At 35.0% G+C, this 58,941-nt stretch overlaps 1 protein-coding gene and 1 long non-coding RNA gene across 2 annotated transcripts; both read right to left on the bottom strand.

Annotated features, from left to right (window-relative positions):
* Positions 1 to 8,844: 8,844 nt before the first annotated feature.
* Positions 8,845 to 38,870, bottom strand: LOC143226514 (glutamate--cysteine ligase-like). The gene is made up of 9 exons (XM_076457551.1): positions 38,730 to 38,870; positions 35,319 to 35,431; positions 28,173 to 28,311; positions 23,986 to 24,095; positions 23,065 to 23,160; positions 22,233 to 22,337; positions 18,650 to 18,731; positions 15,036 to 15,206; positions 8,845 to 9,607 (listed from the first exon to the last, which is right to left on the bottom strand). Exons 2-9 carry the CDS (start codon positions 35,331 to 35,333, stop codon positions 9,444 to 9,446), a joined length of 882 nt encoding a protein of 293 aa, XP_076313666.1. The 5' UTR covers positions 35,334 to 35,431; positions 38,730 to 38,870; the 3' UTR covers positions 8,845 to 9,443.
* A 10,034-nt stretch (positions 38,871 to 48,904) lies between these two features.
* On the bottom strand, positions 48,905 to 56,657 carry LOC143227259 (uncharacterized). Its single transcript, XR_013014969.1, has 3 exons — positions 56,553 to 56,657; positions 50,484 to 50,603; positions 48,905 to 48,971 (listed from the first exon to the last, which is right to left on the bottom strand). It is a non-coding gene; the product is annotated as an uncharacterized LOC143227259 (long non-coding RNA).
* Positions 56,658 to 58,941: the final 2,284 nt, after the last annotated feature.

The following is a 58,941-nucleotide window of genomic DNA, read 5'->3' on the forward strand; positions in this document are numbered from 1 at the left end:
GATGAACTGGAGCTTGTCCATAAGTGTCTTACAGTCCCATGGAGACCACTAAAATAGATTCAGAGATATTCATTTAATCAAAAACTTTTTAAGCTCTCTTAATTAATTTAGAATAAACTAACTTACGTCGTAAATACTTTTTATTTTGGTAGCTTCTATATGTGTTTATTGAAAATATTTATTATTTGATAATGATTAACTTTTCATTATTATTCTTACATTTTCATACTTATGATGTTAGGAAGTTTACCAACATTGAAGTTTTTCATACGAGTATGGTTAAACATGAGATGGTAAGGTATTCAAATTCACTGTTGTCCATTATAAAAGCCGTTATAGTGGATTATACTTCCTTCACGATGCAGTTTAAGAACTTGAGCAAAGAGTAAGTAAACATGGACAGTAGAGGCTAACATATATGTAAAACGGCTGGTTTGGTTGAGAAAAATTTTATGTAAAGTTCGTTTCTCTACATAAAAAAAAAATACCAACCCAAACCAGCCGTTTTACATATACGTTTTCTACAAGTGGGTTTCTCGTCATCACTGAGTAGAGGAAACAAACAAACACTACTGTAGTGTGAAAACAAAATTGTGGCTTAACCAGAAATCAGTGTTAGATTACCAAAAATTGGCTGGTTCTGTTATTGTTTATTGCGTCATCGGGATACTAGGGTCAAGAAAATAAAAACTACTGAAGAAATAAAGAGAAATGGAGAGTAAGAAACGGAAGTTTGAAAATTCACGACTTAAATTTCATGACAAAACAGAGAAAATCAAGTATCCTACAAGTCCACAGTCAATCAATCTTATACACTCCATTTTAAATCAAAATCTGTAAGGATAACCAACTGATGACCAAGAAGAGAATGGTCATAAAAGGTTTTTATAGTTTGTATATTACTCATGATTAAGTGTATATGTAATTACTATTCTAGAATTTTATCAGCTATTTTATTAAAAATTATCACATGATTATAAGGAGTATAGAAGAACATACTCACTGATGTGACTGGTTTCTTCTTAGTCTCTGGATGAAGATTTCTCATAATTATTAATTTAACATAAGGTTTACGAGCAATATATTTACTTTCGTTAGTTATCTGTACTCGTTAATTTTTAAACTAATTCAATTTATTATTTTAATTTAACAAATGGATTTGTCGTTTCTATTGATAAACCATCAACTTTAATGATCTCGGTTACATTCGAATACATTCGGATTTATTTATGTTTTGTAATCGGCTACTTCCAATTGACTGCAAGCATGTTGTTCTTTCACTTCCAATAAAAGTTTTCAGTGAATTAGAAACTGACAACTCAGTTTACAATTGTCCACAAGGTGTCTCTTTTCTCTTTATGTTATTTTTTCTTCTCGTATATGTTGCTTATACTCATGGCTCTTCCTTCCGACTCTAATGTTGTTGTGACGTGCGTTATAATGTGAGGGCCAATACCACTATTCGTTGGTAAAAGAGTAGCCCAAGAGTTGGTGGTGGCTGGTGATGACTAGCTGTCTTCCCTCTTGTCTTACACTGCTAAATTAGGGACGGCTAGCAAGGATAGCCCTCGAGTAGCTTTGCGCGAAATTCAAAAATCAAACAAAACAAACAAACGCGTGTCGTCTTTAGTTTCTAGTTTCTGGCTTTATTTTATCAAATTGTACTCTTTCCGGGAATTCTTTTTTCAAAATCGTTTTTGCAGGTGTAAAATCTTTATGGTGTATCATAATATATCATAATGGTTGATGGCAAATTAACATTTTTTTTATGTACTAAGCGAGTTTACATTCATTGTTTTATATTTCTCAGTAATTCTGTATCTTTCTCTCTTTGTTGTCTGAGTTCCCATATAAAATTCATAATTTTCTGTATCACCTTTCTTATTGCTCTTACTTTAAGAACTTCATATTTATCAATTTCTAAATATATATTGCAATGTTATCTACCAGGTCTGTGCACAACTTCAAAATTGTAGTCTTGTATCAATAAAATTATCGTGTTAATCTTGAAGACGTGTTTTAAAGTCATCTAACATTTGATCCATGAGAGTAGAAAATTTTCTGCTACATAGATGTAATAAGATAGTTTTATGTCTTGTACTACCCTTAAGCATTTTGTTTCTGCTTTTCTCAGTTGTCTACTATAGGTAGCAGTCAGGTACATCTTCCAAGTTCTATGTATCTTGGCTAAAACTGCTCCCAGTATATGTACTGATGTAAGTTACTGAAGTCTTGGTAACTCATTATAGCTGTTCGTGTTCAAAATGTACTGAATTTCCAAGATGCTATCTTTCTCGTTTTAGTAGACTTACATCTTACATCTTTTTTCATCAGTTAAATTAGCAGATCTGTCGAAAAATGCAAAGTTTGAGATAAATCTTTACTAGAAACCAATTAATCCACGAAATGCTTTAAAGTCTTTGTGACTGGATATATTCTGCATATATTTCCAGTTCCTGAGGGTCGATTTTTACGCCTCTAGTGGTTACCACGTGATATAACAAGTGCTTTTATTCTAAAAAAAAAAAAAAAAAGATATTTTGATTGTTTGAACTTTACACTTGCCTTAGACAGCCTATCAAACAGGTGGCGTAAGTACTTTAGGTGCTCCTCTAAGTGCTCCTCAAAGCAAGTTGCAAAGTAAAATCACTAAGAATTTTGTAATTCACTCAAGACTACATCTTAAAGCCTTTGAAATGTGAATGATGTATTACGTAATCTAAATAGCAAACAATTAAATGTATGTTCACTGGATTGTAAAATAAAAAATATTTGTACTTCTACATCTATAAATTACCAATAACCACTTTGCCAAACAATAAAAGTAACATACTAAAATACTTCCTTTGTCCCATCCTATCCAGTGCTTCAGGAATATTGGGTAATGGATGTGTGCCCTTTACCTTAGACATCAATTTGAAAAATTCGATGCAGAATTATACCTGTCAAATGTTTCGAGTAACTAACACGGCTAATGCAGCACATAGACGTCTTTATTCGATATTTTTTAGCCTAGGATCTCGTATACACGCCTTTTAAAATTCTACCGTGTAAAGTCTCCGAGGTATACATATTTTATTATCCAATAGCTTCTCAGTTCTCGTTTCAATATTCTACAACAACTTCAATAACTCGTGCTTTCCTCTTTCTTCTCCCGTGGGAATGTTTCCAAAGTTATACTCAATATTTATTTTATTTCTGTTTTATTTCAATTTTGTAGCTTGTAGTTTTTCGTGTTTTTTTTTTACATTTAACTGTCTTTGTTTATTACTGCACTCTTTGGTAATCTTACTTTATTTGTATTTAACACTCATTTCCATAATACCTCGCCTAAATTATGTATTTTTATTCTCAGCACCAGATTCTTCTACTTCTATCGATGCTTCTGCTATGTTTTCCTGCCTTAACATCTGTTATACTCTGACTTTAACCACACTTGTGTTACTCTCGTGCCCCCGCTAGTGCAGCGGTATGTCTCCGGATTTACAACGCTAAAATCAGGGATTCGATTCCCCTCGGTGGGCTGAGCAGATAGCCCTTTGTGGCTTTGCTAAAAGAAAACACACACACACTGTTACACTAATTAATCATAAACCAGTTTATCTTGTTCTGTACTTATCTGGTCTATATTAGGAGTTTAATTACACAGGCCTGCGATTGTTTTATTGTCTTGAACGTTTTACATATTCTATAGTAATTCCTATACGCTGAACCCAAAAATATATATTTTTCTTCATCACGTAGGTTTTTTCTCACAAAACGTCATATGTACTTTTACATAAGTGAATAATTTTCATTGTAATCGAGTCACATTTTGTTTTGCTTAAATATTTGACACCCAGTGACTATATATTCCTCTAAACCAATCGCGACGCAAGAGTCTAGTCGATTATTCAAAATCCAAAACAAAATATGCTCATAGAAGTAAACAAAACAAGTTTTTTTTTTTTTTTCCCGATTTGTAAATAATCGTTAGGTGATAGAAAAAATACCTTACGAAATCCGTGTGGCAGAATTATGGAAAATCCGTTATTAAAAGCGAAACAAGGCAGGTCTGCGTTACTTAAGAATTCTGATTCTTTCTTCTTATTACCCTTTCTTCAGTTTCAAATGTTTTTCTAGTCTTTTACATTTCCTCTACTCTTGTTTCTACTTTGTTTTATCTTACTTAAAATTTATTTTCTTTGAAATATAGTACTGTAGTTGTTGTTGTTGTTTTGAATTTAGCACAAAGCTACACAATGGGCTATCTGTGCTCTGCCCACCACGGGTATCGAAACCCGGTTTTTAGCGTTGTAAGTCCGCAGACATACCGCTGAGCCACTGGGGGGATATAGTACTGTATCTCTACTTTCTTGCAGTTACTGCCCTTACTTACATGTCGTTGATTAAGAACTATAGTTTTATCCTATTACAATTTTCTACTATAGCCACATGGTTGGCTATAACTTATTTACTTCACAAAGTCCTGTATAAAGATCAGCTTTCATGCTTTTGAAGGGCATTACCCCTATCTGGGTGGGAAGTGAGTTTTGTATAATCGGGGTTTTTTGTTTCACTGTGGCTGAAGAAGTCTTGTTGTGGTATTATATCATTCTCTAGAACTACTTTATCACATAAAAGGTGTTCTATCACTAGGTCAAGTACCTTACGTTATATTTACCAACCATTTTAACAGACTGACACCTAATAAGATGAAAACACTATTACAGGCTTCTCACACAAGCGTCATCCAGTTGGCACTATTGGAATTGATTGGTGGATGATAATGTTCATGGCCAGCGTACACGAAGTTGTTGCGTATATTAGTAAACAAAAACGTTTGAGCTTGAACTGTTCTGTAGGTTCTATACATGTCAATATACTTAGAATCAGATTTCACATTTATTGTAGCCATCACTGAGGGATTGGAGAACATTCCAAGTTACACAGCGACATCGTAACTTTGGATTGGCTGTTTTGAGTGTGAACATTTCAATAACTTCATAAAAGATACACATAGACATCGTAGCGCTGAATTAGTTGTTTTTCGTGTAAATGACATAAACATACCGAAAACAGAAACTTCAACATCCCTGAGTCATGGTGCTAAAGCAGACACTCCCAAACTGAGAGGGGTAAAAATTTCAAAAGACGCTGTGTAGCAATTTCATGTTCACACAGACTTTACATACAACGGTTTTAGGCTTGTGGCAAGGTTCGAGTTGTTCCAGGCTCGCCCCAAGATAGTAGCAGCTTTTCCACCACCCACGTTTAACTCACCTTCAAATGGAACATCTCTTACTCATAAACCAAGGAATATAAACATATAATTAGAGCATCCTAAATAAAATAATGTTTTATGGCTATTGTGGTTATTAAAAAGATTATTTTAAACCATACCTACTTCAGAGGTAGGTCTTATCTTTCCATTATACACTAAGATATGATGTGGCTACAAAATAAGCCTACTTGTAGAAAAGTCGATACAATAACGTCTTTATGTTCTGATATTAATCTAGAATGTATTTATCATTAAAAATGTCTGCCACGAAGCACTGGTAAGCTTGTGGTTTCATAATGCTAAAACGTTGGGTTCGATTCCACATAATGGACAGAATTCAAATGACATCAATATGAAGTTAACATTAAAAACAAATTCCGAAACTTTTAATAATAACTACAGTAAATATAATTTTTTTTTGTTCGCGTTAAAGATACCTTACCACATAACAACCTGAGCAGCTGGAATTAACATATAGCTATCCCTAATTTGGAAATGTTGACCAGAGAGTAAGCGAATAGTTAACAGCACTGACCAGCCATGTGGTTGTCCTTAACAGAATAGTGGGTTTGACTAATTTATGTAACGTATTTTGACAGCTGAATTGTTTGTTTTTTTAATTTCGCGCAAAGCTACTCGAGGGTTATCTGCGCTAGCCGTCCCTAATTTAGCAATGTAAGACTAGAGGGAATGTAGCTAGTCATCACGACCCACCGCCAACTCTTGGGCTACTCTTTTACCAACGAATAGTGGGATTAACCGATACATTATAACGCCCCAACGGCTGAAAGGGCGAGCATGTTTGGTGTGACCGGAATTCGAACTCGCGACCTTCAGGTTACGAGTCCAACGCCTTAACCCATCTGGCCATGCTGGCCTTGACAGCTGAAACCACAAAGCTTTGTCAAGCTAGTTTCAATGGCAACTGATAAAAATATATAGTTTAACCGAAGTTTTAATTACCTGAACAAGTATGTAGAACATTTATGTTTAAAGTAAAAAATAATGAATAGAAATTTTACTAATGCTATATTTATAATCAATAGTATGAACGGCAACATTTTCATTTGTTCACATACAAGTTCCTTCGAAATAATTTAACTTCTTTTCGGAAATAGTTGTATAAATTGAATCGGTGAATTCAAAAGGGGCCCAAGACAAAGAAATATGTTTTCGCATGAAATGAACTTAATTGCATATCTTAAAGGGAGGCTATGCCAAATGATTCATACTTTACCCAGATATAGCACCAGTTCATAGCTTACATATGCTACAATATGAAGCACTTCACATTTTTAATTTCAGAGGGTTGGCAAACTAAAGTCTCTGGACTTGAGCCCTTCTTGATTTAAACAATAGTCAAGTCTGAAGAGAATGGACATACCACAAATTTCTCATCTGAGGATAACTTTATTTCTTATTCTGTCATATTTTTAACACTTCTTAAGATCAGTTTATATCCAAATTATTGTTCTGATACAAGATAACTGCAGGTAAAATTAGTTTTTTTCATTCTGAAAGGGGACAAGTTATCAATGAGGTACATCATTCTAATGGTATCTAATATTCAAAATCAGACTCATCTTCACCCCTAGTATCACAAAGTGCTAACTTATTGAGGAACTGCTGAGCCTCTGATGAAAGATATTTTGCCAATTTTTGAATAACATCCTTTACTTTTCCTACCTTTACACCAAGTTGCCCAAGGTATAGTGGGTCCTCTGGGTATGTAACAACCCTGGCCGAGGGCTTTAGAAGGCGGAATCTGGTTGTAACCTGAGCAGACATATTTTTGGAAACCTCCATGTCATTTCTGAAATCTTCACTGAATCTGAACACCCTGTATTTGCTGACTGTACTTCTCTCCATCCTTTCTGACTGACTTTTTATAAAATTGACCAAGGTGGAATTTGAAATCAAGCATATCATTCTTTGCCTTCAGCACGTAATCTGTTTTGCTTGTTTCTGGCACATTCTTGTTCATTACGCTTTTTTTCGGCCGAATCTCTTCATCACTTGAATCAAACTCATGCTGCGTGGGCGCTGCCATCTTGGATGACTAGTACTGCCACCTACGGCATTAACCTAAATCCGTGCAAGAGAGGCCAAAGTCCTGGAGTTGGGCCCCTCTTGCACTCAAGGCATTTTAAATGCTGTGAATAGTCAATACATTATTGTGAACTTGAGGCCTTTATGCACACAGATAGCTTGTCTCTTAAAGATCGTTATACGTATAATATCTCAACTTGAAATTGTGAACTTGGGCCCCCTTTTAAATTCACCGATTCAGTTACATTCAACAATTAATATTAATTTAGCATTCTAAATTGCATGTTAATTATTTTGAAAAAAACAAGTGAACAAAATACAGTCACTGTTCAAATGATAAGGCAAAATAAGTCGACGAGGGTCAAATAAAAAGTAAAAGAAATAATATATGTGGAAAAACTGACACGTATATCAGTAAACATTTATAAAATTTGAATATACAATCCATGAAAAGAAATACTTACAGCCCTATTTAAGTCTTATATGTTTATACTAAATCCATTCTCAATTTTGAAAATTTAAAACAGAATTCTCGTTAAGGCGAAGAAATGTAACGGGCAGGACATGCTTATGTGGGGATACATTGCACATCTAATTAACATAAATGAACATAGTGTGTCTGAGCACTTGCTATGTGCTTTCTCTTTGTTAAACAAACTTGTTATAGTTCGCATAAAAATATTGATTTTGTGTAGGGGCTACAGTTGTAACTAAATCTTATATCTCAGTACTTACACTTCTGCCCCGCCCCAAGTAATAGATAAATATACAAAACACTCAAACATTTTTTTTTTAATTATACCTCCTACATGCATATAATATACATCTTAATACGAACATCTAATTATTTCCTTATTTTATAATATAATGGAAATAAACATTCACTTAATAAGGCTACATCCAGGCGAATTTCTTGCTAAGTAGACGTGTATGTTAGTTTAAAACTGTTAACCAATGGCCATGATAAACATTAATCCCTCCATTGAGAAAAAATACGGTACTGCTCAATGTTCGAATGAAAGAGGCAGAGGCGTGACCAGCACTTCTGAGGGTGAGTGTACTTTTCTTTTTATCGTAGCCTAAATGTAGATCGTAAAAGAAAAGTATTCAAAACTTACCAGAACAAATACAAAGGAGTTTTGTTCATCACACGTTAATAAGCTACTGAGTTTTAAAATTATAAGATAAATATTTTCAAATTAAAAAAAAGTGGATCTCCTAGAGTTACCAGAATATTGGTAAATAATTAACAATCCACCCTCATCCGTGTCGACATTCTTAATAGTATTTCGGATTCTGTTTTTGTCGCGTAATGGTTAAGATTAAAACGGATAAACTTTCATAATGTTAAGAAACTTAATGAATGCTTTTTTATTAATATAAAACAGAAAACTACAAAGCGGAGTATTTGTGCTCTACTTATCGAAAATATCGAACTCAGAAAGAAGCCACGTCTCAGTTTTAACCATAACTTACACAGTTGGTTGTTCAAAAAAAAAAAGAAAAAAAAGTGATTAACCATCCGAGACAAATTGGTGATAACGATTTTATCTTTATTACAAAATGATTACATAAACCAGTGATTTTATTTCAAACCACTTTAAAAGCAAGTTCCCAACACAAAAAAAATATATATACGTTTATAACCCTATTAAAAGTATTCATTGTTCACAAGCTTGAATATAACTGTTATAAATCTCAAAGAAAAAAATGTAAATAATAAAACTACTTTAATATAATAACTGACAAAATACGAACATTAATATAAATTATTTTATAATATTACGACATTGCTGTTGATCACACTTTAATAATTCGCCAATAAGAAAAAGTTTAATGTTTAGCTCATTGTGAACTAATTTCGAAACTAAAGTTAGGCTTAATGAGAGAAGATTTAGAACGAACGAGGAGTGACAAAACTCTAAGTTTACGCAGATGCCTATCAATTATATCAAATTTTGAAATTTGAAATACAAGTCGAGATGAACATAACTTATTTACTTTACCACTGTTAGCTTAATTGTTACTTCAATAAGTTACTTACAAGCCTCCATAGTCTGGATTATATCGCATTCAACAACAGCAGTCGTACATACCTAGTTTTTATTAAACAAGTTCAATGTTTTAATCCTTATTCACCTAGAAGTTGAGAGCAAGAAATTTCCTTTCTTTGGATTTTATCAATAGTGAGTAACAAATCATAATTAATTTTATCCGTTATGTAGGAGTCGTGCTTGTAGTCATCGTGGCTTGTTACAAACTCTCGAATCCAGCGTGAATCGGTCATCAGTTCTCCTACATAATGAATAAATTAACAAAAATGTTATACACTTCACTTTGTTTTTTAAATTTCGCGCAAAGCTACACGAGGGTTATCTGCGCTAGCCGTCCCTAATTTTGCCGTGTAAGACTAGAGGGAAGGCAGCTAATCATCACCACCCACTGCCAACTTTTGGGCTACTCTTTTATCAACGAATAGTTGGATTGACCGTCACATTATAACGCCCCCACAACTGAGAGGGCGAGCATGTTTGGTGCGACCGGGATTCGAACCCGCGACCCTCTGATTACGAGTCGAACGCCTTAACACGCTTGGCTATGCCGGGCCACAACATTTTGAAGCTACAAGACGTGAATACTCAGGTTAACAAGATCGGAAGTGGAAGTCTAAGGAACATAACTCAATTTAACATTTTGGTTAAGTAACAGTTGTAAGGTAGTTCAAACACTTTTACGACGGAATGCAAACTTCAAAGTAACAAGGTGAAATCTGTTTTCCATCAAACTCGTGGCAAAATTCTTAGAGCCATGATTAAAAGAAAAAATACGAGATATTGCACTAACAGAAGCAAAAATGTACGACTTGCATTTATAACCAACCAATACTATGGACAGATTAGATTCGTATAGTTGGTTAAATAGTAAAAAGTTAAAAATAAACACAGTAAAATTGAGAAATAAAAACAAAAAATTTTGGTTTTAAAAATTAGGAAAGTGTCATTTAAAATTCCAGCCTTGGAGGATAAATACAGTAAACTACCATCGAATTATGAAGCTCCTAATTTATGAAATGAGAGTGTGTCACCTTAGCAAATGGAAACTTAAAGTCTAAGCTTAAATTTGTCAGTTAATTTTGTTATTGTGAAAAGGGATTCTATTATATCAATAGAAATGTGAAGGTGTTTTAAATATTTTAAAGTTAATAAGATGAAACACACAAAATGAATTATTGAACCAGTAAAGTAAATCTAATATTAAGTAAGAGTAAGGTAGAATAGTTAAGAACTTTAAGAATAAAACAATGATAACATCGTAGTTACCAAGGCAAATAAAAGGAGGTCAAGTTGTAATTTTGGACAAAACAGTTTATCTTATCCCAATATTTTACGCTTCCTAAAATGTATCAACTTGGTACTCAATTTCTTCCAACTATGTAACATTTTTACTTTTTATTGTTTCTGGAAAGAAAGTGTTATTTACTAAGTGCTTATTCCTAAAGTAAAATACTTTTTTTTTCTCTTCAAATTTTGCCTGGGTAATGAAATTTTCAAACTTACCCATTTTCCAGAACATTCCATGTAGATTTAGTACTGAAAGCAACCATCCTCAGAAGAGAGCAGCAAATCAGAAAAGGAGGTAGACGTTGAAGATCCAGATTACAATTTCAGAGGTGCAGCTACTGAGAGAAACCCATACTACCCCCACCAAAGAGACCTCAACGACTTGATCAGAGATCTTGGTGTAACAAAGTCGAATGCAGAGCTTTTGACATCTAGGCTCAAGGAGTGGGATTTTTTAGATGAAAGTGTGCAAGTCGCAAGTCAGAGGAAGCGTCACCGACACATTTTAAGATTCTTCACTCGTCAAGATGAGCTCTACTTCTGCCACAATATATCCGGTCTATGCGAAGCAATTGCAATTGCCTGTAACCCGAACGAGAGGCGCCTTTTCATTGATAGTTCATCCAGAAGCCTCAAAGCTGTGCTGCTCTATAACGGGAATAAGTATCTGTCTCTTCTTCTGGCTCATCCGGTGAACTTCAGAGAGGAAAACAACAGCATTAAGACCTTGCTAGAAGCCTTAAAGTATGATGAGTATGGCTGGGAGGTTATCGGAGACTTCAAAATGGTGGCATTTATGATGGGTTTCCAAGGAGGCTTTACCAAGTTTCCCTGTTATCTTTGCCTTTGGAACAGCAGGAACACCACAGTGTACTACAACATGAAGCACTGCTCACAACTGACCGAGTTCTCTGTAGAGAGACACAATGTCAAGTGTGAGCCAATAGTGGACCTCTAGAAGGTGTTGTTTCCACCATTGTACATAAAATTGGCTCTTATGAAACAATTTGTCACAGCTCTTGATAAGGAGTCTACAGCCTTCAAGTACCTTCGAGACTTATTCCCTACGCTGTTAGAGGCAAAGGTCAAAGCTGGTGTATTCGTTGGACAAAGAAGATCCTGGAGTGCACAGAATTCCCTAAGAAGCTCAGTAGGAAGGAAAAAAAAAAAGCTTGAGACAGCTTTATTTCAGTGGTTCTGGGCTTCTTAGGCAATCACGGGGCCGAAAATTATGTGGAACTGGTTGAGGCTCTGATGAAGAACGGCAAAACGGGCTGCAGGATGTCCCTGAAAGTCCATGTCCTTAACACTTACAGAAAGCACAGGAAATTGAAGACTTCATGGGTAAGTACAAGTTCCAAATGATTTATTTAACACACAAGCAAAAAACCAATAAAAAACACTTACCGTAGACCCAGATACTAATATAACACCATGCAGCAAACCTACATCGCTAACCGATATATCCTAATGCCGCAACACAAAAACCACGAAACATCCCAACACTAAAAGTTGGAGTTTCACATACCTTTTGGAACACCAAATTTAAATTTAAGGAAATACGGTGTCTTCATAAGTGTGATATTGTTGTAAAACAAACAACGTAACGAGTCGGCCCACCTATTATAAAACAAACAACGTAACGAGTCGGTCCACCTATTAACCCACTGAGGTTTCCGTTTACAACACAAGTATTCACTCACTTATACTCACCTTCCAGTTACACACTAGTCGTTAAAAGTGTAAACCTTGATCTTGAAGAAACAAATTCATGACAAACTAGTGTCATAAGGCTTTCAACTTTAGACAGCAGAGGGAATATCCTTCCGTTACAAACAACAGACACTACTGATTAACTTTGTCACAAATTTACCGTTAAACGATTATTATAATATCTACGCTTGTTTCTGTATAGTTTTCGTTTTTGTATGTAACGTTCATTCTTGACTGTGTGTTGCGCAAGTACGGCCTGTTCTCGAAATTTGTAAAACGTTCTTGTGCATAAGGATCAACAATGTACTGCGTGTTTGTATAATACTAGTGATTGACACTGTTGTTCCAAGTTGCAGTTATACAAACATTTATAATAAAATCACGTGAGACTCTAGAACCTCCAAAGTTCGTTTGGAACAAGTGTCAATATATAAATCGACGCGCCGTGTGACAAGAGATAATAATAATCCACACTGGCCAACTTCAGTGAATTACTTGGGACGTCACTGTTTCTACTAAGACATTAAATCTTTTTTCGGTAAGAAGTGGACTTATATCCGGTGTAAGGCTAGCCTAGAAATGCGTCATTACCTTAAGCGAGATGCAACATAAACTCGCAATGAATTTGCTTTGTGGACCTGGATCGTCGATAAAATATTTAGTTCTAGACCAGATACGAGTCAGTATTGTTTATAAGTTTGTAAAAGTCTTGTATATAACATTATTTGTAATAACTATTAGTAATAACAGTTATTATAAATTGTATTTTTTTGTTTATTAAAGTATATGTGTCAATAAAGGAAATTGTATGTATCAATCTTGTTGGCAAATAACAAACTTAATACAAATTAACTCTTAATTAACTTACAAATTGAAATTTAAATGCTTGGTCATTTGAAGTAATAATACGTAACGTACGTAACATAATAAATGGGAGACTCGTCCGAGATAATACGTAAAGACTTTCATTTGAAAGCAAATGCTAAGACTTTCTACGTGCCAAAACCAAAAAACAAAGTGTTCAGATTTTGTGTCAAGAGCTCATTGTCATGCTAAACCTAAGCAAACAATTAAAAAATTCAAATAACAGTTTTACTTTTTAAGATATAATGAAAAATGTTCATGGCTTTCTAAGAAAGTATACTAATATTGTCTTGTCTTTGAAAATTTGTAAAATGGACGGCAACTGCTTGTTGTGGAGACACAAGTGTAGAGGACAACGGAAGATTTCGAAACGTCGTCCTTTGCATTTGTCTCCACAACAGGCAGTTGCCTTCCGTTCTACAAAGTTTCATCATGAATACTCTACCTAAACAATCTATCAAAGAATATTGTCTTTACTAAGATCTAGCAAAACGACCTCTGGTGAACCACATTATGTTGTCATCCTGTTCTTTTTCAGAAAAGGAAGGTAAATTGGTATAATTCTAAAAGATACAATAAACAAATTACAAATTATTGAGGCTTTAATCATTACTGAAGAAGTGAAAGCTGATGATGTAAACACATGTTCAGGCACGGTATCTGCTGATTTACATTTCCCTCTGGTGGTTCGCTTGCGAACTATTTGCGTGCTCATCACAGGAGACCTCACTATCTTATCCCCTTCCCTAGCGAAAGGACCACTGGTGCAACTTAATGGATGTTATTGTCACAACCTATCGCGCGAGCCAGCCAGTCAGTGCAAAGGGTTTGAAGCATCACCTTTGCTATGTTTATATAGCATCTATATCATTCACAAACAAATCAATTACTACGTATCTCTTTAAATCACTCACTCACTCTCATTTACACACAAACTAACAAGTAATTACGTAAATACGTAAATGATAAGTATTATTACAAACATGTAATTACAACTGGTTGGTTAATTCATTAACGGTGTGATGCATCATCACAAAATATAACGTGGATAAGTTGTACAATGCACCAATATTTTGTATGCGAACTTTGTTTTACACAGTATTGTCTCATGCTTTCTTACTGCCATACAGATTATTGACGTTAATCATTGTCAAATATTACTAACATTCTTTGGTAAAGTTCTTTCCTAGTTTCTGATCCTTTCAGTTTTTATATAAGATCACACAATCTTAAGAACTTTCATATCCGGACTTTGTGTGGTATTAGTCGTGGTTCTAAGAGATCAATCAGCTTCTATACTGTCGAAATATTTTACCACAAGTTATCTTACTAAGAAATGAATTTACACTCGATCAGTCGATTTCTTCATGGAATGGCTTGATTTATTGTAAATTGTCTATACTTGTTAGAATTCAGGATACCAATGTTATACATCTTCGACACAAATTCCAAACCTGTACTGAACCCTCAACTATGCTTCACTAGATGCTGCATATTAACTACGAGTTTCTACTTTCCACCAATGAACAAACTATTCATCTTTAAAAATCAAACCTCTCTGACTTTGCTTATGTCAACTATATGGTTTGGTTCTATTTCTCGGTGTCAGTTTTAGGCCACTCAAAATCATTTCATGACAATGTGTATTTTACTATTCTCGATACAACATTCACACATGTATTTACAAGACTGTTGGCGAGATATCTTCTTCTCTGTTATTTGAACATAGCAAAATACTTAGCATCACTTTGAAAGCAGTACCTTTTACATTATTATAAATAACAATTAATTTATAAAATACATACCAGAGGCTCTTCCTTGTACCAGACGCAAATAACGTTCTAAAGACTCAGCAACGTTATTATCCACACCAGTTTCACTCATGTACTGACGAATAACAGACACGAGGCCAACATGATCAGGATCTTTACCATTAATTACTTCGTCAACGGTTAGTTCTTCCCACCCAGAATCATCTAGAAAAGAAAGTGAAATATGTCACGTTACTAAAACGTCCATTTTTAATGTATTGAAATTATACTTGTCTACAAGGGTGGATTGGTCTACAGAGACAAACAATTGCCAGATGAGCTGATGCATCTGACACAGTCTTAGAAAACTTATTTTAAACTTGTTTGACCAGTATGCAGTATATGATATCACAAAGACTGGGCTTTAATGGCAATCTGATGCCAGTTATTTAACTTAAATTCCTTGACTTGACGAGTATATAAAGATTATTTAAACAGGACATGTCAAACAATTACACATGTTTACTTAAAGCTACACACAGTTTGTTTTCAGAAATCACCCTTTCGTAAATGGTATATCTTTGTTACTATGCAATAGATGAGGGAATTAGATACTATTATAAGTACAAATTAATGTAAGTTATGTTTATGTTCCCACTAAATTATACTGTACAATTAAAAAGATATGTTATATAACAGTCAATATTCACCAATCCTGCACTGAAGTATGGCCACAAGGTTGAAACAGACGATGGGCAGAGTCAAACCAATATCCTCCATTTTGCTTTGTAGTGAAAGCAAAACTACTGTTTGGATTTTAATTGATGAGGGTGTTGTTGGGAAGGTACAAGTTGAACAAGTATAATTATTTCACACATTCTTAATATAATTTAGTTCTTGGTAGCGAGACAATGATTCTGTTTGTTTTCAATTCTGTGCAAAGCTCTTCGAGGACTATCGACACTTAAGTTAGTAGTAATAGATTAGAAGCTGAAAGGGCGAGCATGCTCGATGATGGGTTTCAGACCCATAATCTACAGACTGCGAGTCAAGCGCCCTATCCGTCAGACCATGCATAAAATAATTTGATTGTCTTACAGAAAGTTTTCAAATAGGAAGTTAAGTAACACCCGAATGACTGAAACTGAAATTTAACATGAGTGGTACCTTATGCATACACAGAATAAATGAGTAGATCTGAAACCCTAATGTTCAGATATAACCATCACTTATTTTGTTCCAGCGAGCAGCAGCACCTGCCACCACAAATCTTATTCAACAAAATTAACTGACAACTTTATAACGTGTCCAGAGCTGAACGTGCTCAGGACATTATACTTTGACATTATACGATCAGAAGCCTCACTACTAGCCACTTGAGATGTGGACTAATCAGCCGAATAGTGTGCTTTGTTAAGTATTGTAATCTATTAACGTGTTGAATATTCTGAACATTTACTTAATATACAATAAAAGAGCACTTCATATGACGCCTCAGACACAGAGTTAAAATAATTTATAATTCAGGTGTACAGTCCACACCTGTATTCTGGTTATTTTAGATGACAATATATAATAAATGTTCTAAATAAGCTTAAAACAAGTAAGCGACCATCGAGCAAAAGTATCTGTCACAGACGATTTCTTTAACCAACTTTAAAAGTTTTTAGAGTTTCGGGAACGGCAGTCAGATGGGCGTGTGTATGTCATTGATGAAAACTGTTTTCATTAACCGTTGATAAATGAACGAGCCGTGAAACCACTGAACAACCCTGAAGGTAATGAAACTTTGTAGAATGGACGGCAACTGTCTGTTGTGGAGACACAAGTGTAGAGGATGACGTTTCGAAAGTCTTCCTTCCGCCTTTCCTCTTCACTGACCTGAAGAGGAAAGGCGGAAGACTTTCGAAACAGACAGTTGCCGTCCATTCTACAAAGTTTCATTATGAATACTCTGGCTGAACAATCTATCAAAGAAAACCCTGAAGGTGTAATAGATATCGGGAGCATAGGCGTAATTTTCACGGGGGACGAGCAGGGCGTATCTCCACAGTTTTCTAAGGATGGAATTTTTCTGTAGCCTATTCTTATATGTATATTGGCTACAGAAACTCTACGTTTACCTCACAAAACTGAAGGTACATCACTAGTTGGGCTATATTCAGTTAACTGATTCTTTCAACAGTGATCAGGACTGTTTAGTCGCACCACGTGAACGAAAGTATGAAAGCTCTTGTATGGTAGCGAACTCAGAAACTACTTTTCTCAAATAGAAACAATTCAGAGCTATTTCAGGTGATGTGTTGGAAAAGTTCTTGTGGTTGGAAGTTTGGTTTTTTTTATTATTTCTTCACGAATGCAGGTAATAAATATCGAGAGTGCAGCTGAATGAGTTTTGTTTATCTTGCCCATTACTGTACTTTTATATAATGTTTATGTCGAAAGGTAAAGGCTCTTCTAATGCTATGATGTAACAAGTTTTCAATATTATGTGGTCCATCAGTTCGAGAAAATGATGGCGTCTCACTCATGTTGGTTGTTTATCACGATTACCAGATTCCGACTGATCTTGGGCCCGGCATGGCCTGGTGGTTAGAGCCCTCGAGTCGTAATCTGATGGTTGCAGGTCCGAATCTCCATCACACCAAATATGCTCGTTCTTTCAGGCATGGGGGCGTTATAATGTCACAGTCAATCCCACTATTCGTTGGTAAAAGAGTAAGTAGCCCAACAGTTGGCGGCGGGTGGTGATGACTAGCTAGCTGCCTTCCCTCTAGTCTTACACTGCTAAATTAGAGACGGCTAGCACAGATAGCCATCGTGTAGCTTTGCGTGAAATTCAAAAAACAAACAAACATTTAGCAGTTCTACTTCTGTCAATGTAGAATGCCTTGTTTACATTTAAAATGAAACAAATTAAGTGAGCATTTCACGTAAACTTTGTTATATTTAATACGGATGGGCCCGGCATGGCCAAGCGCGTAAGGCGTGCGACTCGTAATCCGAGGGTCGCGGGTTCGCGCCCGCGTCGCGCTAAACATGCTCGCCCTCCCAGCCGTGGGGGTGTATAATGTGATGTTCAATCACACTATTCGTTGGTAAAAGAGTAGCCCAAGAATTGGCAGTGGGTGGTGATGACTAGCTGCCTTCCCTCTAGTCTTTCACTGCTAAATTAAGGACGGCTAGCACAGATAGCCCTCGAGTAGCTTTGTGCGAAATTCCAAAAAAACAAACAAATTAATACGGATGAATTTATAATAAAACGAAATTTTCTTGAAGTGTGTGTTTTTCGTATAGCAAAGCCACAAAGGGCTATCTGCTCAGCCCACCGAGGGGAATCGAACCCCTGATTTTAGCGTTGTAAATCCAGAGACATACCGCTGTACTAGAGGGGGGCAATTTTCTTGGAACAAGAACATTAAAATGTTTTCACTTCAGAATAAGTCGTTTTTAAAGTATCATTAAATATCAATAAGCAACATTTTTTACCTGAAATAGTACAAGAAATCACTTGAAACCATTAGTTTACATGTAAGAAGAATGCTACATAATTAAAAGCCGAATATCTTAGACATTAGTTTACAGAATGATTTATACCTGTGAGGATGATAAATCTGCCACAAGTATACTTTAAAAGATAGTTTTTAATTTTATTTAAGTCATCTCACCATCTTGGAAGTTCGATTTCATCCAAAACTTTTCGTTTCTCACTGCGTCACGTTTTTGGGCTCTTTCAACGTTTTCAAGAACCTACAAAAACACAGATTTAAAATGTTCATCTAATCACAATATTTTATTAATTTTTTTATTGAGTATTGCTAAAAAATGTGTTTAAACAAATGTAGAAAGTATTATAATCAGAGCTATGAAATTAGCCTTCTAGTTAGCCTCCGTGGCCCCTTAAAAACTAAAGAGCCATTTAAAGTTTGACTCCACATAAATTGATCTAAGCCTATTCTTAAACTTACACGCTGTTTAGAGAATCTACCTTAGTGGGCGTACATTAATGTAAGTATGTATATGTTAGGTCAAACACTTGAATCCAGCTGCAGTCTACAACAATAATAAAACATATTACTCTTTTACCAATCATGTCACAATTAGAAGTCACCGATTCTGAGTACAGTAAAGCTGACGAAGTCATTGAGTGATAATGTTCACAGTTTAATGTTAAATATTGTAACAACTACAAAAAAGTGTACCTTAAAGCTTTAATAAATTTGAAATGATTGAAGTTATCAATAAATGTTCCACTAAAAAAAAATCACAATATATTTAATTCTTTTATTTGAACAAATGAAACAAAAATGATAAGTGACCTTGTGGTTAGTACGTGATTGATACATAACATTATGTTACCATTGGGAGAGACAAAAATTGTTGAGGTTCCTTGCCTAAATTCACCATTCACTTCAGTCATAAGTTCGAAGATTTTTGCTATCATTCTACACGAACTGAACCACTACAAAAGTAGAGCCCTAAAAATCCAAACGAAGTATTCCAACCAAAAGGTCAAATAAAGTAACACCATTTGAAAGTTTTCATTCTTAAAGAGAGGGAATCTTCAAATAGGTTGTCCAAAGATGTTTTTTAATTGGCCTTATTTAAAAAGGCGCCTAAATATTTTGTTATTACATACGTAATGATCAAATTTCCAACCAAAAAACAGAAGTGGAAATTTAAATGCGTTATGATAATTCAACAATCATGATGTGGACCTATTTCAAGTTTATCATCTGGCTTGCAACACATGATTTAACCGAAATGTGTTTCAAATCTCAGTACTTACAATGTCACTTTTGAAAAGTGTCTAAATTTAACAAATACCTTTTACTGACGTTAAAGACGTATGTAGAAAGCAGTCTCCTTTTTGAACCATTTTTTTTCCTACTTTAAAAAACCACAGACATCTAGTTTTCTAATTCAGAAGCAATCCAACCAGTCACCAGTCACGTTTGTCTAGCCACAACTAAATTTAATATAAAACTTCTTGAAAGTAGGTATAATCATAAATAACTACGAGAGTCAAATTATAAAATGAAGTGTCCCATAGCTGTCCAATAGGTTAGTTATATTGTAAATATTTATATATACCGGTTTACCACCTCCAACTTTTAGTGAAGTCTCCGGCAGTGAGGTGAACAATTCAAACAATTGACAAACCCCATTGTTCCATTGTTGGAAAGTCATGGGACATTCCAATTTCTCAATCATTCTGTTATAATGAGCTCTTCGGCGACCTAAGGTCCGCATAGATTCATGGCAAGCACGTGGTGTGTATTAGCTCTGTGCCCAGGGTGCTGTTGTCGACTCCTTCACCAATGTATAGTGTGTAAAGAAATGGGTGCGCTCAGCGAGGTGCAGATCATTATTTTTCAACCTTTCTTTCGTTCAGTGTATAAAATGTAAGTAAACCAATAAGAAAGAGAGTTTTTTTTAATCGATCGTATGTTATTCTATGCTGAGTATTGTTCCGTATCGAGAGGAAAAATACTGGGTCGTGATTATAAGAAAACTTGCAAGTCAGGATTTGGAGATTCTTGTTGTGAATGAAGTGACCCGAGTGATGTTAACTTTTAAGATTTTGACAAACGGTTTTCGGCAATCGGGAAATTCGACGAATTTTACAAATTCACATTGCTCTTTCTTATGCAGTAATTGGCCCGATTCGGATTACTGAACAGATTATTTGTAAAACACTGCGTAATACAATGAGTTTAAATGAACACAAAACAATGATTTTAAAAAGGATGTTAAAATAATACAATTCTCATGATTGTGTCTGATACATTGTTCACATCTATATCATCACTTAACTTCACCAGACAACAAGAAAGGTTAGTCATGGGTTGCAAGTATCCCTAGAATTAAGAAGGTGCTATCTAACATCTGTGGCCTCGTTGACCTACTGCTGTCTGTACCAGTCAACTCCGAGACAGAGGGGATTCAGCAAGATGAAGATGAAGACCAATCTGAGGAGATGACAGGTTCACCGATCGTCTTCTGATCATGTTCCACTCTACCTTCAATATGCGACTTTGATCACATAATATCCATCTTTTAAACTCAGGTTCACTTTACACAAGGAGACCAAATGTTGGTCCAAACTGAGAAGCACGTGCAGGAGAGTGACGAAGAAACGGACAAAAGATTCCAAGAAACGGATGTTTGAAAATAATCGAACACCTGCATACTAGATTTAGTTTCATTGTTTATCTGGATTAACAAAGGACACTAATTTAAGTTTAATTTATCACCACTTAAGCCATTTTTAAAGCTATTTGCATGTTTTCTATGTGTTACTAATTTGAAGATTTTGCTCATTATAAATTTGAATTCATAAATGGCTAATCAACAGCTATATCAGTGTGAAAGAACCGATTGATATAAAGTTAGTGGTAAGCAAACTGTTGAATTTTCCAGCTCTCTATTAAACGTTTGACATTTTATGTACGTTAGCTAAATGATAATGAGTTATATGGAAAGATTTGATTGACAGCGACGTAAAATGATTTTCTTTCATTATTTATTTTGATTATTAAAGGGCACTACTTTAATATAGAACAAAACGTTATTGTAACACTAAGCCTTACAGAGAAAGTAAAGTTCACATGAAATAAAAATCATTTCAGTGGTTAGAAAGAAAATGAAATAACTTGACTTCTAGTTTTTTCCCATAAAATAAGAGTTTACAACAAAGTAAACTCAGATATGTTGATATCTTCAGTTTCCTTTCAAATTACGCAGCATTTAATAAGCGATTTTTATTGTAACCTCCACTACAGAGTACATTTTACAATGAGCTATAGGACTGTGCCCAAAAATGTGCATTTTGAGGGCCCAGCAGGCTCCTTTAAAAACGTTAAGTGTGAGCCCTGATAATAATTGCAAATTGTATTTTATTCTACTTTTAGTTTTGACACTAAGTTTCTGAAAATTTCAAACTACAAACATATTAATAAGGATAAAAACTTGTTAGAAATGTAAGTGTTTTAAGTTTTTTTTAAATTTTATAAAATCAATTGTTTTTATAATCTTAAATAAATTTAAAAAATGTTTGGGTTTAACTGAGCTACTAATAAAGGTTTATGTCCCAAAAATAATTACTTTTGATTTAAAATCACACAGCCACTGGAAATGGTTTTCATTAAATCAGGTAAAAGTTGTTTTTTCTAGGTAATTTGTTAAATGCATTTCTCTGGGATTGTTTAAATAATTTTCCTTAATTCGAATTTAATAATATATTCTTACCTTACTAATTGGTATGAGTAGATGTAACTTTTTTTCAAGAATGATTTTGGCCAAAATTACCATAAATAAGGAGAAAGCTGCGTTTTCGTAGTCTGTAAATTGTACCTGTGTGTATTAAAAAGGAAATGAAATCAAATTTACAAATAAAATTCTTACAAAACACTGAATGTAAATTGAGGCCTTTTATTAACAAATAATATGGTTTGGTTTGTTTTGAATTTCGCACAAAGCTACACGAGGGCTACCTGCGCTAGCCGTCCCTAATTTAGTAGGGTAAGACTAAAGAGATGGCAGTTAGTCATCACAACCCACCACAAACTCTTGGGCTACTCTTTTACTAACGAATAGTGGGACTTACCGTCACATTATAACGCCCCCACGGATGCAAGGACGAGCATGTTTGGTGTGGCAGGGATTCAAACACGCGACCCTCGGAGTCGAGTGTCTTAACCACCTGGCCATGCCGGGCCGAATGATATAGAAATAAACCAGAAAGATGAAAATTCTACAATGCATTTATATTGACAACCTAGTATAAAAAATATCAAAAATAAAACACGGGTTTTGCATCAATAAATTTCTAATTCCTCAGAGCCACAAATTGGCAACTTATTTTTGAGCCATTTTTAAAACTTAGGTTAAAGACCTAAATCGTGCTAAATAAACCAAAACTAATTGTCTGTTTAATAACAGAGATGAGATATCAGTTAAACAAACATTTTAAAACAAAAATTCATCTTTAAAAGGGGGGGTTATATTATTATGTGTGGTGAAAACATTAATTATGAAGTTACCGCATATATAGTTAATTTAATTAAATTACAAAACTCACCTCCATGGGTCTAAATTCCAATCGCCAGAAGGCGCTGTTAGAAGCATCGGGAATCTTGAGCCGGACTGTTGGGAATGTTGTACTGAGCAAAGCTATCTAAAAAAGAAATATCAGCGTTTCTTTCATAGTGTTTTTAAATGTCTAACTCACTATAGTGAAACTTCCATCAGCATGCCTTGTTGATAACATTACAAGTTACTTTTCCATGTAGTACTGAAATTAAAGAAAATATTTGCAGCAAAACCAATATATTTACAAAAGCTTCCAAAATAAAAAAGAACGTACATTTAAATAACGCATCATGACACAACTGGGATATTATATTCATAACAGAGGATGCCTTTCGTCCAACACCCAGGTTCTCCAGGCCGGCTATAAAAATGTTTCATACGGAATTGTTTTATAACGTTAACTTTGAAAATAGGATACTTAAAACGTTTTAATCGCCTGAACATTTTTCCTACGAAACTACTTTAAAATATACACGTTGTCTGTCCTACATGATTCACTAGATTGTTATACTATTTGATATTCCGTTGGTTGATACCTTAACGGTATAACTACCATTAGTAACAAACTATCTCTAAGAAGCCATTCATGACCAAAAATTAGATGAACAAAAACAACGAAACACAATAACAATAATGGTTTAGAATATGCATATTTCTTCTGCGGGAAGAAATTTACGTAAGTATTATGAATCCAAGTCAGGGAAACACAACATATTAAGTAAACACTTGTGGAAAAGTTGGATTGTTGACATTTCACATGGTGATACTAGTTATTAAAAATGTCATCTTTAAACTTGAGCAATCAAGTTTATGCGTATACTCGAATGTAATAAATTACCACATAAAGTTTTTTTTACCGAATGTGGAAATAACAATTGTTTCTTCAACAAAAGAACCAGATGTGACTTACAAGCAAGTTAAATGTTTCCGTTTCGTCTTCTTCCAGTTGCTTCTCCGAAACGAACAGTGGATCACGAGTAAGAGATCGAGAAACTAGACGAGCTAGTTGAGGGTCGACTCCTATTGAAACAAAAGTAAAACATGGCGTCGGTTTTATTTTCAAAGAGATACCAGATTTCTTAATACAAGTAGTGTGGATTAGTCGTGTGATAGGAACACTGAATGCAGAGCCAGCGAGTCGGGTTCTAATTCGTGTAACGTCATAAATTATTCCTCTCGTTTGAAGTTTTAGATGTATTATAACGACAACAGTCAATCCTTCAGTAACTATGATGAGTGTTAGAAGGCAGTCGACTAGATGCTTATCCTCTTAACTGTATTGAACACTAGATGTATTGCAGATGCTTAGTAGCATTACCATAAAAACACAAATTCTTATCACAAGTAAAAGGAACAGAAAAACAATAGTATATCAAATTGATGCTGTAGCTATTACACAAATATTATTTTCATAACAGAACCGAATAGTCTATGGATTTTATATATCACAGAAAGAAAGTTCAGAAAATAAATTAGTTGCGTTATTGAATTATAGGCTTTAAGCCTGGAACACATTTAATTACAAAACTTTCCAAAGACGTGTGACAAAGCCTTCATCTACAATGAAGTTTAAATCTACACTAGCAGAACAATTCAAATTTTAGTCAGACTTTAGTTTCGATATTTCACACGCCCTCTTCAATCCGAAATATATACAAATAATAATTATTAAATTATATTAATAAGCAAAGAGCTGCTCACTTAGATGTTTTTGTATCTCGTATATAGGTGGACCAACGTAGCTAAGTAGCATGGAAAAGGGAGAGGCTGGGAGTTGTACTTAAATAAATGGTGGGCTATAACAGTACCATAATATTTGGGTTTCAATGTTCATACATCATACTGAGAAATTGGATTATCAACTTCAACAGTTTTGTTGTCTCCCCAATAACGTATAGTACTCCATTATTACTGCTTACAATGTTTAATTTTTTTGTTTTGTTTTTACTTCAATGTAACAAAATAGCAGCTATTTTCCCACTTTTTGTTGTAGCAGCGAAAATATAGCTGAGATGTGGTATTCAGGTTAAACCGGTTAGAAGGGGAAAGAGAACCTTCAATACATGTTGAATATTGCTTTCGCCAGTACCTCAAAAACCAGAACATATTACACAATTACAAACTTTGGTGGTTGTGCCACGCTTTGGATGTAGGTTTTGTAGCTGCGTTTTCTTTGCGTTAAATGTTTGGTGGTTTGTTTTGAATTTTCCACAAAGCTACACGAGGACTATCTGCACTAGCCGTCCCTAATTTAGTAGGGTAAGACAAGAGGGTCATTACCACCCACCGCCAACTCTTGGACTACTCTTTCACCAACAGATCGGGTTAACTATCACATGATAACGCCCCCCACGGCTGAAAGGGCGAGCATGTTTGGTGTGATGGGAATTCGAACCCACAACCCTCGGATTACGAGTCGAGTGTCTTAACCACCTGGAAAATTAAATTCAATTACTCCATCTAACGTTTCGATCTGCTGTGTTTACGCTATCCTTCCCCATGATGTATATCTACTACAACGGCTGTGGTTTATTTAAATATATAACAATGAAACCGAACATGGAAACCAGACAAGAATATAGATTAGTCTCAACATGACTACAAAACTACAATCGAGATAGTTATGCCGAAAACCTAATGATCATACTAAAAATAAAATAAAATTACTTTATCTTGAAGTTTAGCTTCATCAAAAACACTTGAGATTTTTTTACACGTTTAAAATTACACAGGAAACTTTTTGACTGGTTTCGACACGGAAACGCCATTTTGTGTCACTGATTTAACTTGAATGATGACAGCTCACAGGTTCTGGGTTATCGAACGTCTGTAGATATACAATACCGTGTGTTATATTAAACTAAAATCTACACTTTTTGAACTTAGTCACACACTCTCCTTACTGCTTTCCGCACATTCACGTACCTTATAAAGTCCACTTTCTTGGAAGGTTGCCAGATTTAGCATCATCACACAAAGCTTTATAAAAGAATACATCTTCCTCAGAAAGTATTCAGCTTATAAACCGCGTTTGGTTAGCCAAGAATAGAGCTAGCTAGCTTCCCGTAAAGTGAATCGCACCTGTGTATCAACATAAAATTAATTCGCTTATCGTCAACCTTCGATGAAATACTTAGTTCCAAAGCAGATAGAAGACTCATTGTTTGTTAGTTTGTAAAACTCTTGTAGGTAAATCATTATTTATAATAACCATTTGTAATAATCGTTGTTGTAAGTTGTATTATTGTTTGTATTTTAAAACATTTGTGTTAAGAAAGAAAAAAAATTGTGCACATGAATCTTGTCGGCAACTGTGGACTTGATACATATTGACATTCAATTAACTTATAAATTCAGATTCAAATTTACAGCTATATGAAATGGTAATACATAGTTTAGTGAATCGGAGACTCGTCCAGTAAAAATTATAAAACGTAAAAACCAATGCACTAACAAGTAGTGAAATAAAATTATAAAATTAAATTTATTAAATGAAAAAAACATTAGTCATAAAACGTATACGAAAATGAGATGTTATTATAAAAACGTCAATTTTTTTACAATCTGCTTTACTAATGAACCAGAAAAGCAGAAAACGTTCAAACAAAATATAGGAACGATGCAGTAGAGTTATTTTAGCCTTTCAAAAGACATTTAAAGTTTGGAATCAAACGACCTTTAAACGCCTTATGGTTTCGATTTATTAGCAGAAGTCGAACTCCAACTCTTAGTGTCATCACAGAAAATATAATAATATTGAAAAAAGCTGCACCTAAGTTATGGAGATCCTGTAAATTCGATTTGTGTCTGCTTATTAATATTTCAATAACACTGATAAAATCTAAATTAGCTGTACGATTTTTAGGCCTAAAAGTAAAAATTGCAAAGAATAAATAATTTCATGTGACAGAAGTGTAATAGCTTATATAAACATCTTATTTCGTACACCAACACAAACTCTCCTGTATCTGAGAGGTCCACACACATACACACACACACACACACGCAGAGAATACTAGACGATAACTCTCCATTGAAAACGCAGAATTGTAAAACATTGTTATTACTGGTTATGGGTTGTAGCAAAGAAACTAAATGAATCCTGTTCTTAAAGGAATGGCATAATAAACGCAATGTTCTGAAAATGTAATTTGATAATTGAATGCACACAAACTAATTTACTTTGTATCAGCAGTTTTGCTCAGAGCGACACAAATGCTATCTTGTTCAGGGAAGTTACCAGTAAGCTATTCGAACTGTCAATAGTAACGTTACCGTTTACCATTATAATGGTCAACAGGTAACCATTTAGCTGTCATTCAGATTTTTAATTACAAACAAGTAGTTGACCATTGGAATGCTAAATGGTAATTCTGTCAGTTGGTAGCGCAATGAAATTTCAACAGGATATTAATAATTTATTATTAGTGTTGTTAATATTAGGGTTAATAATTTGAATGCCAAACTGTTAATTTACCGTCCATAATTCAAATGGATAACTGTCAGCTAATTATCAGTTTAGTAGTTGAATGGCAAACAAACTTTATTATTGGCAGCCTAAATGGGAAATAATTGAAAATTCGAATGACTTATCTGACAAAGTTACCAAATGGCCATTTAGATGGCCAACTGCAAATTTCCTATTTGAAATTATAATGGCACACTTGGAGCTGGTTAGTAGGTGGTCATTCATAATTTTAACTGCAGTTAATCAGATGGCCATTCAAAAGTCAACTTGCAACCACTTCGTTCCTTATCAGCACATAGCTATTCATAATTCTGAACTAACAGACCAGACAAGGCAGCTGGTCAACTGTTCACTCGTTCACTCATTCACCGTTCACTCGTTCTTTGCCAACCATTGTGTCACCAGACTAATACTTGACCGTCATCTTTGTAGTATATCCAGTCTCAAAGTAAAGGTCATTTTTTAAACAGAAGTTGTATATGAACCTTGAACCTTTAGCTTCAGAATTTGAGTACATTAACCTCCATGCTACACCGTACCACCTAAGAGATTTAAATGGGATGAACAAGCATTACCATTACAAATTAAATCTTCTTAAATTAATAATGTGATAAAATAACTTTACTTACCCGAGTTAACCAACTGATCAAAATATTTTTCATTATACACAATAGGAATATCATTTAGTTTAGTATGGTCTGTTGATAGATAGAAGCTTACAGGTTCCCATCGCGAGCATGGAATAACAGTATAACCTAGTTGATCGGGCTGAAACAAAAAAAGTTCGATTTCGTTTACATTTGTTAGGTAAATCAATTGAACAAATACATTTGGAATGTCATTAAAATTTGTAATACAGTATTTGAGAAGAATAAGGGAAACGATGAAGTTATTTTACCTTGTTGCTATGATTCAGTACATTATATGAAGTTATTTTACCTTGTTGCTATGATTCAGTACATTATATGAAGTTATTTTACCTTGTTGCTATGATTCAGTACATTATATGAAGTTATTTTACCTTGTTGCTATGATTCAGTACATTATATGAAGTTATTTTACTTTGTTGCTATGATTCAGTACATTATATGAAGTTATTTTACTTTGTTGCTATGATTCAGTACATTATATGAAGTTATTTTACTTTGTTGCTATGATTCAGTACATTATATACTCAGAAAAATGCGGTTTGATATAGAAACCGGTATTTTGATATATATCATGATATACAAACACTACTTAGTGATTTTGAAAAGTCAATAACCTATTGCAACGTTCTTGTTTTCAAAAGTGGCTTTCATCTATTGTTAAAAACGCCCGTACAATTTTTCAAATATATTGGCTTGGTTATTATTTTAAAAAAACAACAACACAAAGACCACGTAATTAGTTATTTACAACATCAAGAAATTAAGAACAAAGAAACCGTTCTAGAATTCAACATTGTTTTCCTTCAAAGAGAAGGTTAGCTCTAAATCTAATTGTTAGAACGAATTATGAACCAACAGAAGTCAGATTATTCAATAATTTCTGTGGGTTAATACTACAAAGAGGGAAAAAATTGGGGTTGAAAATGATGAAATCCTCCCTATCAATGATGATAGGAATGTCGATTTGTGTTTATGTATGCTTTGTTTGTTGATTGATCTGCATTTCAAAATTATCGAAAATATTACACTTCTTTTCACTATTCCTCCCTCATGCTTCAGTTCTTAATTTTCATGTTAGCATCTCGACTTATTGACAAATGAAACTAGAATGTAAAGAGCTATGAAAATAAATATTTGATAATTGGTAAGAGTAAAGTGACTAGAGCTAGAGTAAGTCATATTTTACATATTACTAATGATGACTGCAAACTTTTGGAAAACTAAATGCGACAGAGTTGTCACACTTGGTAGTATTTCTTTAAACTTCATTGCTGCTAGTTACAGCTGTAAAAAAGTTTTATATTAAGTTTAAAAACCATTTCGTTGTTTCTCCACCTATACGAGATACAGTACTTTGATTACCATGGCTCGGGTACGACTCGATGCAAGTCTCTTTCTTGATGGTCCTGGTACCCTAAGCTGATCCGTATTCCCTATTTTGCTAATGTAATTAAACAAAAGGTATATCGTTGTCTTGAAAGCTCTAATTCTCCGATCGTCAAATATCTTTATGATCTGGCAGTAGAATTGTTAAACTACACCTCTGATAATGTCGTTCAACCATGAATTTATACCACGACTTAATGATTTACATATTCAAACTCGTTTCAGTATAACGTACTCAACAACCCATTGTATTGTTCACCATACTGAAAGACGATTTGCTACAGAGGCAGAAGCAACAAATGTTTCTTTTAAATATTCAATATAATTTATGAATAGTGAAATAATGCACTGACTTGCTGTTTTTGTTTTCATTCATGTTCTTCTGACATAGTCATAAGTACTCAAGTCGTATATGCCAATGACTTTCTGACTGTGTGTATTCCACTTTTTTTTTCCTTCTCATATTCAACTTTCATTTGCAGTTCAAACAATGATGTAATATTGTGAAAGGAGAAATATTTTTTATTTTAGCCTGTCAGCTTCCGAACTTCATTTCCAGGACCACCACCATAACTCTACTGTTTAACCTTGAGGTCAGACGGGTATTAACGCCTGTGTAAAAATGTCTGTATCCGAAACCCAGGTACGTTCTCGTAAATCATGGGTGGTTAATTTTAAATAACTTAGAACCCTGATGTCATCATTTTATTTTGGCTTAATTGTTTGTTTGTTTGGAAATTTCGCACAAAGCTACTCGAGGGCTATCTGTGCTAGCCGTCCCTAATTTAGCAGTGTAAGACTAGAGGGAAGGCAGCTAGTCATCACCACCCACCGCCAACTCTTGGGCTACTCTTTTACCAACGAATAGTGGGATTGACCGTCACATTATACACCCCCACGGCTGGGAGGGCGAGCATGTTTAGCGCGACGCGGGCGCGAACCCGCGACCCTCGGATTACGAGTCGCACGCCTTACGCGCTAGGCCATGCCGGGCCTCTTTTGGCTTAAACAAGGGCAGGTAGGCTAAGCACTAACTTATTTGTGCAATTATAAATAACGCGACACACTTTCCATTCTAGTTTACTTTCACAGGATAAATCTATTACAGTTTTACTTATTGTGTTATTTAACAAATGGATATATTGTCAGTGTTGCAAACTAAATTAAGTTTTCTACTTTATAGAACTGTTAGTAATTTTTTGTTGTAAAATTTGTATTCGTTTTTCAGAAATTTTTTAGTGGACACTAATCTAATTAAACTACAGGGTGTCCCAAAAAATGTATACACACTTTGAATTATTATAACTCACTCAAACTCTTTTTTTACAGGTGCAACTGATTTGAATTAATGGCAAAAACGAGACTAAGCTTTAAGAAAAGGAAATTTATCTTAAAGTGTTACTGGAAGTGTGAGAACGTAGCTGAAGTGCAAAGACGGTTTAGAAGGGAGTTTCAAAACAGATCCACCAATGCGACTCACCATTACTCGCATAAGGGATAAGTTTGAAACAAATGGAACTGTTCAAGACGTCCATAAAAAAGCGTTCTGAAAGACTGCGGTCATCCACCAGTCCCACACGAGAGGCAGAGCTGTTGGAAAATCTCCAACGATCTCCAAGAAAATCTGTTCGGCAAACAACCCGTAAGACAGGAATCCCAAAATCGAGTGTCCATCGAATGTTGAAGGGCGTTCATTGGAAGAAAGTTGTATTTCGGCATTAGTCCACGCCCCCAATGAAGATGATTCTGACCGAAGAGTTGAATTTTGAAAGTGATACCTGGCAAAATCTGCAGAGGATGTACAGTTTCCAAACAAGATTGTGTGGAGCGATCAGGCAACATTTAAGTTAAATGGCTCAGTTAATCGCCACAATTATACCTACTGGGCACCTCAGAGTCCGCAGGTTACGGTTGAACGCCACGCAAACTTAACAGATGCTACAATGTGGTGTGGGTTATCAGCGTTGGGCGTAACTGGGCCATTCGTTTTCGAAAACACAGTCACTGGTCTCGTTTATCTGAACTTGCTGCAAGGATCTGTCGTGCCACGCACTCGAGAGTGATTTAGAAAGGAGTTTTATTTCCAGCAAGATGGAGTACCTCCCCACTACCATTGTAACGTGAGGGCCTATCTTGACGAAAATGTGTCGAGCAGATGGATTGGGCGAAGAGGTAGCATTGAATTTCCCCCACGTTCAGCCCTCACACCCCTGAACTTTGTTTTGTTTTATGGGGATACGTCAAAGATAAGATTTATAGCACAAAACTTGCAACAATCAATGAGCTGAGAGCAGCAACTGAAAGATAATTCACTCAAATACCAAATAAAATGATTCGTGAAGTTTGCAATTCCATCTGTCCACGTTATCAGCAGTGCCTGGATCAGAACCGTCATCAGTTCGAACACCTGCGATAACTCAAAAGATTTTACACTTGCCTTCTTAGACTGATTGTAACAATACAGGGTATCCCAAAAATGTATTCACACTTTTAATGATTATAAATACAATGTTTATTAAGATATATCTAGGTTTTATAAAGTGATAAAGCGAAACGGTTGGGACAAAAACATCCAAACATATTTTTAATCATGTAATGAATTAATCTAACTGTTCGTTTAAGAGGTTAGTGAAAACAAATGTTTTGTGTTAGATTGGCAAGTTGTAATAAATGTATAATACCTAATCATTTCATAAAAAGCATATAAAACCGATAACATATTATAGTCAGTAAACTAATAACCTATATCTGAGAATAATTTCAGAAGGCAAGAAAAACAACTTGAAGGTTTATATGAATGTGAAGAATCTGAGAATTCACTTTTAGCATCTCATTTCTATTAATACCGCGCGTTATAAGAATGATGATAAAATTACATTATCCACTGATGCAACAGTTCACCGAGTTGACAGTTGATACTATTGGCTAGCTGTGAATGAACATCTGAAATTAATAAATAAGTAATTTCAAACAATAGTTGAAAGGACTAGACAAAAGTATTATGAGCTTGTTTGTAAAGCAGTTTTCCCTTTATGAAAGTGAATTTATTGTTCACCAAATCGGTCCGAAAAGTTCTTACAGTCGTTCACAAGTGGTTGATATTAGACAAGGATATATTTCCTAAAAACACCTTAACACAGGCTATTAATCTACAGACAATATTATAATGATTGTAATAAGAACATGTTGTTGAAATGTGCACGCTGCCGAACTGTGCAAGCATGTTGAGAAAGTTCAGAACTAAACTTTTGTACCGTCTAAGCTTTATTAGCTCAATCCGTTCAATAAAGCTTAATCATCCTTTATTACCGAAATCATGAATTTTTTTTCATATTGTCGTTCTAACATCGAATAACATAGGCTGTCCTAAACTTTATTTGAAAACATTTTTCTGCTTCGCGTTTTTTTCAAATTCGGGTATGATGATGGATAAAACAAAATAATGGACTAGTTAATTACTGAATCAATACCTGCAGTAAACTTATCACTGCTATAAGTGCAACTACCAGTTTTGGTTTTATTCCTTTCAATCGCATACTAAGTCCTTTGTTTTGACCGCACATTTTCTCATTGTTGGTGAGTACTAATCAAAAATCATGATATCTAATCAACAAACCACAGAAAGTGAGAAAATTACACTCGATAGTAAACAGCATTAGCTTTAGGATCGCAACCCTATTATTCGGAACAGACTTATTTTACAGGATCAACCAGATTCTTTAAAATATATGATGGTAGTTTTTCTCTGAAACAGTGATAATACCTTCCTTTATAGTAACGCCATGGAATTTAGTTAACAGTTTCTTGTCATTACACCTATGCAATTGGTACAGCTGTATCAAGCGTCATTATCTGTACTAATTCTTTAAAGTAATATCACGTGATGATAAACATTCTTTAATTATATTAGTTTCACAAAATTTAGAAAATTTGTGCTAAAAAGATAGCAATCACTGATAACCGTCCACCCGTAAGATTCTTTTGGAAACTTGAGTTAGAAACTGCTAATCTAACTTGTTTGGTCTAACCAATACTTACATATCTACAAGTCCTTCCACCTTATAATTTTGCTGCTCTGAATCGGCCGATTTTAAATCAGAATGACAAACTAAAAATGATTCACTTTTGTACTAAGTTTAAGCTTTGGTAAAAATGTTAAACCGATAACTCACGTGACTTTTTAGTAGACGTGTGCAAAATTATTAGTAAATTTTGATAGGCGTTTTTTGTTAAATAACTTCGCACACATGGCTTATATTCACACCAAATAAAACTCCTAAATGTAGGTTATGAAAATCTACCAACGTACCAGATTTAAAAACACAAATCCACAAAAATTAAATATTTTTCCGTTAAATAAAGTTTCTGTACTTGGGAAGAAAGAAAAAAACAATAAAAAGATATTCAATCAAATTTGGAGATGTTATATATCAGGTATTTCTTAATGGATTGCCTTGAAATTTAACCAAATCATAGTTCATTTTATAAGAGGGCTTAACTCCTGTTAAAATCCAATACGAGGAAGTATATCAAACTTCAATGAGAAAATTTAATATTTAAAACAAAACAGAAATGATTAAGTACACAAGACGAAAAACAAAAAGAATGTCCTGACATTGGTATATTTTGACTAAAAAACAAAAGTGCGATAAGAGGATAAAATGTCAATAATTATCAACTCCATAAGAATATCCTACCAGTATTTTCCTTTCTAGAAGACAGTATTTAAATGGAATTAAAATTGTTGTACATAAAATTCTCATTAAATGCATCTCAAGAAGCTAATTTTATAACATCATTTCAGTTACTGAATAGATCGTTACAGAATGTTCTAGTTATTGCTTATATTCTCTTAATACAGTAAGCAAAACAGCCAATAATAAGAGCAGTTATGTGAAGGCACGGATGGTGCACATGCAAGAGATAACTAACGAGTATCTGAAGGAGTGTCAGCACACGTATCTGCTTATACCTGTCAACAGTCAAGGTATCATCAATTTTCTGCAGCTGACTGAAATGCAGCTCGCACTCGTGTTGGTCCCACAGTTTACGTCACTTTATATGTACATTAATTATGATATTTTTCTTCTCTCTTTCATCGAAAAATATCGTTTTTTGTTGCCAAGAAGAGCATTTCTTCTCGTCCCACTTATTACATTGCAAGTTGTATACTTTAACTATTTGGTTTAGCTACTCTTCTGACGACTTGTTACTAAGCAGGTACTCATCCACGTAGGTTATTTACTATTCATGTCCCTTTCATTATTTATTTAGCACTCATGTGCTATTACAACTGGGTCTCTAGATTTCTATTGTTTTACTATTATCTTGTAAAGAGCATACTACAAGTTACTGTTAAGGATTTTGCGATAATTACTTCAATTATTCTTTATCAGCACTACTATAATTCACGTAGCCGTTCTTGGGTTTCCATAGAGATTCTACTGAAAGATAAAACGTTGCCTCAGTCTTTTGCATGGAATTATCTTTACCACCAATCTTTGAGTTCGACACGTTTGAAATCTATATTACTTTCATTTTAACAGCCATGAATGTATTCAACATCTTACCATTTTACTTAAGACAGCATTTAAAAAAACAAAACACATTAGAATGAAGTAGGGCTATCTGATTGGGAGGTGGTCTATAATATTGGGATTTATGCCTGTTTTGTTCACTGTTTCCACAGTTATTTTCAGTACTGTATATAATTTTATGTTTCTAATGAATTACAAATACCTTCTCCTTTTCCATCTTTGTTCTTGTGTCCGCAGCATCTGATAGAGTCTTGAATCTACAGTCCTCTCTGTTAGAAACCCTCGAAAAGTTGGAACAGCTGCTGTTAGCGCCATCTAGAAGTTGGGAATATTTATATTATGAGAAAACAATCTACAAAAGATACTTTGCCACAAAAATTGTGTATTTTTACCAACTGTAAAGTTAATTTGTAAATTTCAATCGCTATACTTGATGAAACAAGACTCGAAGTCTAAAACTGAGAATAAACATTACAAACAAACTGTTAACTCTGCATACATTTTTACTAATTATGAGTGACCAATTACAAAATGTAACATTTCTACTACCATATGTTTGAAGGATTTCTGTCAAATACTGCAGCTCATAAAGCCGGCTATATAAACACATTCTACGACTACTAAAATGAGCAATAAAACCTATAGCATACAGAGAATACGGTTTTATATTATTCTTTCACTTTAGTAAAGTTTATTAAGAACTTTCAATATTGCTTCACATATACACATTTCTAATCATAAGTGTACATTTAACATCTTCATGGACTGTGGTTTAATTCTCAATACATACACACTAGCGTTCTTAACCAATCTTCTCTAATATCACATAAATTTTTTCTTAAGGTAAATTATTGGAGATAACCCACTAATGGGTTAATAATATACCTACAGTGTTAATTGAATAACAAATCACTAAAAGTATCGTTGTTGTTATTCGAATCCAACATATAAGTATGCACCTAAAGTGAACAATACCATACCCCAAAACCCGAGCATTTTCAGGGACAAACTACGTATGTACCTATATAGAATATTACAGTTGCAGATTACAAGTCTGGTTTTTATTCTGAAAACCTGCATGATAATAACTTGGTATAACTCGAGGTTGAAGATTTAATGGTGGTGTTTCGATGGCGATTTTGTTTATTTTAGGTCGTTGAGGACTCGGGATGGTCAGGTACATTTAACCTCTTCCTGAATTAGTGACTTAAGAACTGTGAAATCCCACTCATAGTACTCTAAAACTAACCACTAATTTAAATTATTCCCCTTTTCTCTGTCGTATCCTGGAATATAACGCTAGTAACATTTAGTGTTATTTTTTAAGTCCTTGTTTGTTTGTTTGTATTTCCCTCAAAGCTACACGAAGGCTATCTGCGCTAGCAGTACCTGATTTAGCAGGGAAAGATTAGAAGGAAGGCAGCTAGTCATCACCACCCACCGCCAACTCTTACCTACGAATAGAGGGATTGACCATCACATTATAACGCTCCCACGACTGAAAGGGCGAGCATGTATGGTATGACGAGGATTCGAACCCGTGACCCTCGGATTACGAGTCGAGTGCCTTAACTACCTGGCCATGCAAGGCCTTTAAATTATTCTCTTTACTTGATCACAGACACTTGACAAACAGTTCCTATAGTAATATTTCGCCTCACTTGGTTGTGTAAAATCACAAACATTTCCGAAATTAAACTACACTTGTTAAGAGATATAAACCAGCGCATATTCATTTGCAAACACCCACTTTTTTTTTTTAATACAAAGATGGTATCTAAATCTTGGCGGTAAGATAATTTTGATGTCTACTGCGGGTATTATTTTTAAAACACAGAAGTCTAATGGAGAGAGGCATCAACATCGTGTATAATATACACATCTATCTTGGTTAAAAATGTCATTTTTGTCTCAATTTTTTATCAAAGTAGCAGAACGAGCAATCTATCAATGTCGTTTAGCAGAAACAAGTTTGTATGATTATGCAAGAATGCTGAATTTGTTGATCATGGTACATTTTAAAAACTGTAGTCTCTGAAGTTTGTAGTTTCCAATTTCTTAATGTTTATTTTTGCTACATTTGACCATACTGACCACGCATATTCTATCACTAGACTGATATATTGTTTATAAATTTTAAACATGTTTTCTATAGACGCTTCCGTATTTTTACCTTTTAAGGTGATTAGCTTGTTTTCACACTTTTTTATTTTGGAATTTCGGGTATGTTTTCTCCAAGTTAATCTTGAATCGCATGTTAGGCCTAAATACTTTGCTTATGAACCGATATCTAAAACAGCTCCGTATAGGTATAATTTGAGAGAATTTCTACGAAGTTTAAATGATTTTGCGAATATTAATAATATTAACTTCCTTTCCGGTATTAGTTTGGGTTTCATATCTCCGACAATACTCAACTATTTGAGTTAAACTTGTTGTGAATTGTATGATGCTACTGAGGGTGTGTTTGAGCTCTTTCAGATGGCCACATTATCAGCACACTGTAAAAGTAAACTAATTTGTATTGTTCAACGGTATACCACCTACACATATGATGTACAAGGTAGAACTAACTACCTCTCACTGAAGAACACCCGCATCAAGGGCAAAATACTCCAAATAGATACACTATATGTTTACTGTACATTTTGTCCTCAAGAAGGTTGGAATACCAGCAAATATTTCCCACTTGTAATCCCATTTCTTTTAAAATGAACCTTAAACCATCATGTCATACAGTGTCAAGTGCTTTCTTGACATCGAGAAAGCAAGCGGCAACGAATTTCTTTTGGTTAAAGCCATCTATTACGGTTTCAGTTAACTAAATGATCAGGTGTTTGCCGAAAATTGTTGACATCAGTTGAAGGTGACAAATGTCCGGTTTTCTTTTCATTTGCTGAAACAGGAAACTTTGATTATTAGCTTTTATGACGTCATAAGTACCTAACAACCAATCGGCGCTGGAGCTTTTGCGCAGGCGTATCTATAGCTTTAATTTATTGATAATAACGTACTGTAGCTTAACAATAACAGTATGCTAACAATAATAAATTATCATAATACTTTTTCAACAATGTGGCAAAAAGTAACAAACAAAAACAGACGTGAAACGAACACTTTACAAGTTTTTTTAACCAATATATACTTTTTTATATAAACTTCCAACATCCAGGCTAAAAATACAGAACACTGCACAAATATAATAGATGAAAAATTATTACAAAATACGAACGTAAATGTGTTCTTATCATCCAGATATTCGTTGAGATATGACCATTATTAAACAGACTTCGTCTCTATTAACAATTCTTAGTTTAATTTAGGCTAAAATTAGAAGCAAATTCAGGTTTTCGGCATACAAGTTTCCTCACCTGAACAATTGTTAGTTGTCAGCAACAAGCTAAGACAGTTAGTGTAAACAGAAGAATCGAAGTAGGGAAATTATAAAAGACGACCCTCTGTTGGTATCAAGTATAACGCATCACCATAAGATGGAAGTTCATTTATTCGTATTGCATGCAGGCGCCTCTTATATTAATGTTAAAAATGAAATGTCCAGCTATATAGATGTAGATGTATAGACAGCTAGAATAAGGCAACTTACAACGCTTACCATTATGGGAGAGAGAACGGTTAGGTGATCGTACAAGTGCTTAGCATCTTCTAGATTTGGAGCTTGTACTGTGACTTGTAAAGCACATAAACTTAGGCCAAACAGGCAACAGTCACCAAAGATGCAATCAGGTAAAGCTCCTTCCGATTGGCTGTTACTATCAGCTCCAACACAGCCATCAAGGAAAGGTTTTGGTGTGTTTGCATCCTGAAAAACTGTAGGTAAAAGATCTCGTACATTACAGAATATTTTCATGGTTATATATAAAAATAAAAGGAAAAAAAAAACTGATTTATTTTGAAGTTACGGCGGCAATGCCAAGGTTAGAAAATTTTGGTTTATAACATAAATCTAAGTAAATCAGAATGCCAACTAGTTCTTGTAAATCACGTACACGTAACTGTACTTTATAGATTACCATTTAGTCCTCAAACGAAGCTAAGTTTTTGGCGTAATGCTTTTGGTCTTACTTATAAATAAGTATTGTGTACACATACACAAACACTATCATGTAGTTTCTTTCTGATAAAAAAAAGTATGTTTATGTTTTCTACAGGAAATAATTACGTTGGTTAAAGAAAATGACACTAGGATAATGATGCTCAACATGGTAAGGTTGTTATAGAAAAATGGTTAAATTTTTCAAACGTTTGTTTTGTAAAAAGAATAAATATAGGGGCTGACTGAGGAAGTTTTTTTTTTTGCAATAAATTGTGAGAATGGTAGGACAAGAGATTGTTTGGTTTGTTATTTTAGAACAAAAGCCATATTTGGATATTTGCTATGCCCACCGCAAGGAATCGAACCCCGAATTTTGTGTTATAAGTCCGTAAACTTGCACTGTGCTGTTCCACCGTGGGGAAAACAAGAGGTAACAAGTATCCATTTGGGCAGGTTAGGGAGGTCATCTTCACCTTAGTTTTATTTTTGTAACAGGGTTGAAGTGATTTGCAGTAAACATAGATGGGGTGTTAAAGAGAATACTTTATGGATATTTAAGTTATCGTCATTGGATTAGATTTTTTGGCATCTGTTGGACAGGATTGTTAGACCAATAAAAATTGTTGCTCCTTAAATAGGACGTTATGTTACTGGCAAATATTAACATGTTTTAATTTGATGGTTAATGAGGAACTCGGATCGGCATGGCTAAGTGATTAGAGCGCTCGACTCGTAATCTGAGGGTGGCGGGTTCGAATACCCGTCACACTAAACATGCTCGCCCTTTCAGCCGTGAAGGCGTTAATGTTGGTCAATCCTACTTGGTAAAAGAGTAGCTCAAAAGATGGCGGTGTGGGGATGATGACTAGCTGCCTTCCCTCTAATTGCTAAATCAGAGACGGCTGGCATAAACAATTTTGTGTAACTTCAGGCGAAATTCGAAACCTCACTTTTAATCAATTATAGTTGGTTAAGAATAGTTGTAATACACGGGATGTCAAAGAAGAGGAAGTGTTTCATGTGCTATGAACTAGGCCCACCACAGCCAGGTTTAAATCCCTCTCCCACCAAATATACTCGCTCTTTTAGCAGTGGGGAGCGTTATAATGTGACGATTAGTCCCAAAATTTTTTGGTAAAAGAATAGCCCAAAAGTTGGCTGTGGGTGGTGATGACTGGCTGTCTTCCCTCTAGTCTTAAACTGCTAAATTAGGGACGGCTAGCGCAAATAGTCCTCGTGTAGCTGTACGCGAAATTCATAAACAAAAGCCGAGTTAAGAGTTAAAATTGACGTTTTCTTATAAACTAAAAGACAAAATATTATTTAAAAAGGGGTTTTGCAAGTATATACAAGAATATAATTATTAAATGAAGGCATGAAGCTGTTTGCATTGTTTTGTTTTGATAAGAAACTTCGAAACAATTTTCGTCCATAAATTGAGCACAACATTGAAATTTGTATTTGATGGTTAAAATGAAAACCTTATTACGTGGGTTTCATGAATATATTTTAATTTAAAGAATCCAAGGAAAAGGTTTGTTTATTTTTTAACTTTGCTAAATTAGGAACGGCTAACGCAGGTAGCCCTTGTGTACTTTGCGCAATGAAAGACTAGAGGGAAGGCAGCTAGTCATCACCACCTACTGCCAAGTCTTAGGTTACTCTTGTACCAACGACTAGTGGGATTGACCGTAACTTTATAACGCGTCCACGGTTAGAAGACCGTGCATGTTTAGTGTGATGGAGATTCGAACACGCCACCCTCAGATTACGAGTCGAGCGCACTAATCACCTGGTCATGCCGAGCTTCAAGAAAGAGAAATTGACATACAACTCAAGTAGCAGTAACGTTGTACTTGAGTAGATAATTTCTCTATCTTACACTAACGTCATAACAGCTCTACCCTATAAAGAAATGGGAACGAGATAGGTAATTAGGAAGTAAATGTGTGATTGGTGGTAAACTATAATGTCGACCCATAATGCAACGGAAGCCGAGTAAAAACAAAAAACTTTTGCGTAAACGTTTACGCTAACGTCCAAGCTTTTCCAGTCGAGTTGTTTTACAAATAAGGTAATATTTCTAGAAAAAAGTGTCCATAAAAAACCAAAAACAAATTGCAATTAGGTTTACGTTTTTCCTCACAGAAGCTTAAATTTCAGAAAAGGCAACAGAGTGGACAAGGCCATCTACTGGTACTAGTACCACAACGAAGAATAGTTTTCTCTATGCAAACAGCAAGATCAACGCGTTTAATGCTTTAAGCATTAAATACAACGCTAGAAATAAAATTTAAAAGCTAGAAAGCGCTAATAGTTTATCTCGTTTCGAGATCTAGCATTCCCCATACTCAAACAGGGGCGTTTGTGTCAAAATTACATCAAAGTTTCAAAATATGATCTGTGGTTGGTTGGGGAATGAAGGCCTCATTTGTATCTTATTATTTTTACAGATGTTAAGTCTATGCCCGTCTAGTTTCTTCTATTACATTAATTCCTTTGCTTCTAGAAATTTCATGAAATAGAGAAATATATTTTATTGAATGATAATTTAAGAAAAAAAAAATGTTGAGCTTAAGCCGAGAATGAAATGAAATTTATATTTTCCATAGGATCGTGCGTATCGTGCAAAGGTACGTGAAATGCACCTAATCGTGCAAAGGTGCGTGCAATGAATCTAGAATAGAAATGAAACGAATCATTCGTGTACATTAAAAACCCTCTGGGAGACAAGATAAATATCCTAGACATCGGTGAAGAAGACACTAACCCAATAGTTATTATAGTTGAGAGACGATGGTGGAGGATAACCTATTGAATATTTTATATGTTTTTCTATGGTAAGGGCCAGGTGAGTTAAGGCGTGCGACTCGTAATCTGAGGGTCGCGGGTTTGAATCCCCGCCAGCCAAACATATTCGCCTTTTGAGCCGTGGTGTCGTTGTAATGTGACGGTCAATCCCACTATTCGTTGGTTAAAGATAAGCCCAAGAGTTGGCGGTGGGTGGTGATGACTAGCTGCCTTCCCTCCAGTCTTACACTGCTAAATTAGGGAAGGCTAGCGCAAACAGCACTCGAGTAGCTTTGCGCGAAATTCAAAAACAAACAAACAAACTATGGCAAATACTCTGATAACGTCTTACTCACCAAAAAATTACATACATACCTCCTGGATGCCTATCTTGCGTTCGTTCTTGGTGTCTAAACAATCTTACAAATTATCGGTACGTATTGCAAATGCACGAATGAAGCCATCATGTCGCACTTTATTTACCACTCTTACTAGGTCAAACTTATACTTCCATTTATAATAGTATTATTAAAGAAATCCAGTAAAGTGTACTGTTTATAATTCAGTTGTAAAACGTGCACTCAAAGCAAGTTGGTGCCTATCTCATTACCAGATATTATTCTACCTGTCAAACACTCAAAGCAAGTTGGTGCCTATCTCATTACCAGATATTATTCTACCTGTCAAACACTCAAAGCAAGTTGGTGCCTATCTCATTACCAGATATTATTCTACCTGTCAAACACTCAAAGCAAGTTGGTGCCTATCTCATTACCAGATATCATTCTACCTGTCAAACACTCAAAGCAAGTTGGTGCCTATCTCATTAGCAGATATTATTCTACCTGTCAAACACTCAAAGCAAGTTGGTGCCTATCTCATTACCAGATATTATTCTACCTGTCAAACACAAGTATTACGTAGTAAATTTCAAGCCTTGTAAAACAAAACACTCTTTAGTTGAAGGAAAAAATGGTATCCAAAACTCATGTTTTAGTAATATAAGTTAGTAAGGCAGTTAGCAAATTAACTAACTTAACAATGAAGTGCTTTACGTCCTCCGGATTTACAACGCAAAAATCAGGAGGTTCGATTCCTCTCGGTTGGCTCAACAGATAGCCTAATGTGGCTTTGCTATAAGAAAACACACATACACACGCTATACGTCTAATAAGCGAGATATAAAAATGGGTAGAAATATGGATTTTAAACTTATAGACGGTGTAATACTTACTAGGAACATTTAAAGATAATTTATGACCCCTTTGTTCTTCTGCATTGATGGTCATTGCCCTGTAGATAGAAAATTATTTTTATTACTGAAGAACATTTTTAAACCATAGTTATTCGGAACATTATTATGTTTAGAAACATCCACGTTTGTCAGAGAATAACTTTGAAATAATACAAACACTTACATTCAAATCAAATGTATTAATAACTTTGAAATAATACAAACACTTACATTCAAATCAAATGTATTAATAACTTTGAAATAATACAAACACTTACATTCAAATCAAATGTATTAATAACTTTGAAATAATACAAACACTTACATTCAAATCAAATGTATTAATAACTTTGAAATAATACAAACACTTACATTCAAATCAAATGTATTAATAACTTTGAAATAATACAAACACTTACATTCAAATCAAATGTATTAATAACTTTGAAATAATACAAACACTTACATTCAAATCAAATGTATTAATAACTTTGAAATAATACAAACACTTACATTCAAATCAAATGTATTAATAACTTTGAAATAATACAAACACTTACATTCAAATCAAATGTATTAATAACTGAAATAATACAAACACTTACATTCAAATCAAATGTATTAATAACTGAAATAATACAAACACTTACATTCAAATCAAATGTATTAATAACTGAAATAATACAAACACTTACATTCAAATCAAATGTATTAATAACTGAAATAATACAAACACTTACATTCAAATCAAATGTATTAATAACTGAAATAATACAAACACTTATATTCAAATCAAATGTATTAATAACTGAAATAATACAAACACTTATATTCAAATCAAATGTATTAATAACTGAAATAATACAAACACTTATATTCAAATCAAATGTATTGTCAAAATCTGGCTTAGCTCTTTACACTATTGTATAAATCTGTAGCTTAAGCGAAGACTTGCCCAATGGATTATCTGTGTTTTGTCCACCACAGGGATTAAACCCCGACTTTAGCGTTATAAATAGTGAAGTCTAGCGAGATTAGATAGAAAATGGTGAACAATGGCCTCAAAGAGTAATATTGATGAAAATAACTCAGTGAAACAATTCTTCGTTTTTAAATACTTCAAAAATGTAATTAGATTCAAATGCAATGTTTTCCTTTGTCAGCAGTTTCCTTTAAACAAGTAAAACGTAAATGTGGAATATCGGAGTGAGTTTTGTAAGAATCTCTTAATATGGAATCTGAAAATAATATAGAATAAGAACTTGTCTAGAATCCAAAACTTATACAATGACAACAATTTCAACACATCCCTTCTTTTTGGGATAAAATAATGACAAAGTACGTTAGAAACCGTTACTTCGTTTTCAACCTTTTACATATAGGTAAAAAAAACAAACAAACAAAAACATTCATTATGTAATTTTTAGCGTAGTTAAACCATTATACAGTAAATGTGATGGAATTATAAAATGGGGAACAAAATATAGTTTCTTTTAAACCATGCTTTTTATCATAAACAACACAAGTGAAATATTTAGTCAAGAACCGTTTCTTTTTTTTATTATTATTGTTAAAGTGATTTAACCTATCGTTCTTAGAATCTTCAAAGGGGAGAACACAGACATTGTTTCTGAAAAATCTCGGGTAAAACAGTCTTTCGCAGACTTCAAATTTTCTTAATAAATTTCTTTCAGTATTTGAGATATTGAACAAGCATAATGGTTTTACATATGCATGTCGATCGTAGCATATTAAAAACATGGAAGAGTAGCGTGAAGGTCAAAAGATCTAATGTCCAGCACGTGAGGGACAGTCATATTAGTTATGGATTTCAAGTGCATGATATCTTGTGTATAATATCCAAGTAAAGAAACTTTATCTTATCATATTAGCTCGAATCACTTTAGGGAATGTCTCTTTTGTTATTCTTACAGTGATTTATTCTATTTGACCAGCCACGTACTGGAACATGTATATAGCACAGATATTATTACCTTGGGCCCCAAGTCAGTATCTTACGAGGCCCGACGTGGCCAGATGGTTAAGGCACTCGACTCGTAATCCGAGTGTCCGTGGTTCGAATCCCCGTCACACCAAATATGCTCGCCCTTTCAACCGTGGGGGCGTTATAATGTGCGAGCAATCCCACTATTCATTGCTAAAAGAGTAGCCCAAGAGTTGGCGGTGAGTGGTGATGACTAGTTGTCTTCCCTCTAGTCTTGTACTGCTAAATTAGGGACGGCTAGCACAGATAGCCCTCGAGTAGCTTTGCGCGAAATTCAAAAAACAAACAAACAGTATCTTACAAACTATGATTATTGTAGTTTTTGTGAATAGTATGTTAGTAATATAATTATTGAAGTTTTATTTATAAATGTTTCAGTACACGTGATATTTGTCGAGTCTAATTTACTTACATATGTTAATCGTAATATATTCAATTATAATGAAACAGAAGTTTTATATAAGCAGTATAATAGAGACTTGTATTAGGTATTCAAACATACCTGACAGAAACTGATATTCAAAGGGTATTAAATCGATACTTAAATCATAACGACAAAATCAGCTGTGGAATAATAATTTAACTTTCTCGCTGAAGTAATAGTAACACATTTTACATTTTATCACAAGTAACGTTTCGTTTTCAAAAGTAAAACTGACAGCACCCACTATTGTAAAATACATGTTGTAAGTTAACTATATATAAATTAAAACTATAAATTGAGACAAGTTGAAATATATATACACACAATCCTATGAGAAGTACAGTAACATTATCCACTTTTATAAAGACACAAAAACGCAATTAAACACAAGCTAAACTATAAAGTTGGTGATAATGATAAGAAATGGATATTAAAATAGCAGATTTAATAAAGTTTTAATTGCGAAATAAAACTGTTACAGTGATGGTGATGAAAACTATTTAGCACTGATAACTGTCAAAATAGATAAATTATTAATTTTAAGACTGGCTATAAATTTAACGCCATCTACATCACCATCTGGTAGTTCATTCACGGACTATCTGCTGTCACTCATCATCCGACCTCTTTGACAAGTTGCTCTACGGTGCCACTTCCTGGAACTATGTATCCTAGCAACGCGCTCTCTTGTATCGAGCTATATAATTCACTTGTGTAAGAGCCTGGCATGGCCAAGCGCGTAATGCGTGCGACTCGTAATCCGAGGGTCGCGGGTTCGCGCCCGCGTCGAGCTAAACATGCTCGCCCTCCCAGCCGTGGGGACGTTATAATGTTACGATCAATCCCACTTTTCATTGGTAAAAGAGTAGCCTAAGAGTTAGCGGTGGGTGGTGATGACTAGCTGCCTTCCCTCTAGTCTTACACTGCTAAATTAGGGACGGCTAGCACAGATAGCCCTCGAGTAGCTTTGTGCGAAATTCCAAAACAAACAAACACTTGTGTAAAACAGCCACACCTTCTGGTACCACTTTTATAACTATCATCGTCTGGCCTGTCCTCTATTGCTTTAGGCAACCAATCAGCTCTTGATGTCTTAAGTATTTGGATAACTCTTTAGATCCAAGGGAAGGCAGATAGTTAACATCATCCACTGACAACTCTTTTTGGGCTACTCTAATAGAATAGAGATTAATTATCACATTATAATGCCCATTGCTTGAAAGGTGAGCATGGTCGATGACCCTAGTACAGCTCAGGGCGTACAGACAGTGAATTGAACACCTTAACTATTCTAGGCTAGGCCTACGAAAAATAGTATTATATACGTAAATTAATTATAATTCCAAAACTTGAAACGATATTTACAATCGAGCAATATCAATTAAACTTACCTGTAAAGTTGATTTTGCGAACATAACGTCTCATCAGCCACAAATGACGACTTAAAAATTCCTTTATCTGGAGTCGGCTTGAACAAAGGTTCTGCAAAGTCTTTTTTGTCCAAAACTGACAATATAAATGTACATTAGATTAAAGATGAGATATTTTTAAACTTGTGTTTATTCAGACGAATCTTACACAATCATAATACAAAATATACACAGAAAAAAAAATGACAGATTTTTTTCTCATTCTTACACTTACGAATATTGATTTAAAATAAAGTCAGCTGTTTGAACTAACAAATAAAGTAAGACTAGATGGAAAATATGCTAAAACATGAAGACAAAATAAAAGTTCAGATTAACCACTTGAATACGAATATAAGACAAGTTCAGAGTACTTCTGAATATTAATAACATTTTTGATGTGTTATTAATAATGCCAATGTTTAAAGTTTTATTGTAGAACGTTGTAAAAAAAGAGAAAATATATAAACACGAAACCAATATTCAGAATTATTTTTCGTTTCTAGTTATCGTTCTTAAGTCATAATGGGTAATATCTATGGCCATAGCACTCAAACAAGTTAGAAATATTCCACCTGTTAGACAGAATGCCGATGTCAGGCCATCCAGTCTCAATCAGTTAAGGACTGGGGTTGAGTGATTGAACCCATAATTCCTATTCCTACTACATTTCACTGTCTGCAACTAGTTGTGGGAAGACAGTTAACCCTTAATATTTAGATAAAACCTTAAAGTAGGATTAAATCACCATAAAAATTGTACATTATAAGACTCCTAATCTCCACCTTTTTATTTAATAATTAGTAATGGTTCACAAAGCAGAAGAATCTTCCAGTTCTGAAGTAACCAAAAGAGGTTATTAAAAATATGGTAATAAAACATTATGTTATGTAATATTAGAAAATTCAAAATTCGTTGACCATCAAATGATTAACAAAATTGAATGATATCGTTATTAATAAATACATAGACTGAAATGTAATTTTGGTAATTTATTATTTTGTTATTATCCACACCTTTGCAATGAAGGTTTTTGGTGTACAATGCTATTACCACTATTCTACTATCACTATAAATTACACCCTCTTTCCCTTCTATGCTCAGTAATTTTATTCAGGTTGTAATTATTACTATCAAGTATTGTGTTTACATTGGTACGAATCAACAAGATGCTATTTAGTACTGGTATTCAATAGCAAAAAGGCTTAGAAATCGCTCTCTCTCTCTCTCATACACTTCCCATAAATATGCTCTCTCTTTCTTCTTCCATTGAAAACCTATCTTTTATATCCTTTTCTCAACAACAAACAGAACCAGCTCTTCTCCGTTTTACCTTGCACCCCTTACCCTTTTAAGGAATTGTAAGGTTTCATAACCATACGAGATATCTTAATTTTCATATCAGCTATACTGAGAAGGGTGCTGGAATACCTGTTTACTCTTAATAATTTAAAAGTTCTGCAATTCCCTAACTCCTTAGTAAATGACCAAAGGCTGGTCCCTTTCTAAATACTCAAATTCAACCAATGTTAACTTACACGTAATTTCAAAAGGGGTGCATGTCAATAACTTCTGAAAATTTTATTTGTTGGTAAACACAGAAGATACACAAGATATCTATGCTCTGTTCACCTTTGATATCGAAACCCGAATTTTAGCAATATACACGCCCAAATTTACTATTGATTCACTGGGAGGAAGGACTTATTGAAGTCACGACCTCGAATTATCTCAATGATATTGTTATGGCTTATTCCTAACCATTTAACAATTGTTTTCTAAATTATTTGCTTGCTAATGGTTGTTTGAATCACCTTGAGTATGCAAAATGTTTTCACACATTATCTTTATATAAAATCAAACACTAACTTACCGAGGGAAAACAGAAATGGTCAAGTAGGTTTCATCAGGATTTAAAGCTTGAAAAATTTCTTTTCTTCTACAAATAGAAATTGTAATGTTACGTATATTCAACAACTTATTTTTATAATGATTTATTAAGTTTGCAGAGGTTGTGCTGAACGAAATTTTCTCGAATTTAAAATATTGTATGATACAAACAAAAATTATTAATGCGTTTTAACGTAGGTGGAGCTTTTAAACCGTGACAGTGATGTTGGGAAAATTTACAAAGATAATATTAAAAAACACCCAACTATAACGTTAAAAGCAGAAATAAATTGACACCGATACTAAATTAAGAGTTATTTCTAAAGTCAATGCCTAGTCAGGAATCAACATAAGTTCAGTTGAACTTATTTAATAAGCTGTCTCTTAAAAGTCAAAGTGCTAAAACTGCCACTGAATGCTATCGACGGCATAATAAGTAAACTATGACTTTAAAATTAGAAATGAAGTAAAATCCTGGACGATATAGACAACCAGTTTAATTGATGACGAGACAGAAAACTCATCGATATGGATGTGGGACGTTGAGGGCTTCAGCACCCACATCTCGCTCTCCTAATTTCTATATCATGGGATGGGATACTTCATGCTGGCATAGTTTGTTTGCTGTGTTGTCAGTTAATGTGTTTCTACCATATTGGGGGTTGAAATGCTAACTTCAAGAGAAGTTTCAACTTACTTACCCCCAAGTGATAGTACCTTATTTTCTCTTTCTTATTTTTATTTCAAATAATTTTCTTTATTTGGGAGATCAGTCACCTTCCCACAATTGTCTGCAGGCAGTGAAGGGTGATATATAAGTGGGACGTTATGGGCTTGAACACCCACATATCGCTCTCCTAATTTCTATTTTCATATCTATTACAACTTATTTCTTTTGTGAGACTGGCGAGAGGAGATTAAGACTGATAGAAAGTGTATCCCCACAGCAATGCGAGTCCTACTTCCGCAATAACCTCCAAAACCTAGGGTACATCTCATAATCCCACATTATAGCTTGTACCCTGGGATTTTTTCAATTAGTGCCGCGCTTTTTATGTGATTTATTTTTGTTATGATTTGTTTTTAGTAATACCAAACTTATATACTTAGTCAGAGGTTTGTGTTTGCTGTTTATAACCCAGTTCCTCCTTTTGATTTTGTTTACTTAACTTTATTAAAAATGTATTTATTTTCACTAATATAAAGTATTCCTTTTACGAATTTCAACGAGATCCTACACAAAGCAAACTATATACTGCCGTCAAATATTACTCAATTCTCAGGACAATAAAAGGTATGTGTAATCATTAGGAGTAACAATTCAGATGAAATGGCAAAGAAAAAAAGTCTCCATTGTTTACGTTATAGCATCACGCTTATAAAACAAACATTGAGGTTCGACTCGTAGAACGTAGTAAACTCACACTAAACACATTAGCTATTTCGAATTTGTGGATCAAATGTTCACCATATTATTTCACATTTCTCGTATTCTTTATGTACGTTATAGACCATGATCTAAATATCTACAAGATATTATCATAACATCACGTTCTCTTGCCTGGCTCGCATGTTCTCTTCTACCAGAAGACAAGATTCGAAGACGTCACCAAACGGACCTCTGGGAGAACTCTCCACCATTGACTCGGTAGCTTCTTCACTCCATTCACCAGCTGATTCACTGTAAAAATAATTTAAAATACAGTTAAAAGAAAATGAGTTGCACATTCAATAGTTAGATGTTGGTGAATCCTTCTCTATTGAAACCAGAAGCACTAACTACGTGAGAATAGATGCGAAACCACTTTCCCACAGAGGAGTAAAATTATCTGATAATAAAATATGTTTTTTAATTGAGTGCATGGTAAAACTACAGTACAATCTATGTTACTCTGTTAATAGTCTTATTACACTTTAAATTAGATTTTTTTTAGTGCACAACCACATTGGGCTATGTACGTTTTATGCACTACAGAAAAGCGAATTCTAGATTTTCTCGCTGTAATACTTTAAAATTACCAATAACCTATCAGAGTGCAATACAAGAACTTTCACAAATCGCTTTTCATAACATTTCTCTCCCTCCCCTCTTCCAAGTGTTAAGATGTTTTGTAATCGAACTACTTACATTTCGACATAACATAGTGAAAACATCCAACTGGACCAAGTTTTGAAGGATAATAACACGGTTCACTTTCATCACTCAAGTATCTCAAGCACTAAAAGCAGACAAAATACGTAATCGTGTTGTTACAAACATGGACGAACGCACACATTCTATTTATTCCTCCAGTGGTCTTACCTACATAATTACATGAAAACTTTATAGGCTTATTTTTATATGTTTAGATATGTTTTTCTAAGACAACTCACAGAGTTTCATTAGAATCAGTCACAGGTTCTTTCATTGAAAAAGGTATCCCGACATTTCACAGCCGCAATTTTGCACCCGACTCTTGGCAGCCAACAATTTGACAGCCGAGCTCGTTGGCAGCGGACAACTTCGCACCCAGGAAAATTGGCAGCGGATGATTACCCAGCCGAGTACTTACATCAACATTACAGTTTAAGAAAAAAAGTCTTGTATCATACAGCCATGTAGCCACATTTATTCACAGTCAAAATCATACATCTATGCTGCCACATTTGTTCACAGTTTAAAGCAGTAGCTAATTCCTCGAAGGAATTGAATATGATCCCTTTCTTGATATTCGTTAACTATACGTTGGACTGATTTACAGTCTCGTACTTTGCCTTGGCGGTTTATGCCCTGCAATCATTTGTTCCAGAAGATTTAGATTCATTTGGTATTCTTTTTTCAGATGTTTAATCAACACGAAGGAGGTTGGGGATTCGGATTCCTACTAGCTTGTTCATTTTGCGATGTCACCCTTCTATTATACTGTTCGTACGTCCGAATCCTTGGATTATCTTTTCGCCCACGTTCCAGAGGCGAATCGGGAAGGGTGGGTTTCTCCGCCCACCTGAGCGTCGTCGATGAGGCCTACCGATCCAGGTGTCCACCAGATCTTCAAAACTTGCGACAACATCACCAACTAGTACGAAAGCCAGCGATGGCATGCAACGTCGCAAAATCCGTATTCTTCTTGATATGCGGCTGTAGAGCCGAGGGTCTGGGCCACAAACACTGGCTCAGATGAGAAAAGCATCCAGTGATATTGGCATCTGGATTGTTTTGGAATTTCGCACAAAGCTACTCGAGGGCTATCTGTGCTAGCCGTCCCTAATTTAGTAGTGTAAGACTAGAGGGAAGGCAGCTAGTCATCACCACCCACCGCCAACTCTTGGGCTACTCTTTTACCAACGAAAAGTGGGATTGACCGTCACATTATAACCCACGGCTGAGAGGGCGAGCATGTTTGGCGCGACTCGGGCGCGAACCCGCGACCTCAGATTACGAAGCGCACGTCTTAACGCGCTAGGCCATGCCAGGCCTGGCATCTGGAAAACTGGTGCGGGTAGCGTTACCGCCGCTAGTTCGAAGTCGCACATGATGGTTGTGGACTAATAAGTCCTTCTTGTAAGTCCTTCATAGCCTTAAATAACATGTTGTAAGATTGCTCGCTTTTTGAAGGTAATAAGACAGAGCGCTGATATCGTGCAGTTCATCGACGTGGCATGAATGGTGAATAGTTGATGAAACAGTGTTGGTGCAATGTCGAAGGTGCTGTCAAAGCTCCAGTCAGATGAGTTGCGGAGAACTTGCAACAATGATCTTGTGCTGAATAAGAGTAGCCAATTGGCGCCTGGCCTCGAGTCATGTGCTAGAAACAGTTCTCCTGTTTCGAGGCCAGTGAAGCGTTCAGACAGGACCATAGTTTCCAGGAAATTAGGCCGTCTTGGAATGTGCTGTTGTCTTAAGCGCGTCCGCTGTATCATGCGCTTGAGATTGTCCACACGTGGTAGGCTTGCTGCAACAGCTGGCGCTACTGTGGTGGTGTTGTTAGCCAAAATGGTAATAGGCGGCTCCGCTGTAGCACCTGCCTGAGTTTTAATCGCAGATACAACTTCCAGGACGGATTTTCTCGGTCCATCGAGTGCGTGGCTGTGCTCCTTGAGGCGAGCTGTAACTATCGTCTCGGACATGAATCCGCGCTGGGCAATGCAAAGTTCTGTAACTTTCACACATATAGAAAGTTACCTGATTGTCCTTCTTGATACCCTTATCAAATAAATAAACGTATCCATTGTTGCATGCCTTCGGCTTTCCTCTGTTTGATGTTACGTAAGTTACTGCGTTGTTCATGATGTTACTAATCGGCTGTTTGAAACTGTTTTAAAATAAATCAATGAAAATTTAACGAGAAGACTATGTGTTGAAGTTCTAACAGTAAACTCGGACATTTTATATGTTGTTTTTCCAGGTTTAATAGTGACGTCAATTTTCAAATGGATGTTAATTTGTTGTTAAGTTAACATTAGTAACATCATGAACAACACCGTAACTTAACTATGTATTGCTTGGCTGGGTAATCATCCGCTGCCAATTTTTCTGGGTGCGAAATTGTCCGCTACCAACGAGCTCGGCTGTTAAATTGTTGGCTGCCAAAAATTTGGTGCGAAGTTGCGGCTGTGAAATGTCGTAGAACCATTGAACGAATTTGCAATGAAGCAGGGGGTTAACACCACCCCAGTGGGGTCCTAATTCACAGCAGTTTGAACTCCCACCTAAAAAGATACTAAGTGCAATATTTCTTTGTGTTAAAACATTTACACAACACAGTTGTTCGAGATTTCTATTCGAACAGCAATACCACTGTACAAGTTTCATTCTCAATCATGCATACTATGTGCATTTAGCAACCAATTAATGCATGCACATCGCAATTGTCTGCCTGACTCAGAAGCATCTTGCAACTGCAGGTTTTAAATATCCATCTGTAAGTGAGTGATGTGTTTCATTACGACTTACATTATAAGTTTATCTTTATATAGTGCAATAACAAAAACAGGCAAAAGTCAAAGTTCTGATGAAAAGAATATAACAAACATTCTCGTGAACAGGAGGCGCCATAAACTGCTCGGGACTCTAAGTAACTGTCTAGTCTTCCTATGTCACCAATAAACATCATTTAAAATTATGGACTTAATCACTTTGTGTTGCCCTACGTCAATAAGAAGTATTTCCTCATATTTTAACAAAATCGGGAAAATATGGTTACCCTGACAAACAACCATGTTATGAAAGAATCAAAAGTCAAGTAGCACAGCACCACCTCATCTACATACCAAACTGTCTCATTATGAACTGCACACCTTACAGCTATGCAGCCTCACAGCCCGAAGGACACTTTCGGCAAGGGCATTTTACCCAGGTTGTTTCTCTTATCACACAGGTCAATAATAGCGCCATTTGATCCATTAGTATGGATTATGAAATCAGAGATACCCTTCTTTTGGGTCTTATATCCGTTCTGCCTATCTATCTCCATGAAGAGGTAGTTGCTCAGTATGTACCCACGTCACAGCCACTTCATGGACGTAGGTAAGAGGTCTTGATCATGGAAAGGCTCTAACCTGGAAGTTTTGACTCAAAATAAGTGACACTTTCGCTTATGACTGTCAGGTCACTGCAAACAGTGCTTATGCATCACGTAACCCTGTAATATACATAACTACATGGTGTTAATCAGGAAGACCATCAGCTATAAAAGAAAAACAAAGCATCAGGGCCATTTACTTACACTGGTAGACAGAATTATTAACCTCTTGGCGTCGTTCGACAAAAATTTAAAAAAAAATGTTTATTTGTTTTTGTATTTTTAACTTCGCGCAAAGCTACACGAGGGCTATCCTCGCTAGCCGTCCTAAATTTGGCAGTGTAAGACTAGAGGGAAGGCAGCTAATCATCACCACCACCGCCAACTCTTGGGCTACTCTTTTACCAAGGAATAGTGGGATTTACCGTCACATTATAACGGCTGAAAGAGCGAGCATGTTTGGTGAAACGGGGACTACCATAAAAAGGATGTGATGAGATACCTTGACAATCTTTTATAGGAGCCTATTCTTCAAGAGACATGTAGATGCAACAGTGGGGAAAGCAAAAAAATAGCTTGGAGTATTAAAACTCACAGCCATTGTTCATTCTTTACCAGAATCTCCTGCTTCCACCTGTGGAGTATGGCCTTGAAATACTAACAAAGACACAGTTGGAAAACCTCCAGACATTAAACATGAGACCACAAAAACCAACCATCTTGGGCTGTACCAAGAACATTATTGTAATGACATTTGTGCTGAGACTCATAAGATGTCCTAATTAAGAGTGATGGTTAACAAGAATCACTCCTGCAGATTGCCCTGAATGATCAAAATAGGTGCAGGATTAAAAAGGAATGTCATGAATAGCATTCACGAATGTCAGAGTCTAATGTTAAGTTATACGAGTTGAAATATATCAAAGAAAAGAATGGGTATGGATCTGCAGTGAAATGAACTCGTATGCGAGAGTTGTGATCACTTTTAGAAAATACTACAGGAAATGGCCTCCCATAATTACGGACAGAGGTCAGACAGGTGATTAATGAAAGTGAAAATTAAGGACATCTAGTGATTTATAGGGATGAATATAACAGACGGGCTTTTTGAGCCAGGCTCCTGGGCATTTTGTTACTGAGAAAGTGGAGCATACAGTGCCATAACATGACATATGGAAATGGAGAATGAAGCTGCATCAGCTACCCAGAGATGGCTTCAAGATCAACTTGTCAGGAGTATGGTGATTCTCATCGGTTCACAAAGCATGTTGCGTAAAATAGAGACTGAATGGCTCCAAGTTAAAATCACATGTGAAGAACCTAAAAGTGATTTTCCCCTCCGGTCACGCCGAGGTCAAAAGGAAATGAAAGAGCAGATAAATTGACTTGTGGAGCTTTAACTGGAGACACATTGGGGCCAGAGGAAACAGATTGTGAAGGTCTTATGGGAAATTGTTGAGTAGAGCTCCAGAGAGACTGAAGAGGCAGTGGTCGACAACTTTGATGAGCTTGGATTCTCAAGAAGATATGAAAAAAAGCCCCAACTAAAGAGAAAGAGTTATGAATATATAATCAATATGCCACGAAAAAAAAATCATACCTACACTTTGATGACTTTAAGAGTGGGGGTTGAGCACGCATGGGAATGTCCCTAGTGTAGTGGTACAAGTCCTTCAATCATTTAATAAGTTTCTCCCGACAGTTTAGTTAAACATTATGCATCTGTTCTCTCTTTCGCATGCATTTTCAAACTGGTGGAATTATCTACTTAAGTCGGTTAAGAAGGTCTAATTTCATTAATTAATTTAAAGTCACTTAAGTGTGGTTACATCACGTCATAAAGATATCAGCAAAAATGAAATTTGCGTGTGTTATCAATTTTCGAATAAATATGGAGCTGCGTTTCGACGATTTACAAAGAATAACTAATGATTTAGAAATAATTATTGTTGTTTATATTTAATTAATACTAAATCACATACACTGAGTTCAAACAGTTAAACGAAAAACATTTTAACCTCAGACGTACATATATGTTATACTAACGTTTGCCGACCCACATAGAGGTAAACATACAGATAAAAAGACAAAAATATTTTGGCCCAATAAATACAATAAACGTAACATACCTTTCCGATATTTGGTTCAGATATCTTAATACTTGTATAGCACGTAGACTAAGTCTTGCAACTTTTTTTTCATGGTCAAATTTAATTAGATGAGCTTCGATCTGTAATAAGAAAAATAGAAAATAATCGATAAAACTAAAACAAACGTATTAATTTTACGTCATATTTATGTAAAACTTACTTTTCGAAACCAGCTTATCATTCTAAAACTAAAAAATAGTAATGTTTTTGTGTTGGTCTAAAAGTCATAATTATTGTAGATTTTAAGACGCGTATATGTAAACACACACACACAAATACAAAAGTTATATTAATACGGTTTTCAAGCTCTACCGAATCGTTATTGTCTATGTTGCTATGTCCTGTCGTTTTCTATCTGAAAATCATGCAGTGTAGAATAGTACGCTTTGGACTTGACAGATATGCGACAGTTGGGTGAATACGTTTTGGAAGAAACTTGTGTACAAGTGTCATGCCTCACTTATTCAGACAGAAATCCTCCTTGATTATAATGAACCCTATCGCCAGGGGCATGGATAATGCTTTTGTTACTGCTGCCTTTTCGAGGATTCTCACTAGTTACGTAGCTCTTTGTTTACCACAGATGGGACGACTTTATGCAGGTTTGTCTAGATGGTTCCGATATCTCAAGATGGTCCATATTCCTTTGTTTACCAAGACAATTAAGTATAATGAATTTCTCCGTAATGGAAATTTTAATTCAGTGGTTTGAATGAATCTTTATGATCAGAGTGTATGAATATTTTGGGAAGGTGTGTAACGCCCTTTCCGACGCCAATCAATTTTTGGAGACATCACATTATTTACATAACACCAAACTGTCAAAATATACTTCTGATATTTTCCGTTCTACCAAAACTTTACATTGGTTGCTCGTTACGTGACTTGATTTGCATATTCAAAATCATTTTATAATAAATATACTCAAACCTGTCTGTGTGTTAATGTTTATCTTTTCCATTTCACCTGCTACTTACCCGTTTGAATTTTGATAAGCTACAAACAAATTTATACATTGTTCTCCTTTTAACTCCGACTTCTTCGACCCACGCCATCCAGAACATCAATTGTTGGCGTTTCATTCACACAAGCAGGAAATGAGTGACAAATTATTCTAGAGAGCCTCCTCAACTGAGGATGTATGTTCAGGATACAACTGACTGAAATAATAGTAAATGTAAGTGGTGGCTGAAAAGAAAATTACACACTCGAAGCTTGCGTAGAGGCTGAGAATTTAAGAATCCGGCCGCACGGTAGATATAACTATAGTTTCTGTTCACACATACGTTGCTTGGCAAGCTCTTTTGATAAAACATCGGTCCGTAAAGTCAATCAAATAAATTATGCTTCATTAAAAGTTTCATTGACAGGTTATAAGTGATTGCAAGAAAAAGACGTTACAGGATACATGAAAAAAAACATATCTCAACATCTGCGTTTAAAAGTGTGTCAATTTGTTCATCCAAAGATTCCGCGCAAATACATTCTGTGGGTCGCCAGATAAAACCATGCTCGACCCTACAGCCATAGAAGCGTTATAATTTAACAATTAATCCCACAATTCGCTACCTAAACATTCGTGTTTAAACAACAAATAGTATTAATCGCTGTTCAGACAGAGCGATCACTGTGTTAACTGAATGTTTGAAAAACGCATTATATAATAAAGTAGTGACTATAAGCCTCTTCTCATTCACTGTGTAAAGCTAAGCCTAAGCTCTGTGAACCGAGTCCGCCATGTTTAAACTTCATTATTCACTAAAGAACAATACTGGTACCAACAGAAATGACGTGATCGTACTTTTAAAATGTTGTAATTATGCGACTCACTTCATTTATCTATATAACAGTACTCTCTTGTATGTAGATGTTTTACTACTTAGCAAGGTATGGATGGATCTTCACCTTTATTATACAAAGTTCATTAGATCTGTCCGGAATACGTACAGATTTGCAGTTTTGCGTTTTTGCCTCTACCTCACTTCCTGTAGACGAACCTTCACTAAATACTGTAGAAATAGAAAAAACTAACCTTAATTTAGGAAACCGTAAAATAGTAATACGTGATGATAATAGAAATTAATATTAAATAGTTGCGTGAAAGAAGCTAATATGTGAGAAAACACTATCCGACTGAACTTTAATCCATAACCTCTGGTTAACTCTTGACCTTTCAGCCAGAGGTCCTTCGCTTTCAATCTTGATGCTCTAGTCTCTTTTTTCACTTAAGCCTCTCTACTCTTAAACATGTAACTTTAAACTTACTTCCTATATTTTGTTAGCTGGTACATTAAGTTAATCAAAAAAACAAAACCTAGTCGGTTTGGAAAAAGGACTTGTCATATTAAAAACAAAACCTAGTAGGTTT

This window comes from Tachypleus tridentatus, chromosome 9 (genome assembly GCF_004210375.1).
Source record: "Tachypleus tridentatus isolate NWPU-2018 chromosome 9, ASM421037v1, whole genome shotgun sequence".
Classification (NCBI taxonomy): Eukaryota; Metazoa; Arthropoda; class Merostomata; order Xiphosura; family Limulidae; genus Tachypleus; species Tachypleus tridentatus.

What these genes read in the sequence shown, in the direction of transcription:
- LOC143226514 (XM_076457551.1), bottom strand. An exon ending in TGGAATTTAGACCCATGGAG is followed by an intron (nt 22,338 to 23,064) that starts GTGAGTTTTGTA and finishes TAATACACACAG; the next exon opens with GTACAATTTACAGACTACGA. An exon ending in GAAATCGAACTTCCAAGATG is followed by an intron (nt 15,207 to 18,649) that starts GTGAGATGACTT and finishes TTTCTTTTCTAG; the next exon opens with ATGATTCTGGGTGGGAAGAA.